The sequence below is a fragment of the Phaseolus vulgaris genome, chromosome 3 (assembly GCF_051622355.1).
Source record: "Phaseolus vulgaris cultivar YP4 chromosome 3, ASM5162235v1, whole genome shotgun sequence".
In the NCBI taxonomy this organism is placed as follows: Eukaryota; Viridiplantae; Streptophyta; class Magnoliopsida; order Fabales; family Fabaceae; genus Phaseolus; species Phaseolus vulgaris.
The window spans coordinates 6,217,881-6,289,969 of NC_143500.1; the positions used below are offsets into that span (position 1 = coordinate 6,217,881).

At 33.3% G+C, this 72,089-nt stretch overlaps 4 protein-coding genes, 1 non-coding gene and 1 pseudogene across 10 annotated transcripts; 2 read left to right on the forward strand and 4 right to left on the reverse strand.

Moving 5' to 3' along the window:
- The first annotated feature begins 3,591 nt into the window (after window positions 1-3,591).
- LOC137806339 (Chaperone DnaJ-domain superfamily protein) lies at window positions 3,592-9,651 on the forward strand. 2 transcript variants are annotated; one of them, XM_068606387.1, is made up of 5 exons: window positions 3,592-3,917; window positions 4,250-5,570; window positions 8,000-8,110; window positions 8,319-8,468; window positions 9,264-9,651. In XM_068606387.1, the coding sequence occupies exons 2-5, from the start codon at window positions 4,260-4,262 to the stop codon at window positions 9,408-9,410; spliced, it is 1,719 nt and encodes a 572-aa protein (XP_068462488.1). In that variant the 5' UTR covers window positions 3,592-3,917; window positions 4,250-4,259; the 3' UTR covers window positions 9,411-9,651. The 2 variants fall into 2 exon arrangements, 1 of the variants encoding a protein (XP_068462488.1); XR_016519478.1 differs by having other exon boundaries at window positions 3,656-3,917; window positions 7,611-8,110.
- Window positions 9,652-15,267: 5,616 nt separating this feature from the next.
- On the reverse strand, window positions 15,268-15,348 carry TRNAL-AAG (transfer RNA leucine (anticodon AAG)). The gene has a single exon. It is a non-coding gene; the product is annotated as a tRNA-Leu (tRNA).
- Window positions 15,349-23,682: 8,334 nt separating this feature from the next.
- LOC137805768 (uncharacterized) lies at window positions 23,683-24,968 on the forward strand (annotated as a pseudogene). The gene is made up of 5 exons (XR_016519625.1): window positions 23,683-23,743; window positions 23,828-23,940; window positions 24,015-24,103; window positions 24,201-24,376; window positions 24,514-24,968. The product of XR_016519625.1 is annotated as an uncharacterized LOC137805768 (transcript).
- A 28,507-nt stretch (window positions 24,969-53,475) lies between these two features.
- LOC137806343 (receptor-like protein kinase FERONIA) lies at window positions 53,476-56,202 on the reverse strand. Its single transcript, XM_068606392.2, has one exon. It carries the CDS (start codon window positions 55,978-55,980, stop codon window positions 53,596-53,598), a length of 2,385 nt encoding a protein of 794 aa, XP_068462493.1. The 5' UTR covers window positions 55,981-56,202; the 3' UTR covers window positions 53,476-53,595.
- A 1,089-nt stretch (window positions 56,203-57,291) lies between these two features.
- On the reverse strand, window positions 57,292-60,074 carry LOC137806342 (receptor-like protein kinase FERONIA). Its single transcript, XM_068606391.2, has one exon. It carries the CDS (start codon window positions 60,004-60,006, stop codon window positions 57,484-57,486), a length of 2,523 nt encoding a protein of 840 aa, XP_068462492.1. The 5' UTR covers window positions 60,007-60,074; the 3' UTR covers window positions 57,292-57,483.
- Window positions 60,075-67,852: 7,778 nt separating this feature from the next.
- On the reverse strand, window positions 67,853-69,713 carry LOC137806345 (Adenine nucleotide alpha hydrolases-like superfamily protein). 4 transcript variants are annotated; one of them, XM_068606394.1, is made up of 4 exons: window positions 69,366-69,713; window positions 68,951-69,283; window positions 68,757-68,851; window positions 67,853-68,472 (listed from the first exon to the last, which is right to left on the reverse strand). In XM_068606394.1, the coding sequence occupies exons 1-4, from the start codon at window positions 69,406-69,408 to the stop codon at window positions 68,188-68,190; spliced, it is 756 nt and encodes a 251-aa protein (XP_068462495.1). In that variant the 5' UTR covers window positions 69,409-69,713; the 3' UTR covers window positions 67,853-68,187. The 4 variants fall into 4 exon arrangements, with proteins under 4 accessions (XP_068462495.1, XP_068462494.1, XP_090155689.1 ...); XM_068606393.1 differs by having other exon boundaries at window positions 68,757-68,854; window positions 69,366-69,661; XM_090299563.1 differs by having other exon boundaries at window positions 68,318-68,453; window positions 69,366-69,527.
- Between the last annotated feature and the right edge of the window lie 2,376 nt (window positions 69,714-72,089).

Genomic DNA, 72,089 nt, shown 5'->3' on the forward strand with positions numbered 1-72,089 from the left:
CTATTAAAAGTTGGTACGATTTCAATGTATTTGAACTAAAGTCATGACACGACTTCGTGTATTTGAGCTAAAGTTATGGAACGACTTCAATGTAATCAAATTCTAACTAATACCAAAGTCGTGCCAAGGTGACATGACTTTAGTTGAACTTTGATTACACTAAAATCGTGTCAACTTGAGTTTAAATACATCGAAGTCATGTCACGTTGGCACGACCTTCACTTTCATGAGAACAAAATCGTGTCAGCTTGGCACAACTTACTCATTTCAATAATTTTTTAAAATTTTATTCATTTTCGTAACTAACCTATCAAATTGCACTAGTTTGATGGAAAAAAAATACCTCATATGACATTGTATGTGGTTTCATACTATTCATTAATGCTATCCAAAACCAATAACGTTCAAAACAAGGGAACTACGAAACCAAAAGAAAAAAATGTGTTAAGGAAGATAACCATCAATGTTTTCATTCCTTTATTATACACCACCCTCCACATCTCACGTCCAACATAAGCCCAACAACACCATCATAGTCATCGACACAACAACAACAACAACAAAACCAACAACGACAACAATAACGACAATTTTTGTGGAAGACAATACGACTTAGTTTCTCTCTACGCCTTCAAACCCATGTTCGAACTAGACGATGAATGGTACATAAAAAACCTTTACCACCACAATGACTGCAACATCATCGACATTCTCACCACCCATCCGCATTACAACAACTTCCTCAATCAAACCAAGCTAGATGACGAATTCTCTTTCTTAACAACCCCACATTCTCTATCATTGCCAATAAGTATCCCCCCTCCATCATAAAAAACCAACATGGTTATTTTGGCTCACCAATCAAATGGTGTGTGTTTTGGGCACGACTATGACGCCAATTCTAGCTTTCACAAGTATTATACTGTTGACACTCCTTTGGCTACAACAAAGAAAGAAGATTGTTAAAGTACAAGAAAAATTCCGTAAAAGAGGATATGGATTCAAAGAACTCCTTAGGTGAGACAACTTCACATACATGAGAGATTTACAAATAGGTATCACTATGCTTTATGTTTATCAAACAATCTAATGATATTGACTTATAGAAGAAGTAAAGAAACATGTGAATTATGTAGTGTAATTTTACATAAGATCATTAGTTGTTCTGCATGGTAAGGTATTTTTATTTATAGGCTTTATTGAAAGGACTATTGTGGGTTACATGTTGATATTTTATTCACTTGTAAGAGTTTGACAATGAGTTGGTAGTCTTTTTAACTAATATATTTTTCTATTGTATTCAACTTGATATGTATTACAACAACTCTTTATTTTGAACATCTTTTTTCTTGTACTAACAACACTGAATTTAACATACATTTCTAGAAAAGATAACTATGTTATATCAAAATCTTTATTGATTTTGGTGAGTCAACTTCTTAGCGATTTTTAGACAATTTTATGAATTCAAAAGTGAAACAATATGTCTTAATATGATAAAATTTCTTATGTCTTGATCTCGTAAAAGATAAATATTATGATGTTGATAATTTGAAGACTATATAATTATTTTTTATTTTTTTTAACACACTTAGATCAAAGTATCAGTTCATCAAAACTTTTTATTATAGTTAAAACATATAAATTTACTAACTATTGATATTAGAATTCTTATATTTTATAGATATATATATATATATAGAATTCTTGACATATAAATGAGCTCAAAACCATTTGTAAAAATAATTCTTATGGGAAATAATTGTAATAAGCTTTATGAGAAATATTAGTATTTTATGGTTGAAAATAATGATGTTTATTATTTATATCTATATATAAAGAGATTATCTTCTTGAACTATTCTCAATTTTTTTCTTATTTTATCCTTATATTAATATTTAATTTTATTACTGTATTATGGACATTGCGTCATTTTGTATTTTTTCTAAAACATATTAAAACAATTATCAGAAGTAGTTTTGAATGTAAAATAAAGTTTTTTTAATTTAATTTTTTGAAATATATCTCCATTTCTTCAATTTTCACAATTTGAATTTTTAGGATTTTATCACCATTTTTTTTTCTCTTCACTCTTTCTCACTCTATCTCTCTTATTCCTCAAATCTCTTGAAAACCAATAACATGACTCTCATGCTTGGTCTCTCATGCTAGGTCTTTCATACATACGGATACATATAAATTTATATTTCATTTAAATAAATATAAATATACATATAATAATATTAAAAATAAAAAATAAAAAATATGGATATACAAGCGACACCTCTAGATTTCTGCTAATAATGATAATGATTATTCAGAAGACATAAAATAATGCCTATACTGATTTATAGATCGATAATTATTATTATATTATTTTTTATTAAGAGTAAACTTTAACGTCAAGTTATTATTTTCTTCCAAAATTAAATACATGAATAAAAATGAAAAAAAAATATAATTCATCTAACGCATTTTCCACTTACAAAATTATTGTAATTAAATAATAAAAAATATTTTTAAAATATGTTAACACTTTTCTATCACTTTTTTAAGATGAGATGTATAATATGATAATACAATGAGATCCACACTTGTTGGAGATCTCACATCGACTAGAGATTAGAGCCTTTCATTGTATATAAGTGGGTGCAAACCTCAACCCTATGAGTCGATTTTATGGGGTTGAGTTAGGCTTAAAGTCCACTCTTTCGTAATAACACTTACAATTTTGTTTTAATTAAATTTAAAATACGTAAATGAAGGAGTAAATAGAGAATATATATATATATATATATATAATTAAATTTGAATTTTTTGTTTCCGTTGATATTCATAAATCCACAACTACATTAAATTAAATAAGAGATAAGAAAGATATTTACAGTTAAAATATTAATATTTGTATTAAGGAAGTTTAGTAAAATTGGTTTATCTGTGATTTATTATATTACGTACGTCTTCAATTTTTAAAATAAAAAATATAAATTTTGCGTGTGACATATTTCTAATCCACGTGACATTAATATTGTTTATTTTAAAATAAAATGATTAAAATTATGGATTAAACCAAAGTTATATTTTAAGATGGAAAATTATGTTTTAATAACTGAATACCATTTTATAATTAATTAAAGATAATGTTTTAATCTATAACAACATATAATGACTCCTCCTTCTTATCTGTACACATTTTTTTTCTAAATTTATCCTTGAAGAAATAATAATGAGTTTAATAATTTTTTTATAAATTTATCTTTGCAAAAAATAACAGTTATTAATTTAATAACTTCTCTTATTAATTTGATTCTCTTATAATTTAATAACTTCTCTTATTAATTTGATTATTTTATAATTTAATAACTTATCTTTTTCTTAAAATTACGAGTTACAACATTTGTTTAAATAACATATCCCAAGTCCATTCCACCCAGTAATTTAATATTAAAAATACATCACCATGAGTTGTACCAAACATATCACAATATTTTAAAAAAAAATTAAGAGATTATAGTAATAAAGTGTTTTTTTTTTGGGTTTAACTGTATTTAAAGATATGATTCTTTAGCTTTGAATCTCATCTTTGTAGTTACATCCAAGGGCTAGAAACGATGGTGCAGACATAACTGTGGGGAGAGGAGGCTTGGAATAAAATATACAGAACTAAAATATAAATTGGGGGCGTGCGTGACTAAGAAGCAAAACGGGAAACGTGCTTGCATAATCAAAATCCAAAATTTCAAACAACCAAACATTTTTGCGTTTTGAGTTGACCTACCCTCCTTCAGTTTTCATCAATTTTTGGGTCAATTTTTTTCCCTCTTTCGCCCAATTCCAATTTCACTATCTTTCTCTCTGCGGACGTCAGCTTCTACGGCCTCGGTTTTGATTCGACAAGTTCCTCTTGTTTTATGGAGGTAGGGTTCAGTTTTACAATTTTTTCCCCAATTTTCTCGAATGTGGTTGATTCGACGCATGTTTAGATTTTCACTTCAGCCTTTTCTTGCTCTTTAATTAGGGGTTTCGTTCGGGTTGTTAGAGTGTTAGGGTGGAGTATTGGCTGTAGGGTGGGGGATAGTGTGTGTTGAATACGTGAGGTGATGATGCATGGCTTGCAATTTCTGCTGGGTAGAATTTTGATTGGATGAAGTATTTGCGGGCTTTTATTGTTTTTCTGTTGTGAGATATTGGATATTGGAGATCTTTTGCTGAATGATTATCTGGGTGTGGGTGTGATCTTGGTTTGCAGGTGTAGATAGATGACGGGAAAAGACGTCTCAAGAGAGCACTTTCAGCCCAGGACTTGTTCTGGGAAGAAAGAGGATTTTAAAAAAATTGTGTTTATTGATGTAGACAGTGATCAAGTTGATGAGGTGGTGATCATAGATTACCCTGAGTTCATGTCTAAGTCGCATGGATCTGGTGCACCGAGTAGAGACAGGGTATTTACGCCGCAGAGTGTTATCAGCATTGATGATGACGATGATGACGAAAGTGATGATGCGGAGATTCCTGGAGTTGTTGCGGGAAGTGTTGGGGAATTGGATAGCGATGCCTCCTCTAGCAAAAGTTCTTCTCCAGACTCTAGCAAAAGGTCTTCTCCAGACTCAAGTGGTGTGCGAGATTCTATTCACATAGATGTTGATGAAAGTGGTGTCTGTGAAAAGGAGTCTGAATGTGACGGGCTAAAAAATAGGAAAGCAGGTCCTGCTGCAGAGGGTACTGGAAGAAATCGCTACGGTTTGGATGGGTCTGAAAGTGAGTCATCAGATAGTGATTGCTCTGATTGCGAACTCATGGATCGTGAACAGTGGGAAAAGATTTCGGTTAAGAGAAAGCGCACTGGGTTTGATGACCAACCTTGTTATGATGAGCATGCTAGTTCTTCTGGACTACATTTTAACAAAAATGTATGCATTGATATTGATGAGGAAAATAGGAGTGGGGAGAATGCTGGAGGCACAACTCATTTTGGTCCCACTGATGGCAAATATGTTGAGAAGAATCAATCATCCTCTTTTGCTAAGGTTGATAGGCAAGTAGGAAATTCTTTGAAGGATTCTTATAGGAAAGCTGAGTGGGAGACTTTTAAATCTTCTTTGTTTGAATTCACTGAGGAGGAAATGCAATCATTGCATCGAAGTTGCAAAATTGGGCATGGAAAAAGTACAAGAAGCAAAGATTTCTCTCCCTGCACACAGTTTGATAGCTACGATTGCTGTAGTGATGTTACTGGTGTCTCAAGGTTCAAGAAAGAATTCGGCAATGAGGAGATTGGACTTTTGAACTTGAGTCAAGAGGCAGATAAAAGCCAAGTTACTAATTCTGGATCTACACTGAAGAGTAAAAATGACTCTTTATTTGATTTGAATTCTAAGTGTGCCTCTGTTGATGAAAGACATGTTAGTTGTGATGGGCCTGCTTTAAATGAAGATCATTGTGGCCTCACTAGCACTACGTCAAATGAGAGAAATATAATTAATGAAAGAGAAAAACTTAAGGAGACTGATGAATATAAGCAAGCAATGGAAGAGGAATGGGCATCTAGGCAGCTACAATTGCAAATTCAGGTAATACACACATCTTATTATTTAAATATTTTATGCACATGTTTGGGTTAGAGGCCTATGAACAGTTAAGTGCTTATGACTGTACTACTAGTTTTATAAGCATTCTATTTAATAGATTTATTTTTATAAATAAGATGTAAGAAAATGAATTGCAATCTTATAAGCTAGTCAGCTAATTTTGTTAAGTTTCACAAGTAGGATAAATAATGGTTATATTCAAGTATTCGTACTCATAAGCCACTCTCACTTGCTTAATCAAATGGCTTGATTGTTAAGCCTAGGTGCTTATATTATAATATGAGCCAAATAATCTTGGGGGAAGCTATTTCAAGTGCCCCCTCTGTCTCTTTCAATAATGATCTTAGATTCATTGTCTCTTCAAATGTGTGTGCTTAGTTAGTGATCTCACTTGTTGAGAGGGGAAAATTGGCCATGCTACCTTTAGATAAGCTTCACAAATAAGCTGAAAACTGCATATATAGTTGGAGGGGAAAATTGGTTGTGCTACCTTTACATAAGCTTCACAAATAAGCTAAAAAAGGCATATTTAATTAGATGGGAAAATTGGTTGTGCTGCTGTTAGATAAACTTCACAAATAAGCTAAACGTGCCTTTAATATACAAACACTTTCAGATGAAGATGTGCTTATATGTTAAAATAAGCCCCAATAAGCTCAACAGAAGCTCTTCCTAATGCCCCCTCAATCTCTTTTGATTTATGCCCTTAGATATCTTTGTTCTTCAAAATGTGTGCTTGGGGTCTCACAAGTTGATGAAGGGCCAATTAGTTGTGCAAATGCCAAATCCCTTTAAATGTCTAATTTATTGTGTAGGAAGATCTAACTTTATATTTAAGCTTTTGTTGGTGTTGGCCTTTTGATTTAGTGCATTTTTAGATTAGTTTATTTTGGGAAATAACCTCTTATTTTGTCTAAGCTCTCTCACAAAGCTGCAAAAAATTAGCAATTATTATCGCAAGGTTAGCTGAACCAAAACTTGCTACAACGAGAAAAATTGGTTAGTGAATATAAGGAACTCTCATTGTGGATCAGGACTTCATAATAGTCATTGTACATATAATTCTGCTTAAACCACTAAAAAGGCGATACACGTTACATGATATCACAGCAAAGCACCTAATCTTTCTAAATTTGTATGTTGTGCCAGAGAAAGTGTGGCATAAACTCTTGTTTCCATGACTGAATCATTATATGTGGTTTTTCTGAACTTGAATAACTGGAATTTACAGTAATATCCTTTTAGGTTACTAGGTAGTAGGAAGAAAAATAGAGACTTGGTTGAAACTACTCATACTTTGTTGCTTGGTGCTAATGTACTAGTTCATCACTGGGGGAATGCCCACTTCCTCTCTTGACAATCACATTCCATATACTATACTCTTTCTAGATGAACCTTTATTTCATGTCTCCTCGTGTCTTTGGGTGTGTGTGTTTTGTTCATGTTTTCCGGGTTGGGTAACCTCTTTGCTAGAGCTATCACATGTGTTTTCCTAGGATATTGTCATCTCTAAAAAGGGTATTGATGCTATTCTCTTGTTTGTAACTAAATACTTTTACATGTCTGCAAGTGTGATATTTTTTTTAGGAGACTCCTTCCTTTTCAAGCTACTAGTTCTGTGCAACAAGTCTTACCTATCCCATTTGTTGAACCATTGTCATCTCCCCTCCTGACCTTACTAATCAACTAACTTTTCACAGTCCCTCTCCTACTCTAAGCCCACCAAAACCATCATCATCATCACTCTTAATCACTTATCAATGCAAAACACAAGAGACTGGTTCAGTGTTACCTTTTGAGTCCTTAACCACCATCTACCCATCTTTCAACTCTCAATAATGAAGATCTTGGCTAACCCATAGCTCTATGAAAGGGTATTTTCTCTACTGGAATCCTCATCCTATTTACAATTTTCTAAGCTTTTGTTAGTTGTCTCCTTTGTTCCTCTTTTGTTTCCCTAAAGTTGTACTTGAAGCGCTTGATCAATTTGGATGGTGACAAACCATAATTGATGAAATGTAGGTTCTTGACTAGACATGAGAGCTTTTTCCTCTTCCTTTGGGAAAAAAGACAATTGACAAACCATAATTGATGAAATCTAGGCTCTTGACATGAACTAGACATGAGAGCTTTTCCTCTTCCTCCGCAAAAGAAGACAACTGGATGCAAGTTATGTTATGCTATCAAAGTGGGTCCAGATGGTCAAATTTAATGCAGAAGTTTTCATTTGATAATCTTTGGTCACTTCTACCTTATGATATTTATTCTTACACCAGAACACTTTCTACATTTTGGATGTTGGCACAATACTTGGTTTATATATACTTATATTTTGGGTAACTTGCTATTACGATTATGATGTTGTAATGTGATTCCTTAAACTGAGATTATGTGTTCTTGTTCTTTTACAGGCAGAGGAAGTACAAATGTTACGCAAAAGAAGAAAGGCTGAAAAGCGCCTATTGGATATGCAAAGAAGGCAAAAAGAGCGCATTGAAGAAGTGAGAGAGTCCCAAAAGAAGGTTGCAATTATTTCTTTAATTTACACCTGAAAGTGTTTCTTATGTTAATTATCCTTCACTTTACCTTTTAGAAATTCCTTCTCCTTTTAATTATATATGACCATTTGAATGTCTCCTTTGATGCTCAGTGTGGACATAATATAAACCATGGAATTTTTTACCAACTCGTTATTTCTTTTTCTAATCTGACATATAATGCCAAATTCAGGATGAAGAATTTATGAACCTGAAAGAGCAACTGCGGGTTGATATAAGGAAGGGGCTTAATCATTTGGAGATGCAATGCCATGATATGACCTCATTGCTTCGTGGCCTGGGAATACATGTGGGAGGAAGCTTTACCCCTTTGCCCAATGAGGCAAGTTGTGTTTATATATTATTTCTTTTAATAATATATCATTCTTTTTATCACACTTGATAATTTAGAGTCCATATTGTTTGAATGCTATGCTATATACTTTTTTAATTATTTAGTATATTTATACTATCCATTGTTCAAATGAAATGAAATCACTTATATGAGTAAATTCTTGAGATCATGGTTGCTATTAAATATTTTCTATTAAGAAAGCTGGTCAGTTAATACTCCCTGAGAGCATTTGTACAAAAAATCTTATCTTTATGCAAGTTACATTATTTTTTGCTTCACTAATGCTTTCGATGCAATCAAATTTAAGGTAACCCTGCCCTTAAAACGGGTTGTACGAAAAGTTACAAATTCCATTATCTTTCGGCATCATTATTTTTTTTTGGTCATGGAAAACTAGCCAGAGTATGACGTGGACATGAGAATTCAAGGGTGTTTGTTCCCTTTATTCATATCTAAGCGGATTTTTAATTTAAGTTGTTTACGGTTATTTGAATCCTGGGAGATCTCTTTTTATGGTTGATCTTAGTTATCAAATCTTTTAGATAATGACAATGGTAATATACACACACATATATAGCTTCATTTTCCCACATGTGACTTCATTTACAAACCTTGACATGTTTAACATCTTATGTCTGCGTCTGCCCCCTTCTCAATGTTTAGTTTAGTGTTGTAGTCTTATGATGATGATGATGGATGTCACATAATTGTGGTTCCTACTTCTGATTTATCCAATGCCCTATGCTGTATTTGATGCTATTTGTCTGTTGATGGACGTTTCAGGTGCAAGCAGCCTATAAACGTGCCTTGTTCACGTTTCATCCAGATCGTGCATCAAAATCTGACGTTCGTGCACAGGTTGAGGCCGAGGAGAAGTTCAAGCTCATCTCACGCTTGAAGGATAAGTTTCTGTTGACTTCTTGTCACTAAATGCTAACAATATAGTTGTCGGTATTTGGTGTTATAATTGAAGTGCTATTACGATTGTAGCTCATTGTTTGGTATTCATATCTTAAATGTATTTATTAGTCTCCCCCGTCATTCCCCCCAAAATTTACAGCAGATAATAGGTTAATGGACTATAAATATGTGAAGATTTTTTTTCTTATTAAAAAGTGCAATATTTTCCGGATGGACAGTAATATTGATATTATTGTCCTCATCTTGCTAATCATTTGCGCACATTTTTTCAAGGAAAGCATTAAAATTGATCCTGACGAAAATCATATATCAGTTTGAGGAATGCACATCATCAGAAAAAGATGTGCCTAGAGATGCCAAAAGACGAACTGGTTTATTCTGACCTACCAAACATGTTGACTGACAAAATTATAACCAAGTTTGGCCTCTCCCTTTTTCTTCAAGCAGAATGGTAGTAGTGAAGAATCAGATGAAGAGCTAAGGCCAAGGCTTGTTGAGACCCCATCATCTGCATGGTTCTTGGAAAACGCCTCCACAGTTTTCTCAACCTTCCAAATGCAAACAAGCACTAGAGCATGGATGATGATTCCTGATGCCACTCTAAAAATACGAAATCCTATCACATTGGGCCTTTAAGTAAAGAAAAGTTAAAATAGACTTCTGTTTTTAGTTTATAAAGTTAGTGACTTTTTATTTAATCATTAACTTTTCATCTTGAAAAAATTATGATAGTTGTTAATAATTTGTGTTTTATAGAAGGTTAATTGACCTACTACTGTTTGTGATATAAAACATCCACTTGTAATATCTAAAAGTTATTTTCTAAAAACATTTTTTATAAATTTCTTACTTAGATGTTAATGTGACGGCTGAATATTTGGTAGACTAAAATGATTTTTATTTTTTTATTTTTTTAAAGTTGAGCCTAGTAGAAGTGGATATTTACGAATACGAAATTCTTTGCCAACTATATTCTCCCACAAGTCAAAACCAAGGTTCTTGCATTCTTTATTCCCATCTTTTAAACCTGAATGATAAATTTGCTCTTGATAAAATGCATTTCGGATTGCCTTATTTGATATATATTTCTGAATGGAAAATATATTCTGAATTCCACATTTCATAATGTATTTGTTTATTTTAAATAAGTTTATTAATATTGAAATTGAATACAATCTGAATCATATACAAGAATAAAATCAACATTGTGCATGAATAAAGTCAATTATCTAAACATATGTGAGTGGAACTCCTAATATTTAGGTAAACACTTTTACACTAATATAGAATAAAAATCATAAGTTAACTATTGTATAATAATATACAGACCAAAATATGTCTAGAGTTGGTATGAGACAACTATCCTACAATTAGAGTTGGTATGAGACAACTATCCCACAATTGTTTGCACAATTTTTAAACGTATAGTATAATCAGTGAGTAATTAGGAATAATAATGTAAAACATGACCACACATGTATGAAAATACTTTAACAAAATGTGAATTGTGCACATGTCTTATACATATGATTGGATGGAGACTTACTTCGTAATAGAAGTATAGTCATATTTTGCTACAATGATAAACACTAAAACAACATTGTATCCACTAATAATCACGTATCTCATAGAACATAGTCGTCCATTTCTCTACTAGCCTACGAAGACATCAATGTCAGTTAGAGAATTATCATTGTAGTATAGACATTAAAAAAAAGTGTGTAATGTGTGTCATAATTTACCATTGACATCTCATCCACCAGGGATGACATTTTTAGTTAGTCTACCCATTCATAACTATCCAATGATGTAGCATATTTATCACACCAGTGACAAATTTCTTTCAACAAATCCATTCTAACAAGCGACCATGTCCCCCATTCCCAACAATGCAACTATAGATCGATATCCGCAATTACCATCAACCTTCATATCAATGACATCAATTATATATTGGGATGAAATTGGTCCAACACTGAAATTGCTTTAGTGTTCAAGGGGAACTTCATTTTTCCCTCTCTTTGCTTGACTTTCATGTAGAAGAACTATCCTTTATAGAATGAATGACAACAATATGCTTAAAATATGAGGGTTCATGCTTTGTAGATATGACCAATCTATTTGCTAGACTTTTTGTGATTCCTTGATTTTCACTTTATCCATGATGCACACGTTAATATATTGGTATGCAATTTCACAAAACTTGCTCTTAATTATCAATTTCCCTGCAATGTTAACTTCTTTAAAATAATTCAGTATAACATTAAATTCTTGTTAGACAACTCAGAGGATGAATCACATGATGGCATATCATAAAAGCTTAGTCTGACTCACATAACATGAACTTTATTTAAGGGTATGCAACCAAGGTCATATATAGCTAATTTGCATGCACAAGGTAAATCGTGAGTATGTCCGAGTAGACAACCACAATGTTCACTATCAATATCAACATGTTTAACCCAATCAAACTCCTGAGCAATGTGCATCAAAGCATATTTAGATACAAACCCTTGTAGTCTTTTATATAAACTTATATAGGAAGTGTGGCTCACAACATGCATAATCTTCTTAAACGATGTTTTAGTTTCATTATGTTGCAACCATGTGATGTTGTTGATTATGTTCCAGAATGTACACAAGTCTCTCATACTATTTTGAAGTACCCACTTCAAATTCTAGTGAGCGAATTCTATGATTAAGCATGATAAATGCAAGTACACAATAACTAATGAATGTGGAATTAACAAGTTTTTTTTGTTTATTAACAACAACTAATGAATACATACAAAATAATATACTTAGTCAACCTTATGTTTCCCAAATGCACACCTTGAATGTCCATGCCTTTACAAAAATTTCTTATGTGGGAATGATCCATATGTTGTTCACATAGTCGAAAAATACTAATTATGGCAAACAAACAACTTCAAAACATTTCACATATCCCACAAATGCATCACAATTTGCACAATCTATCACAGAATCTCATGCATCCATAAAAAATTCTCAAGCCTACATAGAGTCCACTAACATTTTTCATTTTTCTCCAACATTTTTATTAATGTGGAACCGACACAAAATGTTGGAAGTTTCAGGAAAGATAATGTTAATTGCATTTATTAAAGCAAGATTTATGTCACTGATAACTACTTTAGGAAAACATCCATCCTAAAAGATAACCCTCTAAGTCTTTTGAGGGACCAAAAAAGTTGCTTTCTCGCTCACTTGCTAACAACACAAAAGGAGCATAGAAAGTCGATCCTGTGGACGTCACGTCAACTATCTCAAGCAAAGAACACCTTTGTTGGTTTTGTATGTGTTGTCCATCAAGAGCATAATGTTAAATACATTCAACAATTTAACCGAATTGAGATGTGTCTAAAAATGACATGTAAACAACCTATGTAAACTCATTACCACAACTCTATTGAATATAATTGTCACGCTTTAACAACATCATTAACTGTTGCATTTAAATTCTGGATCATCTTTGTGATCTCTTATATGCATATCTAGTTGTATATTTGCCTTATTGTCGTGAATTTTTTCTCATTGTACTACTATTTCCAAGTAAGTATTATGTTTATTAACTTTACTATACTCTTAGTCATGTCAATAACCATGAAATGTTCATTTGATTTTAATTTGTGAGCATAAGGGTGAGCAACTAATGTATTAACCAATTCATGGATATATTACCTTCAACATCCAACCTTCTCCAATACCTAGTTTGCCTTGCAATTTAAAAGAACAATCGCATTTTCTTGTACCAATCACAGTAACTTCCAAATTAATTTTGTTTTTCATATACTTACCACCCCTTTCACAATCTAACAACACATACGTCTTTTTTTCCTGTTGTCCATTTGCTTTGCCAGACTTCAAAATAACAACTACAAAACCTAGTCTAAAGGCTACCTTAGTAAGTCATCTCATGTACCAAATTCTTATACAAATACATTACAACTTAAGTATATCATATGTCACACATTTCTTACACAAGTAAATGCAATTAAACTTATATCATATGTTGTAAATGGTCGAACATTGTCTCCTCCAACCAATTCATCTTAAGATGCCACAAACTTTATTATGTTTGACTCATCCATATCAGACAACTTATCTATTTCATTAGACATTTTGCTCCACAATTAGGATTATATCTTTGTATTCAACAACCACCACTAAATACATCAAATTTTATATTAAAAAGTATAAAAAAAATAGAAATATTAAAAAGTTCTTAACTTTTGAATTCTAGATTGTTTAATCCAAAATATAAAATATATATTCAGGAAAGGTAAAGTTGAATTTATAATTATATGGGAGTGTAGGTTTAAAATATGAGGGTGCATAATGGAAGAGCCCAAAACCAATAGTCTCCATGTGGACATGGCCGAGTAATAACATTTTGTAGGTTCCTTCTTCCTACACCTCAATGGAGTCATGAAATTACCATTTGACCCTTAAAAAAAACCTGCAACACCCCATCTTCTCTTCTTCATTTGTTCCATGCACCACAAGTGGCATTTCCTTCCTCACACCCGTTCCTGCTTTTAGCGTGGTAAAAAGAAGAGAGTACGGAAGAATAGTAAACAGAGCACACCATAGGAAGATTATAAATATGAGAAGTCCCCCTTGGATTTGACAAGAAGGAAATGAAGAACAAGAATTAAACAAAATGAGGCGTTTCCAACTCTAGTGTCGGATGAGCTTCTCCCAATTATGTATGGAAATAGCATATGAAAATTTGCTCTAACCAATGCCAAGAGAATCAGCAGGTTAAAGGTAAAATGATAGATTCAAAGTGACATAAAGTGACATTTGTATAACGAATTATACTTTGTATTTCAGATTCTACAATTCGAAATACACATTTGTATTCCAAATTTTAAAATTCAAAATAATTCAGAATGCAAAATAAATTTTGTATTATGAATTCTTAGAATTCGAAATACCAAATTTTATATTCTGAATTCTAAAATTCAAAATATAGGATAATTCTAGTATTTGAAGAAGTATAGAGAGTAGTAAGAAAATGTGGAGGTTCAGAAAGAAGGTGCCCATTTCGTATCAATCAATTTCAGAAAAAATTGTTTTACCCTTTATAAAAATGACTTCCATAATACTTTTTCCAAAATGTTTCTAGAACATATTTTTTGGAATTCATAAAATATATTCCCAAAAAACGTTCTCCAAAACAGAATTTCCAAAACCTAAGGCTACAGGGAGAAATTTGGTGCATGATGAAACAGGGAGTTTCTTCCTGCACCTTTATGTTTTTCTTCCAGCACCCTCACAATGTTATGCAAAGACAAAATTATCCTTATTATTTTCTAAAAACCCTAAAACACACTATCCATACTCTTTCTTCTTCTTCCTTACGCACACCACAAACCTACATTTCTTACGTTTCTTTGCCTTTCTTTGGGCACGACAGCTTCATCTCATCGCATAGGAACCGTGAGGTGCGTTTCACTTGGTGGTGGTTCGGTGATGTCTCTTCATCTCATCCCTATTGTTTTTGTTTTCCAGAATCGTGATTCCGTAACATAGTCCCGAATTGAGTGATCCAAAAATATCCTGAATGAGTGTGTCCGAAAGTTATCCGGATTGAAATGCATTCTAGATCCACCAATTTGTAAGCCAAAAAAATGCATTTTGGATCCACCAATTCGTATTTGAAAAATTTCTTCTAGATAAGTCAAAAAATTGCTTCCAAAACACCCCCAAGGCTAATTTAAAAATGGTGCAAGAAGAAACTCTCGAAGAAAAGTATTTATGGACTTTGAGACCCATCTTTCTTAATCACCACCGTTAAAGGACAGCTTCTTCCTGCACCTCAATATTTATAAAAATTATTTGTTGAGAGTGGGATTTGAACCCACACCCTTTCGGACCAGAACCTTAATCTGGCGCCTTAGACCAACTCGGCCATCTCAACTGTTGAAAGAGAATCCACTTTAAAATTATTCTTAGTAAGCCCCAAGATGTAGAAAGTCAGAAAAATATTAAACTATTTTGTGAGGGTCAAGTCACGTAAGCATATAGATGAACATGGCTACCATTTGGTTAAATATTTGTGTTGGTGCAGCTAGAGGACTAATTGTTATAGTTATTTATATTTTATTTATTTTAGTACGAATAATTTGACATAATTAAATATTAAAAATTTATTAATATTGAAATATTCTATTAACACATATATATACATATATATAAGATATGTAAATAAAAGTTTATTCACTAATATAAAAAATATATGTGAACCTTTTACAAAGACAAAGGATGTGCTTATTTTTATAGAGCAAAGAATATAAATTTTTCTACCCAACTAAGTATTATTTTGGCAATTTCTTTCATATTTATTGCATTTACTTTTTCAACATGCACACTTTTAAAAAAGCTATTATGTATTAATCCTTGAAAAAACGGAACCGTGAAGGTGGATTGAATTACTCATTACCCTCGAAAAAGGGAAACAAAATGTAAGGCATTAATAAACTATTTATACATTGAGAAGTTTATATTCAACTTATTTAATGAAAATTATTATTTATAATAAAATATTGGAAATCATCTATATGCTAGTACTTTCAAATAACTACATTGTATTGCTGTTAAGAATCTTATAATAATTCAATAAAATCATGTTTTGTGACAATTTTATTTACTACAAACCAATTTTTAGAAACTAAAATAATTAGTTATAATAATAATTAAATTAGAGACCACTTTAGAAACTAAAAGAAATTTTGGTTTTTAAATTAGTTTCTATTATTGTTAAATAGTTTCTAAATTGTTATCTAATTAGTAACCAAAGTTTTAGAGAGCAAATTTAGAAACTAAATAATTGGTAGTTAAAACCTTGGTGGCTAATTAGATATCAATTTAGAAACTATTTAACAATAATATAAACTAATTTATAAACCATTTTTTTTAGTTTCTAAAATGGTTTCTAATTTAGTTACTATTGTAATTAATTATTTTGGTCTCTAAAAATTTGTTTCTATTTCATGATTTTCTTGTAGTGATTCTAGTTTTATGATTTCTCAAAATGACATTAACTTTTAATTATATAAAATATTAATTATTTTCTAACTTTTTTTCAATTCTAAAAAATTGTGGAAAAATAAATTTTGCATGTTATTAGTGATGGCAAAGCAAGTCAGTAGTTCCGTCTTGGTCCAATCCATCATTGATCTGCCAAAAACGGATCGGACCAAGCTAGTATGTCAAGGTTATACAAACTAGAATTAGTAACATGTCTCATTATAGGGTGGGTTGGCGGGTTGACCAACTACTTTTCAATTTTTTTAAAACTTTTTTTGTATTTTTTTTGTTTTGGATCTATTTAATTAGTTGTAGTCTTTGATATCACTTTTTGGACAATAAAAAATGTAAGGAAGAACAATAAAATTGAATCAAACTTTAATATTCTAATCAAAGAAGGTTTGATGCCTAACAAAATAAAGTAAATATCAATAATACTTCAATAAATAAAATGATGTATAAAGAAATTAATGTAAATAAAATAAATATCAACAATACTTCAATGAATCAAATGTTGTATACAAACATTAATCTAATTTCCATTTCATTTAGAGGTATAGACCCTTATCGAGATACTCCTAAAATGCATATGATTGCTCAAGACAATGAGGGTTTTGCTAATACATGCACAGGTGTAGGACCTAATTTAAATGGAATGCCTAACATTGAAGTGTATATCGTTCCAATAACGTAGACGCTATAAAACAGCCAATCCAGAATTACTTTATTCTTTGCATTGACAAACTTATTGGTTTTAAGGATGATAATTTACTTGAATTTTAATGAGATTTTGAATTATCATGTTTTAATGATAAGTTTACTTGTGATTCATGTACTGGTTCCTTCATTTGTCAAGGATGTACTGAGATTAAAAATATGATTTGCACTAAAAATGTTGGTATTACTACACCAATATCGTATATCAAACCAGAATGCAGAGACACATCCATAAGATCTATTTTTAATGTTGACCCAATTGATTTGCAGGATCAATTTTCCATGTTCACTTTCCTTCTGCCTGTCCTTCCCTTTCTTTTTTAGATTAGTTGGGAGACGAATAGTTTCATTTGCCAAGACAAACCAAGCCACGTAACAAAGCGAATGCTACACCTCGACCAACCAAAAGAACAACTCTCCTTACAAAACTTAAACTCTTTGTCATACTCGAGCCTAAGGGACAAGTGTACTATTGAGGTGTAGAGTTTCAAACACTGGATGTCGAGCACCATTCGACTACTCGACCACTTCATTTCTCATGAATCCACTACCATGCGAGAGAGAGTAATTAATAGTATTATTAAGAGTCATTACGTAATAAACACTTGTAAACCATGAGCCAGGGACAATTGGGTTCTCAAACATTAGGACAACACCCAAATCAATTCTCAAACTAATAAGAGGGTATATAGCAATTAGGAAGGATCAATTACTCTTTACTTATTTATATTCATCATGCTGGACTCCATACCTATACAAATGACTAGAGTACACTAAAGTCTCTTAATTGCTATTTTTTAATCATTTAACGTGTTACATTTTACTAATTACGTGATTAAGTTTTAATCTTGATTAGTGACGTTAATTGTTGGTATTGTCGAGATGGAAATCTCGAATACTTAGATAGTGACCCAAACCTGAAGTGAAGACTAACTTTTTGGAAGAAAAATCAATTTCCTTTTACAAAACAAATGTTGTCGCGTCCAAGCATTTCCAATGCCCAACTATACTTTTGTTTTCCAAAAGACAAAAAAAAGTGAAGCCATTACGTTGACATTGAATTATTACCAGTCACATCGATCACATAAAACATAAAACATAAAACTAGTTGAAGAACATAAAACATAATTGATAAACAACATAAAACATAAAACTAGTTGAAGAAGCAGTGGCTTCAAAATCCTCACGCCATGTGATGATTTTGAGTTTGTTATTTTAGTAAAATCTCTAGAAGCTGCTGACACACCCATCTCTCTGGAGAAACTTAGGTTCAACAGAATACTCCTGGTAGGGATCATCAGAAGACAGAGTACGAGCATGTTTGGCGAGTTTATCAGCAACACTATTGGCCGATTTCAAGATATTATCAAGCCTCACTTCCCAGTCAGAACGGTGTAGCATCGCCCTTATCTGTTGGATGATGTCATAATCATGGTGATTGGGCTTAACCGAGTTCTCCACCATGCTCACCACGGATTTATTGTCTGACTCCACGACCACTTTCTTAAAGTTCATGTCTGAAACAAGCTGCAGCCCCGCGAGAATGGCTTCTAACTCTGTCTGGTGCACATCCAAAGATGAGTCCAGTTTTTTAGCAAAGCCACGCACCCACTTTCCTGATGAGTCCCTCACAACCCCGCCGCAACCTGCAGAGACTACTTTGTAATGGTCTCGCGAACCATCCACGTTCAGCTTCACCCAACCAACCTCAGGCTTCTTCCACTTCTCCTGTCAAAGATAACAACTCACATGTTGCTTTCAAAATTAATCCACAAACCAAAAGCGTGAGTGAAGAGAACAAAATTTACATACCACCGGGGTGCCGCCACCCATGTTATTATTAGCCTGCTTGCACGACCGAGCCTCACCATGCTCACGCTCTCCGCTCTCACGCCTTGCGCCGAACGCTGCTTCATGCTCCGAGTTAGCAGATGCTGATGAGAGAGCGACATACAAACCGCCGGCTACGGCGGCAGTAGCGGCGGCTGCGCTCGCTACTTTCAGAAACCTTGAGGTCCAGCTGCTTCCGCTGCCGTCGCTGCCACTCATTTTGATGCTGCAAATGAATGAGTTTGTTTGGATGGTTGGTTTGATAAGGAAGAATATAAGGGTGGAATTTATACTCAGACAACACTTTCTCTGTTACTTCTCCTTCGAGGCTAAGGTTACATCTTTTCCACCTCTACCCTTTCAATGTACAGGAACTTGCATTATTTGATTCTTTACTAAACCCCACTTACTTGACTCACTTTTTTCTTTCTTCGAACCTATCTATTAAAATATATTGCTTTCATAACAAGCTTTATTTATTTTTTTGTCATTGTAAAAAAAAATTACAAAACTTTTCTGTCAACCAGTAAAAAATTATCTTTAATAATTACAATTGACAGTTTAATTTTAAAATGGTTTTATTTTAATAAAAAGATTTTTTTATTTATTTTATATTTACATATAAAAGAGATTTTCTTCATTAATCACTCTAATTTTTTTTCTATTTTATCTTTTTATTAATCTTTAATTTTAGTATTGTTTTTTTTTATCGGCAATAAAAAATAAATAAATGGGAACCACTTGAGGGGTGGTTCAACCCTTATACATAAAGAGCAAAACACCTTACCATACTCCTACCACGAAACGCCTACCTGAATATCTAAGGAACAACCAAACTAACCACAAGAAAACATTAAATTATCATCTTCATACAATCCAATGGGTTCAAAACCCAATTAGAGTACCCGAAGGAAGCACAATGAGACTTTGCGTAAATTCACGACCAAACTTTTACCTGTACTAAGGCGAATACTTCGAGCGCATCTACCACCCCCCCTATCGAAGGACACACAATTCCTATGATTCCAAATACCACTTACAACTCCAACCCAAATTGCACCCCAAATGTCATTAACCGAATCTGAAGCCTGACTTAACTTGAACTGTAGAAAGTTTGCCAAAGAATCCTTATGAATAACGAAGGATACGCCTAGCCACTTAAAACAAAGACACCAAACACGCCAAGCGAAATCGCAGACGAAAAACAGATGACTGGATGACTCTTCCACCATCCCACACAGACAACACAAGGGATTCTCAATCACCACCCCGCGTCTTTCCAGATTTACCCTAATAGCAACCTTATTCTCTATCACCCTCCAAGCTGTGAACAAAGCAGAAGGCAAGGCTTTGCACCTCCACAACTTACTATAAACTGGAGGGACCTCCCCAATTGTATCCTTCCTAACTTGAACATAGGCTGAGTTAACCGTAAAAGTTTTGAACCCCCAGCCTTCCAAATCCAACAATCTTCCTTCCCCAGTTCCAACTTCGCCCCTTGCAACAGCTGAACCAACTACTCCTCCATAGGCTTCTCCCATTCGAAAAAGGATCTACGCCAAACAAAGTGCCACACCCAAACACCATCAATCCAATTCCCAAGCTCAACCACCTTTGCATCTTTAGCCAAACTAAGGGAAAACAGTCTCGGGAAAACGACCTTCAAAGCTCCACAACTCAGCCAATTGTCCTCCCAGAAAGAGATACCCTTCCCATCACCAACATCCCACTGAAAACCATCTTCAAAATTTCTTCCCCAACCCTCCGAAGCCCACACCTCCATCAAATCTTTCCACCAAAGGGAACCCTTTCTTATTTTACCCACCTCTCTCAAAATTCTCCAACCACCATATTTAGAAACAAGGATTTCTTTCCACAAACCTCCTTTATCCGTACCAAACCTCCAAATCCACTTACCTAACAAAGCCAGATTAAACTTCCTAAGGTCAATAACACCAAGATCCCCATAATCACGAGGCTCACAAACTTTTTTCCAAGAGGCCCAAGCGATCTTCCTACCATCAGAACCCCACCCCCAAAGGAAATTCCTTTGTAGCCGAACTAGCTGCTCTGCCACCACAGACGGTAACTTGAATAGTGACATAAAAAATAGCGGAATTGAGGACAGAACAGACTTTATCAAACAAATCCTCCCAGCCAAAGAAAAACACCTACCTCTCCACCTTGAAAGTTTACCCTGAACTCTCTCTAACACCCCGCTCCAAAAAGCACCACGCTTGTGACTTCCTCCTACCGGCAATCCTAAATAAACAAACGGGGTCACCATCACTTTACAATTAAGAATAGCCGCAAAATGTTGAAGCAAGCTCTGACTCAACCCCAACCCGCCAATTCTACTTTTCAAAAAATTCATCTTAAGCCCAGAGGCGAGCTCGAAGCAGAGTAGAATAGCCTTAATATTGAATACACTTTTTGTAATAAGTATCAATGACAGTCAATGAATATGTACTTTTTGTAATAAGTACAAATATAAGAATCAATGACAGCTTACTATGACGGGTGTAATTTACCTGTCATAACAAATTGTGCAGTAGCATTTTTGTAATAATCGTGAAGTTTATTATGACGGTTAAAATTAAAATTAACATAGTAATTAATCGCGTTTCCCATTTTATCTGAAACTGAAACTTCAGTTTTCCATTTTTTTCCTTTTTTCTTGAATCCCTAAATACTTCTTCTCCTTCGTGCGCTCCTTCTCCTTCTCTTTGTAACTTCGTGCGGTTTCAGGTTCGATTGCTTGTGCTACGAATGCGTTTGCAATTTTTTAAAACTGAGAATGTGCTTTGCTGTTGTATTGAAATTTCGAGTGCTGAACTTAGTCTTTCAATGTTATCTGCTTTTAGGTCTTGGACTTGAATTGAAGTATTATTGCATAGTGTCATATTAGCTCTGTTTTTATCTTTCTGAATTCGTGGACAGATAATGAAATTTAGAAACAGTGTGACGTATCAACACCATAAAAACCAAGTGTGTCGTATTAAGAGTCTGTGTTGTCAAAGAGATCCTTCACCTCTGGTACAAACTGGCAATTCATCATATAAGAGCCTTCTGAATTATTTGAGACATGAAAATGACGTTAGAGATAATGAAATTTAGAAAAAAAAATCGTATTCGACATTCCTATAATATATTTTATCAGAAGTTTTCATTGTTGTGTACTTTCCAGAGCCATCTTTGGCCACAACAGCATTAGCTTGAGAAGCAGCAGAATTGGTGTGTGGAGATGCAGATCAGTTGTTATAAATCACCTTTTCTCTGCAACTGGAAGTCACAGGCAATGCATGGAAGGTTATGGTGTGTGCATCATCGTAGTTCACTAATATGGTAATGGAAGGGAAGCTGCAGTTCTGGTCCAGTTTAGAATTTTAGCCCCTGTACTCTGCATAATTATGCAGCTTTGGACCTTTAGAAAACGCATGTTTTTTGTGTAGGGAGTATTTGTATATCGTTTGGGTGCTGGATGCATATGGTAAGCATGTGTGGGAGCTAAAAAAAGAGGGTTGAGGGTTGCACCGTGATTGAATATCTTTGAATGAGTAAGAGAAGCTAATGGAGGAAAATAGAAAGGGAACAAGTGTAAGGGTTATTATTACTAAGGAAAATGAAGATATGATGATGATGATGCCATAATGACAACTAGCCCTCTGGCAGCACTTCGTTTTTCTTTGAGAGGGTTTAGAATGAGAGGATATTTTGGGATGAGGATATGTGTGGGGTTGATGTCCTAAACTAAAGGACTTTATATAGAGGAAAAGAAGGTGGTTTGAAGCACCATTATGGATGAAAAGCTGTAAACCAGGGACTACTCACCATGTCTTACTTTTCTAAATCATTTTTGTATAACTCTATTTTCATGCACGTATGTTGGGTCATTAGTGTGTATCAACTTTTGCAATTTATTAATTCATATAACATATTTAAGTTGGGTTCTATACTTTTCTTTAGCAATATTACGGAAAAATTTGGAGAAAGAAAATGAAGAATGGATAATATGTACCTAACTTTGACCTTAAGAGACTTGTCCCAGTAGCGGCAATAATCATCCAATAAAACGCGTTATAGTTATATAGTATCTTTATTTTTGTATAATAATCTATATATATATATATATATTATATATATATAATGCTAAGTGAATAATCTCTTACTGATTAAGCTTTATTTCTAGGTTACTAGAATTGCCAAATGTTTGCTAAATTGTTCTGGCCACAAGTAGGAAAACTGTTTTTGTTTGTACTTGTCAACGAGAAATGGCCTCATGCACATCACACACTAAATTAAATATATATATATATATATAAATGAACTGGTATGCACCAATTAAAATGAACTATAAGTCTTGGGCTTATTAGAAAGATAACTATTTGTAAAATATGTGAAAATTGACCCATTGCTTTCACTGGTTCCACCATTTGTATGTGTTTGTCTTGTTTACAGATCACATATATGTCCATATTGATGGGAATCTTACTTTCTCATTTATGGTCTTTTATATGTATACAAAATGTAAAATTTGTTGCTACTTGCAATATAATTTTTGTGTGATGTAAGCCTGGTTTTAAAATAATTTTTTGCTTGACTGATTAGGAACCAAAGCAACATAAGCAGCTGGAGTTACATCAGGCGCCAAATGATTTAAGAGAATCATTAGATATAAAGTCAGTTGATTATGGATTGGAGTTGCCTGTGGATGCTGCAATACAGGCAAAGCCAAAAAGGTATATCAAAATAGTTTAATGGTTAAGTTTATGGTTGTGATTCCAGTTTTGGTTAATTACTTGAATGCATTTTTTTTAGATTAGATCAATATGCAAAACAAACCTCGAAATTTGTTGAAGAGGGCACTTACCTTAATCTTGGAGGTCAAACAAGCAATGATAATTTAGGGAATGTTGTTAATGTGTCAGATTTCCAGGTCAGATTATATGGACTATATGAGTTATTTACTTATTTTCCTCTGTGTTAACTTTGTGCTCTTTAATTTTGTAGGAAGGTGAATATGCTGATTGGACTAGGGCAGGGAGACCGGAGACAAAGAAGATGTGGAACTAGTAAGCTGCAATACCAAAGGTTTCATTGTAAGTACTTAGAAAACGGTATGTTGGACTAAAAACAGTTTCTTAGTCTTAGATTGTTTCTTTAATTTATTCTGAACTCAATTAAACCATTTTACAGGTTTCTTTTGGTTCCTTGGTGAGATTTCTGCCATACCGTAATCTTAATTCCAAATGGAAGTTCTTTGCTTTTGAGACCTGGTTAAAACAGAAGGGCTTGGATCCATCAATGTACAAGTTTTGATACTGATATTAAGATGTTTTCTCCTCATTCTTCTCCATCTCCGGAGATAGATGGTAAAGTTGAAGATAAAATTTCACCAGATGTAAAATTGGAAGATCTTTTAAGCATTTCTTGAATTAGCATGGAGCATGTATTGTTGATTCAATGAAATGAAGTGTTCTTCTGATTTGTTTTATGTTTCTTACGACAGGCTAGACTTCAAGTTGGGATATAGCTGAAATGCTGCATCCAGAAAATATCTTACTTTGGAATTTTTGTTGAGGTATATACAACATTTAAGGTCATGGTGTCACTATTATGGAGTTCAGCTTTACTAGCATATTTAGTTTTACATCACTTATTCCAGTGGAATTTCTTTGTTTGGCCTATTTATCAAGCTAAGCAGTAAGCACCTGATAATACCCTTTGCCCAGAGTTCAGAGTGGTGGTAAAAAATTCTAAATATTGATGTGATTATTAATTATTAATGTAGGTTGAAGGAGTTTCTTCATCAGTCTGAATTATCATGGGATACCACTGTGAATTACTCAAATACTTTAATTATTTAGTTTTGAATTTCACTTTTTATTGATTAATTTATTTATTTTTGTAGTTATTTAATGATCATCTCCATTCAAGGATAAAGATATAGAAGACATTAAAATGTATTGAGCTTCATTTTTTTTAAGTGTTTTTTATAAGATGTAAATTTCGATAGCTTATTAATTAATGAATTTGTCTAGATAACATTGATATACATGTAATTGTTATCAATGAATAGAGTAAAATTGATTCATGATTAAGTTTGTCTAGAAATTTTATGCAATTGTCTGGAAACATTGATATGCAAGTGATTATTATTAATGAATGGAAAAAATTTGATCAATGAATGAATTTTTATGTAAATTATATGTCATTGTCTGGATGACATTGATATGCAAATGATTGTTATTAATGAATGAAGTAAAATTGATCAACAAATGGGTGTCTAGAAATTGTATGCAATTGTCTGGATAATATTGATATGTAAGTAATTATTATTAATGAATGAGGGAAAATCGATTAATTAATGAGTTTGTCTAAAATTGATATGCAGATGATTGTTATTAACGAATGTTAGAAAATTGATAAAACAATCATTTAAAAAAAAAACTTACTATGATGGTTATTACAATAAATGATATAAAAAGTCTTATTTACTATGACAGGTGTAAGAATATTTGTCATAGAAAACCACTTACTATGACGGTTCAGATGAGAACCATGATAGTAAGTTGTATTTTCTATGACGGTTGTAGAAATACCAGTTATAGAAAGTTTTGTCTCAACATATTATGACAGATATTTTTTACATTTTATGACGGTTCATAGACAATAGTCATAATAAGTCAACTTACTATGTCAGTTTTTCAATTGACATAGAAAGTGGAGAGTTTTTATAACTCCTGATTCTATGTCACCTTCATAACCGTCATAAAAAGTCTTTTTTCCACTATGTATTGTATTATATACATTACATTTTTTCTATTTTTTCTAAATATATTAAAACAGTTACTCAAAATAGTTTTGAACATAGAAGAGTTTTTTTTTTAATTTAATTTTCTAAAATATATCTCAATTTTTACAATTTTTATGAACGTTTCAATTTAAATTTTTGAATTTTTATTATTATTTTTTTTCTTTGTTTTTCTCATTTTTTTTTCAAAATAATATGACTTTTATACTGTTTCTCATACATAAATACATAAACACATAAATCTATATTTTATTTTAATAAATATAGATATAATAATAATAGTAAAAATCAACTTATAATATCTTAAAGTTTGCTTAGATCGTAGAAAAACTAAGTCACTTCTGGACTGTACCATGAATAATGGTGACATGCGGTTTCAAGGTTGTCCAACTTCCAACATCCTCGAATCAATCGGTTGTTTTGGTTTTAACAGCTTAACCATTTGAAAAAGAGTTTTCAATCTTTTTTAAAAACACCTAAGTATAAAACAATCGGTTGTTTCGACAAAACAATCGATTGTTTTTCACTTAGTTTGAAAAACACTTTTCTTTTAAAAAGATTGAGACAGCCTATGCTTTGGATTCAATCAAGGGTGAATTACAAAACTCAAACTACCCCAGATCCTATCTGAGACAACTCAGCAACAACAAGCACAACCTTTCAACATCCTTCAAAGGGTTTTGGATTCTTCAAAGCTTGAACACCACTTGGTTCAACAATCTCCCCCTATTTGATGAAGACAAATCCTTGGTGCTTGTGTTTGACTTGATTGAATCTGAAACAGTACCTGCAAAAATAGCATATCTACCATTCAATGCTTCTTACAGCAGCAGGTTAGTTTTTCACACATTTTAAAACATAAAACCTGATAAACAATCGGTTGTTTACTCGAAACAATCGGTTGTTTTTATCAGCAGCAGCAAAAAAACAGTTTTATATCTGAGATTTTAACAGAATTAAACAGTTTCAGATAAGGATACACAAGACCAATTAATTCTCCCCCTATTTGTCTTCACAAATAGACTTTAACAGTAACAAAACAGATTTAGGAGAGATTATTAAGATCAAGGATACCTAACTCATTTCTTAGGAAGAAAAACCTCTCTTTTGGTAGTGGTTTCGTGAAGATGTCAGCTAGTTGTAGTTTGGTCTCCACTAACTTCACTTCACAGTTCCCATTGTTTACATGATCCCTGATGAAATGATGTCTTATCTCAATATGTTTGGTCCTTGAGTGTTGAATCTGATTTTTGGTAAGATTGATGGCACTTGTGTTATCACACATCAAAGGGACTTTGCTGATCTTTAATCCAAAGTCTGCAAGTTGTTGTTTAAGCCATATAATCTGTGCACAGCAGCTTCCAGCAGCTATATACTCAGCCTCAGCAGTAGCGAGAGCAACACATGCTTGCTTTTTGCTATGCCATGAGATTAGGCTTGAGCTAAGAAGGTGGAAAGTGTCACTTGTGCTCTTTCTATCTAGCTTGCAACCTGCAAAGTCAGAATCTGAATAACCAATTAAATGAATTGGAGAGTGAGAAGGATACCATAACCCAACATTTGATGTTCCTTTTAGATATTTCAGAATTCTTTTTGCAGCTTTGAAGTGTGACTCTTTAGGATTTGCTTGATATCTAGCACAAAGGCACACGACAAACATAATGTCCGGCCTACTAGCTATTAGATATAGCAAAGAGCCAATCTATCCTCTGTATTTGGTTTGATCTACACTCTTTCCAGCAAAATCAACATCCATATAGCAGCTTGATGGCATTGGAGTGCTTGCTTCTTTGCAACTTTCCATTTCAAATTTCTTGAGAATCTCCTTACTATACTTTGATTGACATAGAAAGATCCCATCCTTTGTTTGCTTAACCTGCAATCCAAGAAAGAAAGACAATTCTCCCATCATAGACATTTCAAACTCACCTTTCATTGCAACCACAAATTATTCACACAACCTATCTTGTGTAGCACCAAAGATGATGTCATCAACATAGATTTGTACAAGAATTATTTTTGAATTTGACTTTTTGATGAAGAGAGTCTTGTGTACCATTCCCCTTTCATAACCATGAGATAGTAGAAAGTTGCTAAGCCTCTCATACCACTGCCTTGGAGCTTGCTTTAGTCCATATAAAGCTTTCTTCAACTTGAAGACATGGTTGGGATGCTTATGATCTTCAAAACCCGGTGGTTGATCCACATACACTTCCTCATTGATGTAGCCATTCAAGAAGGCACTCTTGACATCCATTTGGAAGAGTTTGAAACCACTCATACAAGCAAAAGCCAGCAGCAGCCTCACAGCTTCCAACCTAGCAACAGGGACAAAGGTTTCACCATAATCTATGCCCTCCTCTTGATTGTAGCCTTTTGCAACTAGCCTTGCTTTTTTCCTTGTGATCACACCATCTTCATCTAACTTGTTTCTGAATACCCACTTCGAACCTATAATGTTCATCTCATCTGTTCTAGGGACAAGAAACCATACCTCATTCCTTGCAAACTGATTCAGCTCTTCATGCATAACTTCAACCCACTTCTCATTCTTGAGAGCTTCATCAATTGACTTTGGTTCAATTTGTGAGATGGAAGTTGTGTGCCTGCAGAAGTTTGAGATGGAGCTTCGTGTGGAGACACCTTCCTTTATCTGCCCTATGATGTTTTCCACTGACAGATCTCTAGGAATCCTCCACTCTTTGGGCAACTCACTCTGTTGTAGAATTTCAATCGGTTGTTTCTGCGAATCAACCGGTTGTTTTTCTGCACAGATTTCCAACTTCTCCAAACTGATGCTCTGTTCATCCTCTTCAGCTCTGGTCTTTGGGATTTGGATGTTTCTGTGATCTATCTCATCAAAGACAACATGAACTGATTCTTCTACAGTCATCAACCTCTTATTGTAGATTCTATATACATGACTTGTGAGAGAATACCCTATGAAGATGCCAATATCCGCTTTCTCATCAAACTTCCCCAAGTTTTCCTTTCCATTGTTGAGAACGAAACAACTGCAGCCAAAAAATTTGAGATGGTTGATGTTAGGCTTCCTTCCATTGAAGAGTTCATATGGAGTTTTCTTCAAAATGGGCCTTATAAGCACTCTATTCATCACATAACAAGAAGTGCTCACTGCATCCGCCCAAAAGTACTTAGGAAGAGATGATTCACTAAGGATTGTCCTTGCAAGCTCTTCAAGAGATCTGTTCTTCCTCTCTACCACACCATTCTGCTGTGGAGTTCTTGGAGCAGAGAAGTTGTGCAAAATCCCCATTTTCTCACAGAACTTACTGAACTTCTCATTTTGGAATTCTCCTCCATGATCACTTCTAATAGAGCCTATGTTGTAGTTCTTTGTATTTTGTAACCTTCGTGCTAGCTTCTTGAATGCAAAAAAGGCATCACTCTTTGATTCCAAGAAAAGAGTCCAAGTGAACCTAGAAAAGTCATCAACAATAACAAGAGCATAATAATTTCCACCAAGACTCATAGTTCTCGAGGGTCCAAAGAGATCCATGTGAAGAAGTTCAAGGGGTTTTAAAGAAGAAACAACATTTTTTATTTTAAAAGAACTTTTCACTTGTTTCCCTTTTTGGCACATTTCACAAATGTGATCCCTCTCAAACTTGAGCTTTGGTAGCCCAATCACAAGATCCCTTGAAATTAGCTTGTTCAAGTGATTCATGTGAATATGAGCAATTCTTCTATGCCAAAGCCAAGATTCATCTTTCTTGGATAGAAGACATTCAATTGAACATGGTGAAGAGATATCTAGAAGATACACATTATTTACTCTCTTACCTACCAACATTACCTCTTTTGTGTTGGGTAGACAGATTTCACATGTGTTTGACTTAAACATCACTTGATATCCCTTGTCACATAATTGGTTAATGCTCAACAGATTGTGCTTTAGACCTTCTACATAGAGCACATCATGGATGACCAAGATGTCTTTGTCTCCTATGGATCCTCTCCCAAGAATCCTTCCTTTATTGTTGTCCTCATAGGTGACATGCCCTTCTTGCTTAAAGGAGATGCTCGGGAACTTTGATTTGTCCCCTGTCATGTGCTTGGAGCATCCACTGTCCAAGTACCATTGTTGCTTGCTCTCCTTCAAGATTTCCTACAAAAAAGATTTTCAAGTACAAAGATTTGGTCCCCTTATGAATGTGGGTCCATTTTGTTTATATTCATCAATTGAATCTTTATTTCACTTAGGAATCCACTTCATAAATCCTCTACGAACAACAAATTTTCTGATTTTACAGAACATCACAGCAGATTTTTGGTTGTTTTGATGATCCAATCGGTTGTTTTTCTCGCATTTTTGAAAATGATTTTGAAAATCTATCTTGTTTGTTTTGTGGGTTAAAACCGAATCCAGCTTTTCCAAAGACACAGTTTTGACATGCTAAGACACTCTCAAAGTTGGATGGACCTTTAGAAAGTTTATCCACAGTTTTAACAAGATAGTGAATCTTATTTTCAAGATTTTCGCAATTTTCACAAACAAGAGTATTACACTTGCAAGAGGAGTTTCTGTAAATGATTTCAAGGTTTTCAAAATCTGTTTTTGAATTTTCTAATTCCTCTTCCAGTGATCTTACTCTGTTTTCAAGTCAGCTATTCTTTTCTTTTAACCGATTATTCAAGAGGGCCAATCGGTTGGCTTCTTCATGCGTTTCTTGAAAGGGTTGAAGTAATTGACCATAATTTTCAGAGTTTGAGGAGTTAGATGAACTTACACTACTTGAGTCATCCTCCTTTCTGGCAATGAAGCACAGGTTTAGGCTTTTCTTGTTTTGTCTTCTTTTCCTTCTTGCTTAACTTTTTGACCTTGCCTCCTTTGGTTCATTGTTACCATGAGCAGCCTTGAGTGTGTCCCACATCTCTTTAGCAGTTTTGCATTTTGATATCCTGAAAAAGTCATTAGTATCTAGTGCAGAAGCTATTATGTTTTGAGCAGTACAATCAAGCTTGACCATTTTACATTCATCATTGGTCCATTGAGAGAAAGGTTTTGCAATGAAAGAACCATTCTTTTTAAACTTTGGAATGTAAGGACCATTCTCAATTGAATCCCAAATTCCTTGATCAATAGATTCCACAAAGATTTTCATTCTGGCTTCCCAATACTTGTAATTCAATCCACAAAATAAAGGTGGTTTGTAGATTGAAGCACATTCCTCAAAAGATTGTTTTCCAACCATAGAAAACAGATTTTTGGATCAACTTGAATAACTTTCAAGAACCAAGCTCTTGATGCCAATTGTTAGAATATATGGCTTTAAATTAGAAGGGGGGGGGGGGGGGTTGAATTGTTTAAAGAGGGTTTTCGAAAACTTTTGAGCCTTGAATGAAATTACTTCGAGAATATCTTGATTAAGAAATCATTTTTTCAAAACACAAAGCTAAAAGCACAGCACCAGCAAAACAATCGGTTGTTTCGTAGAAACAATCGGTTGTTTATACCAGTTTACAAATATCAAAACTGAATTTATAGAGTTAAGGGATAGAGAAAATACACACAGAGATTTATACTAGTTCACTCTAAACCCAGAGCTACATCTAGTCTTCTCAGAAACCACTGAGGAACACCACTAAGCAATCAAACCTAGATCACTTACAACACAACCAAGAAAGTGAACTTGATCCCCTCAAGACACACACTTCTCTTGGCCAACACACCAACACTAAGAATGTTGATCTTGATCCCCTCAAGAACACACAACACTTCTCAGCAAACACACAAAGATTCTTGTTCAACAAATACAAGGATTACACTTGTTACAGAAGCAAATATGAAATCAATACAAGCAGAAATCCTATCTCACACACTTTGATCAATCTCAATCTCTAAGCAATCTCAACTCTTTGAAAAACTCAAAAAACTTGTGTTCATTTTTATTTCTCAAATCTGTTTTTCTGAATATATTCAAAGATGTTGTTTGTTATCAAATCTTAACAAACTTATTCATTACATTTAATAGATTGGTCAAAACATTAAAGATTGGAGCGTAATCAGTTAAAACATTTAATGGTACCAAAACAAACAATCGGTTGTTTCCTCGAATCAATCGATTGTTTTGGTTTTAACAGCTTAACCATTTGAAAAACAGTTTTCAATCTTTTCTAAAAACACCTAAGTATAAAACAATCGGTTGTTTCAACAAAACAATTGGTTGTTTTTCACTTAGTTTGAAAAACACTTTTCTTTTAAAAAGATTGAGACTGTCTATGCTTTGGATTCGATCAACGGTGAATTACAAAACTCAAACTACCCCAGATCCTATCTAAGACAACTCATCAACAACAAGCACAATCTTTCAACATCCTTCAAAGGGTTTTGGATTCTTCAAAGCTTGAACACTATTTGGTTCAACATTCCAGGCCTTGCGTAAATATCGCATGCGCTTAAATCCGGAAAAGTGTGTGTTCGGCGTAGAAGGTGGAAAGTTCTTAGGTTTCATGCTCACTCATCGGGGCATAGAAGCTAATCCAGAAAAATGCAAGGCAATTATAGAAATGAGAAGTCCCAGTGGACTCAAAGAGATTCAACGACTAATCGGTCGTCTTACATCATTGTCTCGATTCGTACCTAAGCTGGCCGAACGAACGAGACCCATCATAAAACTATTGAAGAAAACAACTAAGTTTGAATAGACAGACGAATGTGAACAGAATTTCCTCCAGCTTAAGACATTCCTGGCATCCCCACCGGTCATCCAGAAACCTAACACATGTGAGCTTATCATAGTGTACCTCGCTGTCTCCAACGAAGCACTAAGTTCTTTTCTGGTGCAGGAAATTGAAACAGAGGAACAGCCCGTATAATTCGTTAGCCAAGTCATGCACGACACGGAGATCTGGTACCAGATGGTGGAGAAGGTCGCGTTGGCTTTAGTCATTACCTCACGACGGATGCAGATGTATTTTCATGATCATCGGGTCATAGTTAAAACTAACTATCCCATTATGAAGATCCTCACCAAACCTGACTTAGCCGGACGAATGATAGGTTGGGCAATCGAATTATCAGAGTTCCATATCGAGTACCAACCCAGGGGGGCCGTTAAATCCCAAGCACTTGCTGATTTCACAACGGAACTCACTCCTTATCCGATCGAAAAAGAAGGCATCCCGATGGACGTTGTATGTAGATAGCTCTTCGAACAGTCGTTCGTGCGGAGTAGGAGTTGTACTCGAAGGACCGGAGAGATTGTTATTGAACAGGCCATGAAGTTTGAATTTAAGACGTCAAACAACCAAGCCGAGTATGAAGCAATAATTGACGATCTACACCTGGCAGTCGAATTAGAAATAACTACTCTAATTTGCAAAAGCGATTCCCGCCTAGTCGGACAACTAACAGAAGAATATGAGGTAAGGGAGACTTTGCTTCAGCAGTATTTCCACTTTGTAAAAAATCTCTTAAGCAGATTTGAAGAAATTTCGTTCCAACACGTCCGGAGGGAGAATAATACTCGGGCAGACGCTCTCTCAAGATTGGCTACTGCCAAACAGAAAGGAGTTCATCGGTCGGTCATACACGTGACTCTAATTAAACCTAGTGTTGATGCTGAAGAATGTATGACGATCGACACTCAACCTAACTGGATGACCCCATCAAACAATATTTGATTGAAGGAGTATGCGACCCACACTTGGAAAAGACGATGAAGCAGCAGGCTGCCCGATACATACTCATTGACCAAGATCTTTATCGAAGAGGATACTCCCGTCCTCTACTAAAGTGTCTCAACCCTGAGCAAGTCACTTACGTGATGACCGAACTGCCAAAGTATTGCAAGCCAAATATTACTGGCCTACCGTGCAAGGAGATTGCACCGAATACGTCAAAAAATGTTGGAAGTGTCAGGAGTTCGGCCCCCTATCACACCAAAAACCGGAAAACTTGCATTACATTTTGTCTCCTTGGCCCTTCGTGAAGTGGGGGATGAATATTATTGGACCCTTCGTACCTGGCAAAGGACAATGCAAATTTTTGTTGGTAGGCGTCGATTACTTCACCAAGTGGATCGAAGCCGAACCATTGACAGCCATCACCGCCCTAAATGTCCAAAATTTTGTTTGGGAAAACATTGTCTGCAGGTTCGACCTACCTCAGGTTATCATCACAGATAACGGTCGACAATTCACCGACCGGGGATTAGCAGAGTTCTATGTAAAACTCCATATCAAACATGTTACGAGCTCGGTCGAACATCCACAAACCAACAGTCAGGCCGAAGCCGCCAACAAAGTCATTCTTAACGACCTGAAGAAGAGACTTGGTCCAGCCAAGGGAAATTGGACTGAAGAACTTTTAGAAGTTCTCTGGGCCTATCGGTGTACCCCTCAGTCAACGACTCAGGAGACACCTTACAGTCTGACGTACGACACCGAAGCCATGATTCCTGTCGAAATAGGCGAACCCTCATTATGCTGACAAACGTTAGATTTAGACTTAAACAAAGAAAGCTTGCTGATCGGCCTCGACCTCATCAATTAATTAAGAGACAAATGCAGGATAAGAGAAGAAGCATGCAAGATCGGGCGACAAGAAGATATAACTCGAAGGTGAAGCCACAAAGTTTTCAAAAAGGAGACTTGGTTTGGCGCATGCGCAATGACGCTCAGAAGGACGGCGGGAAGTTTTCAAGCAATTGGGAAGGACCATTCCGTATTGACGACACAACAACCGGAGGAGTGTATTACTTAGAATATTTGTCAGGAAAATCTATACCGAGAACGTGGAATGCCTCGCATCTCAAATTCTATTACAATTGATAAATAAAATCAGTGCACTCTTTCCTCGCTCGGTCGTTTTGTCCTAAGGAGGGTTTTCGATCGGAAAGGTTTTAACGAGACACTTTAAAAAATTTATCTCCATAAAGTATTCACCATGTTTGGTCAGAAATTAATAATGTTAATTATTAATTAAATTAACCGATCGTTCGGTCAGAATCATAACTTCAATGTTATTTGAATCATAACTTAAATGTTATTCACCATTTTTTGTCAGAAATTAATAATGTTAATTATTAATTAAATTAACCGATCGTTCGGTCAGAATCATAACTTCAATGTTATTCGAATCATAACTTAAATGTTATTCACCATGTTTGATCAGAATTTAATAATGTTAATTATTAATTAAATTAACCGATCGTTCGGTCAGAATCATAACTTCAATGTTATTCGAATCATAACTTAAATGTTATTCACCATTTTTGTCAAAAATTAATAATGTTAATTATTAATTAAATTAATCGATCGTTTGGTCAGAATCATAACTTCAATGTTATTCGAATCATAACTTAAATGTTATTCACCATTTTTGGTCAGAAATTAATAATGTTAATTATTAATTAAATTAACCGAACGTTCAGTAAGAATCATAACTCCAAAGTTATTTGAATCATAACTTAAATGTTATTCACCATTTTTGGTCAGAAATTAATAATGTTAATTATTAATTAAATTAACCGAACGTTCGGTCAGAATCATAACTCCAAAGTTATTTGAATCATAACTTAAATGTTATTCACCATTTTTGGTCAGAAATTAATAATGTTAATTATTAATTGAATTAACAGATCGTTTGGTCATAATCATAACTCCAATGTTATTCGGATCATAACTTAAATGTTATTCACCATTTTTTGTCAGAAATTGATAATGTAATTATTAATTACTTAACCGATCGTTCAGTCCGTTTTATGACTTAAGCGTTATCTACCAACTTTGGTCAGAAATTAATATTAGTTATTAACTAACCGAGTGTCCGATCAGAATTACAACACGTTATTGATAAAAATCATTCATACCATTCGTTCCGTCAGCATGAGTACTTAATAGAAATGCATGATCACATTAAAGCTGAAAAGAAAAGATAATTATTCAAAAGCAGTAAAAATGTACGCAAAAGTAAACAATAATTTGTTCAAAGCCCACACCCCTAGTCCAGGTAATAACAAACTTAAACAATATCAATGGTTTCGTCCGGTTGCATGGTATCGTCCGGTTGAGGGGTCTCCATGGTTGGGTTCTCCATGACTTGATCAATGTCTTCGGCATCCTCACCCCCAAGCGGCATCAGTTGGCCGTTTATCACATCCATACCAGAGTCATACCGCGAGTCATCGGCCGGTACACCATGATAAAAAGCCACCTGACGAACACCCTGGTTGAACGATTCCTCATTAATGCGTAGCATGAAACCCTGAAGTTGTTCAACTTGGGAATTGAAGGATTCCTTGTCGGCAGCCAGGTCATCTTTTTCCTTTACTAAATCGTCTCGTTCGGCCATCACCTTAGTAAGCGTGGCCTTAAGAGCCTCTTGTTCTTCCTTGGCCAGCCGCGACTCCTTCTGCACATCCTCAACGGCCTTCAGAGCCTCCTTCAAAGAAAAGGCCGAGTCACCCAGCTGGCTCTTTAACTTGGGAATCGAAACTGTTTTAGCCCTCTTCAGCTCATCGCCGGTAGCCCTGCTGATCACTGCCGCTCGACACTGCAATTCCACCATCTCTTCGATTAAATCCAAGGTGGGAACAGCGGCCAAGACACCCTCGTCATCCGTGCGTAAATCGAATTGCATAGTAGGGGGCCTTAATCGGGCATCCTTTCTTCTTACCTTGAACAGGATCAGTGACGATAGGCTCGACCCACAAAATCTCCGTAGCGGTCGGCTGGGGCACGATCCCGGCAATGGCAAAGATCTTTCGACCCTTAGCCTACCTCTTAAGACTGTTCATGAATTTGCTCAGGTTCGGATCCATCTTCAAAACGATATCTGCAAAGCACATTAAAAATTAAACATCAAACCAATAGCAGAACGACCGAAAAGAAAAGACGCTCACCATTTAGATCTGCCCATTGCTTGGACGACCCATAAAGAGCTACTAGTTCCCGAGTAGGAAGTCTACACGACAGTTGGTTTACGATTAACAAAATCTCTTTATCAAAAGGGGATAAAAACTCCCAGAACCGGTTGTCAAGGGAAGTAGGCTTCTCAGTCCAATGGAACGGAAATTTGGCAGTCCCATCGGCATTGTAAAACAAATCTCGGTCGTCCGGCTCGACAAAAACTATAAAATAATATTCCTTGAAATTTTTATAAGAAGTGGTGAATGCGGCAAAACGCACATTCCCCGGACGGATGGACAAATACAACCACCCTACGGAAGTACTTGGATGAGTGTTATAATAATACAAAAAAGACTCGGGTGTAGGCTGAAGACCAAAAATCTGACAAACGATTCGGAAGGCCTATAAAATTGCCCAAGAATTTGGATGTAACTGGGTCAGTGCGACGTTTAGAATCTGAAGGACTCTCATGGTAAAGTCATCAAAGGGAAAGGTTATATGCAAATGAGAAAAGAATGTACTATACACAAAGAAGAAGTCATGCATTGCATTTTCCCGACTGTGGCATACACGGTCGGTTACACCACAAACATCAACAGCTAGCGCCTCGGTCGGGCAGTCAGGCGCTAAGAAATTTTTGTGCGAAGAAAGGAATTCATCTAAGTCATCAGCAGTCCTGATTTTGGTAGGAATCTGAAGAACGGACGGGTCAATCCAATCATAGCTTGGGTCATCCGACGACTGACTCGCACTACCAGATGCGGTGCGAGTTAAAGACGAATCTACATTATTAGAGGACTCTACGGAAGAAGGCATTACTAACCTTGACTAAGCAAATTCAACGACGAACTTGACACTGGCAACGGACTCGGCACTCGGAGCAGAGAGCACAAGGCAAATAAAAGTTTATTCACTAATATAAAAAAATATATGTGAACCTTTTACAAAGACAAAGGATGTGATTGTTTTTATAGAGCAAAGAATATAAATTTTTCTACCCAACTAAGTATTATTTTGGCAATTTCTTTCATATTTATTGCATTTACTTTTTTCAACATGCACACTTTTAAAAAAGTTATAACAAAATGTAAGGCATTAATAAACTATTTATACATTTGAGAAGTTTATATTAATAACAAAAATACTAATGTTTATATTAAACTTATTTAATGGAAATTGTTATTTATAATAAAATATTGAAAATCATCTATATGCTAGTACTTTCAAATAACTACATTGTAATGCTGTTAATCTTATAATAATTCAATAAAGTCATGTTTTGTGACAACTTTAACTTTATTCTAATTTTATGATTTCTCAAAATGACATTAACTTTTAATTATATAAAATATTAATTATTTTTCTAACTTTTTTCAGTTTAAAAAAATTGTCAAGAAATGACTTTTGCGTGTTATTAGTGATGACAAAGCAAGTCAGTCGTTCCTTTTTGGTCCGATTCATCATTGACCTACCAAAATGGATCGAAACAAGCTATTATGTCAAGGTTATACAGACTATAATTAGTAACATGTCCCATTATAGGGTGGTTGGCGGGTTGACCCACTACTTTTCAATTTATTTTTAATTTTTTTGTATTTTTTTTTTGTTTTGGACCTATTTAATTAGTTGTAGTCATTGATATCACTTTTTGGGCAATAAAAAATGTAAGGAAGAACAATAAAATTGAATCAAACTTTAATATTCTAATCAAAGAAGGTTTGATGCCTAACAAAATAGAGTAAATATCAATAATACTTCAATAAATAAAATGATGCATAAAGAAATTAATGTAAATAAAATAAATATCAACAATACTTCAATGAATCAAATGTTGTATACAAACATTAATCTAATTTCCATTTCATTTAGAGGTATAGACCCTTATCGAGACACTCCTAAAATGCATATGATTGTTCAAGACAATGAGGATTTTGCTAATTGCTAATACATACACAGGTGTAGACACTAATTTAAATGGAATGTCTAACATTGAAGTGTCTATCATTCCAATAACGTCTACGACTGCCAGACGCTATAAAACAGCCAGTTCAGAATCACTCTATTCTTTGCATTGACAAACTTATTGGTTTTAAGGATGATAATTTACTTGATTTTTAATGAGATTTTGAATTATCATGTTTTAATGATACGTTTACTTGTGATTCATGTACTGGTTCATTAATTTGTCAAGGATGTACTGAGATTAAAAATATGATTTGCACTAAAAATGTTGATATTACTACACCAATATCGTATATCAAACCAGAATGCAGAGACACATCCATAAGATCTATTTTTAATGTTGATTGAATTGATTTGCAGGATCAATTTTCCATGTTCACTCTCCTTCTACCTGTCCTTCCCTTTCTTTTTTTAGATTAGTTGGGAGACGAATAGTTTCATTTGCCAACACAATGAAATATTGACAAACCAAGCCACGTAACAAAGCGAATACTACACCTCGACCAACCAAAAGAACAACTCTCCTTACAAAACTTAAACTCTTTGTCATGCTTGAGCCTAGGGGACAAGTGTACTACTGAGGTGTAGAGTTCCAAACACTGGGTGCCGAACACCACTCGACTACTGAACCACTTGACATTTCTCATGAACCCACTACCATGCGACATAGAGTAATTAATAGTATCATTAAGAGTCATTACATAATAAACACTTGTGAATCATGAACAAGGGACAATCAGGTTCTATTGGACTTAATTCAACCACTCGTACGATAGAAAGCCCAATTCAACTACTATAACTAACTGAACTCCCTTTTATATAATCATTTTTCTCTTCTATAATATTTAATAGTGATTAAAATTTAAGAACTTCGTGTTATTTTCTTATTCTAATTGCCATATAGTTGTTAATTAATTACTTATAAATTATTAACTTGATATTTTGTGACTAAACAAACACACGTCATCTAGACTTATTTGTATTCATTTAAGGTGAAAAAAGAGAAAAAGGTAGCTTATCATGCTATAAGGTAAATTATATTGGGAAATTTTTCTTTGACACTACCATTTTCATAATAAAACATTCTATTATAATAATAATAAAAAATAATAATTTATGAAGTTGTAAGTTAAATGTAAGTGAAAAATGAGAGTATCATTACTCAAATATATTTTATAACGTATTTGTCTTCTTGAACCTCATAAAAAATAATGTCAACAATAAAAACAATTTTATCATAATATTTTTAAATTGGATATAATATTTAAAATGCAACAATGTAAATGTGGTATCCTATTTCGGAATATAGCAATAGCAAATACAAATGAGACATAATTTAAATATGGTATTTATTGAGATGAGGTCAACCTCGATAAAAACCCTTAAGAAAAACATAAGAAAAAAGTTAAGGGAAAAGAGTGTCGCACCATGTTCTTAATCGTTCATTATCAAATATTAACTGAAATTAATAAATCAATTGAAATAAAATCGTAAACTTGTCGTGTTCAACGTACAAGGAATTAGACTGTCATCCAAAGTTTCTAATTGGTATGCCCTATTTCCGAGCGGTTGTCATATCCTGTAGGGTCTGATCTTGGGGATGTCAAAAATACACACCATGTTTTTTTATAGGAAACTTTGAACTTTTTGCGTTGATTGTCAACGACTCTGATTCAATCCACTTAGTAAAATATTCGACTACAACCATTTAGTATTTCAGTTGACAAGCTACTAACTGAAAAAGTCCTAAAAAGTCAACTCCCCATGTGTGAAGCAGGCACAAACTAATTACTGAGTGGTGCTCCTCAGCGGGAGCGTGATGTCAATCGACATGTTTCTGACCCTACTTACACTTCTTCTTCGTGTAGATCTTATTGTCCTCCTTCAGTGTTGGCCAGTAGTAGCCAACTCAGATGATTGAAAGCAAGAGCACGACCTCCGATGTGACTATCACACATTCCATGCTTTCACTATAAAGTTCCTGCATGTTCTCCATAATTTGCTACAGAGAGGGTGCGTCGTTCCCATCTTCAATTAAAGCACATGTCCTGGGTTTCTCACAGCGTTGCAATTTCTTTCAGGAAAGGTGCTTGTTTGAAACTATATGGATGCAAGACCAACTTTTACCTGCTCATGATGGGCATGAATTGGTTCTGGTTCAACTGCGTTTCTGGATACTTGTGTAGAATAGGATGAATTTCTCTATACACTTATGCGTGGACCAAGCACAAATGAGTAAAAAATCTCAGTTTCCTTTTTATTAAATCTTTTTTCTCTTTATAGGTTCATATTTCCCAAGTAAAATGGAATGATAAAGAACGATTTTTAATTTTTTTTTAATAGGATTAATCAGTTTCCAAAACTTATGCTAAGAATATAGATCGATTACAACAAATCACATAAATTTAGGGTCAAAGGAACGATCTTCCCAAAATCAACTAGAGGGTACCCGATCAAACCATACATCCTACTTTCGTCATATGAATGTCATTTTGTTTCATGTGTCTCCTTTATACCCGATCAGAGTTAACACATCACATAATAAACTTAAAGTTATCTTTTAATGTACACGGTGATTTTGGTATAAAAAGAAGACTAATCAAAAATATTTTTATCATAATTTTAATATGATTTAAAAAATTAAATTTTTTATGAATTCAAGTTTTTAATTGTAAACTCCAAAACCTGATTTATCTACTATTATGATTTTAAACAAAAATCTATTTATTTGGTGATTTCTTTGGGAAATTACACAAAAATCGTAACAAGCGTGCATGTTGGAAGTTGGGCAAACTAAGAAAAGGTGCATGTTGGAAGTTGGGCAAAATTGAAACCGCATGTCAGCACTATTCATGGTACAGTTCAGAAGTAACGTAGTTTTTCTGTAATCCAAGCAAACTTAAAGATATTATAACTTCATCATCTCATAAAAATAACATATAAAAGTGTGATTTAATACAATTTTTGGGTAACAATATATTTAAATAAAATATAAAAATTATGTGATTTGGTTTAATTTAATTTGAACATAAAAAAAGGTACATAAAATAAAAATTGTTGTGTAACTCGCTTTCGTGAGAGGTTGCATGGGTGACCTTTCATTCACTGTTTTAAAAATATTCATCTGTTTGTTATGTATTCCAGTTATTATGGTCAACCAGAACTAAATAGACATATGAAAGAGACAAAGAATAAAGAAAACTCAAGTGACTACACACAAAAAATAAAGAAAATTAGTTGGAATGGTAACGGACGAATAAAAGATTATCGTTAATAATTATAATTGAGAGTGTAATTTTAAAATTGTTTTATTTTAACCAGGAACACAATATCTCATTTTTTATTTTTACTTTTAATGTATATTTTTATTTATTATTATTATTATTTATTTAGTATTTTATTGTTATTATGTATTAATATTTTAAAATATATATTTTTTGTCCTCTATCCAATATTATAATTATATTTAAGTTTTTTTTAAAGTTATTTAAGATAAAATTTGTATTAATTGATAATGTTAAAAGTATAATATACATAAAAATTAACATCATATTTTAAAATATATAATTTTTGTTATCTATTTTGTTGAATCTATAATTTTGGTATTCTTATTTTAAAATAAACACATTTGATGTTTGTGTCCTGAAAATTCGAAATATAGTTGAATTTTTTGTAAAAAAACTAAAAAACATAAAAAATTGGCTTACAAAATTAAAACAGTTGTACAGATTGATTTGAATGTGTTTCTATTATTATTATAAATAAAAAATGTCATTATCATTATATACTGTATTTTTTATTTTCATCATTATCGTATGTATTATATTTACTGAAATGAAATAGAAACTTATATATTCGTATTTTTTAACGTCAATTTATTTATATACATATATTCTGATATAAAATCTATATCTGAGAAGCACTTAGAGAAATCCCCTTTATAAAAATAAATAAATATATATATATATATATATATCAGAAATATGAAATAAGAGAAATTGCTTATAGGTATAGATAAAATAATTCTTTAATTATTGTAATATAATGCAAGATTGTCTACCTATAAATATCTTTATTTATTATAATATGATATTTTCTTTTTATCTCTTTCTAAAGTAACATAATTCGGAGGACACAATTTTTTTTCTAAGTCAAAATTAACTTCCTATGTTTCTATCGATGTTGTCTTTTCTTCGTGCCTTTTGGAGAGACAAATTGGGAATGCATTATAATAAAAGAAACTATAAGAAATAAGACTTAAAAAATATTTAAAATAACGCTTAATTTTCTCTATCCGAGACCTCGTTTCTGTTTTATTCGTCCGTTGCCATTCCAACTATTATTATTTGACAGCTGCTTTTTCAGTTGTTTGTGACAGATTACAACGTTTTTAAAGAGTATTTTTACCCTTCAACAAATCTACCTACTACATCAATCAAAGTTTCCACTCTAATATTCTTTCTCATCAAACCAACAATCCAAACAAACTCGTTCATTTGCAGCATCAAAATGAGTGGCAGCGACGGCAGCGGAAGCAGCTGGACCTCAAAGTTTCTGAAAGTGGCCGGCGCAGCCGCCGTAGCCGGCGGTTTGTATGTCGCTCTCTCATCAGCATCTGCTAACTCGGAGCATGAAGCAGCGTTCGGCGCAAGGCGTGAGAGCGGAGAGCGTGAGCAGGCTAATAATAACATGGGTGGCGGCACCCTGGTATGTAAATTTTGTTCTCTTCACTCACGCTTTTGGTTTGTGGATTAATTTTGAAAGCAACACGTGAGTTGTTATCTTTGACAGGAGAAGTGGAAGAAGCCTGAGGTTGGTTGGGTGAAGCTGAACGTGGATGGTTCGCGAGACCGTTACAACGTAGTCTCTGCAGGTTGCGGTGGGGTTGTGAGGGACTCATCAGGAAAGTGGGTGCGTGGCTTTGCTAAAAACCTGGACTCATCTTTGGAAGTGCACCAGACAGAGTTAGAAGCCATTCTCGCGGGGCTGCAGCTTGTTTCAGACATGAACTTGAAGAAAGTGGTTGTGGAGTCAGACAATAAATCCGTGGTGAGCATGGTGGAGAACTCCGTTAAGCCAAATCACCCTGATTATGTTATCATCCAACAGATAAGAGCGATGCTACACCGTTTTGACTGGGAAGTGAAGCTTGTTGCTATCTCGAACAGTGCCAATAGTGTTGCTGATAGGCTCGCCAAAAATGCTCGTACTCCGTTTCTTTATGGTCTCTACCAGGAGTATTTGGCTCCACCTGATAACTGTGTCCAGTTTCTCAGCAGCTTCTAGATATTTTACTAAAGTAACAAACCCAAAATCATCACATGGAGTGAGGAATTTGAAGCCACTGCTTCTTCAACTATAGTTTTATGTTTTATGTTGTTTATCAATTATGTTTTATGTTCTTCAACTAGTTTTATGTTGTTTATCAATTATGTTTTATGTTGTTTATCAATTATGTTTTATGTTCTTCAACTAGTTTTATGTTGTTTATCAATTATGTTTTATGTTGTTTATCAATTATGTTTTATGTTCTTCACCTAGTTTTGTTTTATTTTGAGATAACTGGTGATAAATGTGACTGGTAATAATTCAATGCCAACGTAATGGCTTCACTTTTGTCTTTGGAAAACAAAAGTATAGTTGGGCACTGGAACGCGACAACATTTGGTTTATAAAAAGGAAATTGATTTTTCTTTGAAAGAGTTATAGTCTTCACTTCAGGTTGGGGTCACTATCTAAGTATTCGAGATTTCGATCTCGACAATTCCAACAATTAACGTCACAAATCAAGATTAAAACTTAATCACGTAATTAATAAAATATAACACGTTAAATGATCTATAAATAGCAATTAAGTGGACATTAGTGTATACTCTAGTCATTTGTATAGGTAGGAGTTTAACATGATTAAGAGTAATTGATTCTTGCTATATATATAAATCTCTTATTAGATTAGACTAGATTAGACTGAGAATTGATTTGAGTGTTGAACTACAATTACATGTATTCTTATTGAGATGGCAATTAAAGACAAATTAAGAATTGAAGGTTGAGACCTAGAAACGAGATTAAGTTACACTACAATAAAATCAGAAATTACATACAAATTATTATATATAAATTTTTACATGGATAATTCTAATCTTTACGTAAGATATTTAAAGTTTAATTTAAAAAACAAAAATTCGTATGTAATTTATTTTAAATTTAATTAAAAAATAATATAAAGTGTAACATATGGATTATTTTAGAAAAATTGTTACATACAAATATTTTAAATTTATCTAAAAAAAAAAATGTTACATTAAATTAAAAAAGAACTGTTAATTCGTATGTAACTTATTTTAAATTTATTTAAAAAATAATTAAAAATGTTACTTACAGGTAAAATTCATATATAATTTATTTAAAAAATAATTAAATATATTATAAATATTTATAATGTTTATAATATTTATAATATTTATAATATTTATAATATTTATAATGTTTATAATATTTATAATATTAATAATATTAATAAAAATCATAAGATGACAAAAGAACTTGTTGGGTGTAATGGTTAAAGATTGTTTTGTCACTCAAGGAATTTGGCTTTTCAGGTGCATTACAAATTTAATTTAAAGAAATAAAAATGGTTAAAAAAGGATATTACATACGGATAAATCTGTTTGTAATTACATACGGATTGATCCGTATGTAACACTTACCTATGTCAGTTTTACATACGGATTTTTGTCCGTATGTAATTTGTATGTAACTATGTTTTATATACGGATTTTTTGTCTTACATACGGATTTTGGCTGTATGTAATTCTAGATTTTCTTGTAGTGTTACATGTGCATCACAAGAGTTTTCGAGGTTGATTCCGTATGAGAAGAACATTTTGACACTTATTGTGGGGTTTAGAGAAAGTCCAATGAAGAAGTCACATGGTAACCATGCGAAACATGGTAATGACATACCCATTATAGAAGAAATCAAGAACCATCATGATGATCCAGTGACAATGATGGTAGTATTGAACAAGATGTTTTGATACTTCCAAATCTATGTGGAAGACTTGAAGAACCTATTGCTATGTGTGTGTTGTCTAATAGTTTTTGACTTGTCAATTCACACCTTATATTGATCCAAGCTCACTTAACTTTTAATGTCTTTTAAAAGAAATGTTTTCTAAAAAGCTGAGAAATTTTAGTTAGTTGTTTTTTAAATCAACCAGTTGAAAAAGTTGCTACTCAAAGAGATTGAGACTAAAACAAGTTTTTCAACTTGTTGAATTGTTGAAACAACTGGTGGTTTGACACTTAGTGGTTTTCAAAATATTTTGGAAATTTTTTTCTTTATTTTTTCTTTGTTGTCAAATTGAAACAACCGATTATTTTGATAACAACTGGTTGTTTTTATAAAAACCTTAATAGCAAATTTATTTCAATCTGTTGTTTTGGAAAACAATTTGTTATTTTGGAAAACAATTTATTGTTTTTATAACAAAATTCTATTAAGAGTTTGAAACTAATTTTAAATGATTACAACTGCTTTCTGCTGAAGTTTATATAAAGATTATTATATGATTTTTTTCAAGAACCTGAGATTGAGAGCTTATAAAAAACGTTTTCAAGAGAATCAAGAGCTTTGGATCATCACTTGTGTGTGGAATTGGACTAGGTTTTTGTATACTTTTGTTCTTTTATTTTGTAAAACCTAGGTGTACTATATTTCCTTCATTTGAACATTGTAATTCTGTGTAATTTCGTGTAAGGTAGTTTCAAAAAGGATTTCTGAAAACTGTGGTGTTGCCAAGGAGTGATGTGTGTTCTTAAGGGGTTCAAGATCATCACTCTTGGTGTGTGTTTGTAATCTTGTTTTAATTACTTAGTGAATTCCCAATGGTTAGCCAAGGACTGGATGTAACTCTTGGTTAAGAGTGAACAATATAAACTTTTGTGTGTGAATCTCTCTATCCCTTCTCTTATACACTATTTTCATCACTGTTCTTTCTCTGCTGATATAAACAAACGGTTGTTTCGAGAAAACAATTGGTTGAATTTCTATAAAGAATCTTAAAAAGGAATTTTTATCCGGTTGAACAGAAAATCAATTGATTGATTTTTCATAAATTTTCACTCTACTTTCAAACTATGCAAAAATCTCGTGAAAACAATTAACCCACTCTTGTTTAGGCCATACATTCTAACAAGTAGTACTGAAAAGAAAGAACACATAAAAGATAGATGCTATGAGAATGGAAAATGCGCGAATGAGACAAAACCTCGAGAGTAATAAGACGATTTTGGTATATGTAAAGGAGCCTGGAGACTCAACAGGTTTGAATATGCATACTCAATAAAGGACATAGGAAGTTAATATCTCTAAATGTGCTTTGAATATATAAATCATTTGTTTAGTTTTCAATTTCAGAAATTGTCTCTTCGTTTTCTTTCTTCTCTCAATTCCGAAATTGCCTTTTCGTCTTTTTCTCTCATTTGTGTTTTTTTTTCTTCATCGAGAACAATTCTTGAGGATTTAGAAAATAAATATCAAATATAAATCAAGTTTTACATCGATTTTTTAACGCTGCAAGTTTATTCTATTTTCTTATGGACATTTTATGATTGTAATTGGCATTTGTGATTTTAAAAATTAAATTAGAAATTAATTGAATTTTAATTTGATAGCTAAATGTGGATTATGTTAAATGATATTTGATTCTAAATTCCAAACCTGATTTATCTATTATTATAATGTACTTCTTTAAAAATCTATTTATTTGGTAAATTCTTTGGGAAATTACACAAAAATCGTAACAAACGTGCATGTTGGAAGTTGGGCAAACTTGAAACCGCATGTCAGCACTATTCATGGTACAGTTAAGAAGTAACTTAGTTTTTCTGTAATCCAAGCAAACTTAAAGATATTATAACTTCATCATCAACTTTAGTACAACACTCAAATCAATTCTCAAACTAATAGCACAGGGTATATAGCAATTAGGAAGAATCAATTACTCTTTACTTATTATTTATATTGATCATGTTGGACTCCTACTTATACAAATGACTAGAGTACACTAAAGTCTCTTAATTGCTATTTTTAATCATTTAACGTGTTACATTTTACTAATTACGTGATTAAATTTTAATCTTGATTAGTGACGTTAATTGTTGGTATTGTCGAGAAGGGAATCTCGAATACTTAGATAGTGACCCAAACCTGAAGTGAAGACTATAACTCTTTCAAAGAAAAATCAATTTCCAATGCCCAACTATACTTTTGTTTCCCAAAGATAAAAGTGAAAGCCATTACGTTGACATTGATCACCAGTTATCTCAAAATAAAACATAAAACTAGTTGAACAACATAAAACATAAAACTAGTTGAACAACATAAACATAAAACTAGTTGAACAACATAAAACATAATTGATAAACAACATAAAACATAAAACTAGTTGAAGAAGCAGTGGCTTCAAAATCCTCACGCCATGTGATGATTTTGGGTTTGTTATTTTAGTAAAATATCTAGAAGCTGCTGAGACACCCATCTCTCTGGAGAAACTGGACACAGTTATGAGGTTGAACACGATACTCCTGGTAGGGATCATCAGAAGACAGAGTACGAGCATCATTGGCGAGTTTATCAGCAACACTATTGGCCGTGTTCGAGATAGCAACAAGCTTCACTTCCCAGTCAAAACGGTGTAGCATCGCCCTTATCTGTTGGATGACGTCATAATCAGGGTGACTTCGCCTAACCGAGTTCTCCACCATGCTCACCACGGATTTATTGTCTGACTCCACGACCACTTTCTTAAAGTTCATGTCTGAAACAAGCTGCAGCCCCGCGAGAATGGCTTCTAACTCTGTCTGGTGCACATCCAAAGATGAGTCCAGTTTTTTAGCAAAGCCACGCACCCACTTTCCTGATGAGTCCCTCACAACCCCGCCGCAACCTGCAGAGACTACTTTGTAATGGTCTCGCGAACCATCCACGTTCAGCTTCACCCAACCAACCTCAGGCTTCTCCCACTTCTCCTGTCAAAGATAACAACTCACATGTTGCTTTCAAAATTAATCCACAAACCAAAAGCGTGAGTGAAGAGAACAAAATTTACATACCAGGGTGCCGCCACCCATGTTATTATTAGCCTGCTTGCGCGACCAAGGCTCACCATGCTCACGTTCTCCGCTCTCACCCCTTGCGCTAAACGCTGCTTCCTGCTGGAAGTTAGCAGATGCTGCTGCGAGAGCGGCAATTAAACCGCCGGCTACGGCGGCGGTAGCGGCGGCTGCGCCGGCCACTTTCAGAAACTTTGAGGTCCAGCTGCTTCCGCTGCCGTCGCTGCCACTCATTTTGATGCTGCAAATGAATGAGTTTGTTTGGATGGTTGGTTTGATAAGGAAGAATATAAGGGTGGAATTTATACTCAGACAACACTTTCTCTGTTACTTCTCCTTCGAGGCTAAGGTTACATCTTTTCCACCTCTACCCTTTCAATGTACAGGAACTTGCATTATTTGATTCTTTACTAAACCCCACTTACTTGACTCACTTTTTTCTTTCTTCGAACCTATCTATTAAAATATATTGCTTTCATAACAAGCTTTATTTTTTTTTGTTATTATAAAAAAAATTACAAAACTTTTTTGTCAACTAGTAAAAAATTATCGTTAATAATTACAATTCACAGTGTAATTTTAATTTTTTTTTATTTTAATAAAAAATCTTTAATTATTCTATACCTATGTAAAAGGGGATTTCCCACTTTTAAGTGTCTTAATTTTATTTCTATTTTATTCTTATATCAATATTTAATTTTATTACTGTATTATGGATATCGCGTCATTTTTTTTTTTTTTTTTTTAATTTAATTTTCTGAAATATATATCTATTTCTATAATTTTCTAGATGTTCCAATTTGAATTTTATCATCGTGTTTTTTCTCTTTTCGCTCTTTTTCACTTTATTTTTCTTCTTCATCAAATCTCTTGAAACTCAATAACACAACTATCATGCTCTCTTTGTGCCTCTCATGTTCTTTGCTCACACATAAAGATACACATAAATCTATATTTTATTTAAATAAATATATAAATATACATATAATAATAATAAAAATAAAAATTAAAAATGCGGATGCATAGGTGTGAGAGTGCCTCTAGAGTCAAATCAAACTTGGGAGACTGCTCTTCTGCCAAAACACAAAGCAAGCCAAAACGTGAGGGGAGATGCATACCGCACCAAAATCTTCCCTTCCACAAAGGTGGTTAGAGATCCCACATCAACTAGAGATAAGAATATTTCATTGTATATAAGTGAGTGCAAACCTCACCCCATGAGTCAGTTTTATGAGGTTGAGTTAAGCTTAAAGTCCACTTTGTAATATGGTATCAGAGCTACTCAGGTGTAGTTGACTACTAGTGGACGTGCCACGTAAGCTGGATCCCACGAGCAGAAGTGGTCAGGCCTCGGTAGGGGTGAAACTGCATGCATGGCACATGAACAACTAGGGCACTCCCAGGATGGATGGCTCCAGAGATTAGGTGCACAAGTTGGTACCCAGGTAGTCATCCCGTCAGAGGTTGCACTTTAGTAAGGGAGCCCTACGCACTAGACTGCCCTAAGCGTGGGTGATAGTGACGCCAAGACATACCCTTAGTAACCCTAATTATGGTTAGCGGAAACCCTAAGGGTAGTATCAAACCTAAGGTACGCAAGTTTTTATGCAGCTTTGACGCTGATACACATACAGATTACACAAAAAGCTTTTTACAACTTAGTTTTGGTGTTTCCTAGCCCTATACTTACTTGAGCGTTGGAGTGCAAACGGCCTCTAGGGCGCCCATTGTCTCTGAATTTTCAGGTGTTTGATCAAAGAAAGACACAAAAACAAAGATAATTGGGCGTGTGATCGTCGTAGACGTACGAAGACAATCGAGTCAACTGGACGGAAGAGAATGCATTATAATAAAAGAAATTATAAGAAATAAAACTTAAAAATATATTTAAAACCACACTTCTCTTTTCTCTTTCATTCTTTTATTCGCCTTCCCATTCCAACAACTTAACTTTATTTTTTGTGTATTCATTTAAGTTTTCTTTATTCTTTGTCTCTTTCATATGCCTATTCAGTTTTGTGTACTCCATTTTTCTTCATCATCCAACTTCTTCACTTGTTGACCATAATAACTGGAATCCATATCAAACAAATGAATATTTTTTAAAACAGTGAATGAAAGGTCAGCCATATAACCTCTCACAAAAGCGAGTTACACAACAATTTTTTATTTCATTTAGTTTTTTTATGTTCAAATTAAATTAAACCAAATCACATAATTTTTATATTTTTTTAAATATATTGTTACCCAAAAATTGAATTAAATCTCACTTTTATATGTTATTTTTGTGAGATGATCAAGTTATAATATCTTTAAGTTTGCTTCGATTACAGAAAAACTGAGTTACTTCTAAACTGTACCATGAATAGTGCTGACATGCGGTTTCAAGTTTGCCCAACTTCCAACATGCACCTTTGTTACGATTTTTGTGTAATTTCCAAAAGAAATTATCAAATAAATAGATTTTAAAAAAATTATAATAGTAGATAAATCAGGTTTGGAATTTACAATTAAAAGCTTGAAATGATTTATGAAAGAAATTGTAACACTTGTAAATATACCTAATGCAAGCTCATTAATAAATTTCTACCTTCGTCACTTTTGACCCAAATGTTTAATATATTTTGTGTAATTAAGTAACTAAAAATAATATTTTACAAAAGTAAAAATAAAATAAAATTTAAAGACCAAAATGAAATATGTTTTTTCAGAAATATTTATATATATAAATAGAAGTTTTAAATTAATTTATTCTGACCGGTTATATTAATTTTCTTTACACTCACTTTTTGATTGGGCAGATCAATTTCTCTACCTTTCTCCTAAATTTTTTCCCGCTTTTTCCCCATTCTGCCTCGTTCCCACATGTATTCTGTTTGTGTTGTTAGCGTGTTGGATTCCGTCTTTTTCTGTATCGTTCCCACATTCGTTCCGTTTGTAGAATCCATTCACAATACTCAGGTTAGGCTTTAATCCTTCGTTTGTTGTATTTTGATTTTCCATTGAACTTCGTCTTAGTTCAGAAGTTGCTGAAATTGTTTCACCCATTGCTGGTTTAGAACATTGAAGTGAAGCATTTAATGTCGCTGCTTCTGTCAGGATCTCCTCCTCCAAATCTCAGTTCGAGCTCATCGCCTCAGTAACGTCACCTCTCTCCCTCATTTATTCTGTTTTCGAATTAGGGATTTCTCAAATGTGTTTCATTAACCATGCTTCACGCCTTTCTAGCATTGCTATATCACTCATATATTACACAAATTAATAAATGTAGGTTTGCATTTACTAAAATAATTCAATTTCCTCAATAAATGCATTCATATATTGATGTGATTTATTAGGGAGAAAATCAGACAAAAAGATAAAAATTTATTGAAAACTAAGAACATAATTCAATTTGTTTTTTTTAAGTATTTGTTAATAAGATAATAAACTAGTTCCAGTATATAGTCATGTATCTACCGGAGAATGGAAATAATATATTTCCAAGGCTTCTAGTAATTTGGTGGCGATTTTAGACGGCTAATTGCTAAAGCAGTGTTGGGGTTATTTGGTCGAGGGAGACAAATAATTTGAAATATGTGTAGGAATTTTGTAAACATCCACAATTTTTCAGGAATTCAGTTTCTGTAATTGTTAAATTAATACACTTCGCATATTAAATTTTGGAACTTCTGGGTATCATAGTTATGGGAAATGTTTAGGTCGCCCATTGGCTGTTAATGAAAACAATTTATGATTTTTTTTTTCACAAGACAATCACATATATTTATCACTTAACTTGAATTCTTCACTTTGGGAAGCCATTTATTTCTTTGGCTGAATAATTGTTAACCCATGTTTATTACACATTCACTAAGACAATTCAAATGCTTCAAGTATCTATGCCGAGTAGCAATCTCTCAGGCCCAATTTGGTTTATTCAACCTTCATTAAACATGATCATGGAAAAGCACATGCCCCCATCCGATTAAGAGATCCCTTCATACCCTTTAGAGGGAGTGAGGTTTACATTCTTATTGCCCAAAGAGCTAAAAGCTTCAATAGATTCTTATGAACATTATCTCATTAACTCTTGAGCTATTCTGACTTCGATGAAGATCTTGCTCCTGCATCTAGAACAACAATTCAAGGTCCATTATGACTTAAGAATCGATTTCCAGCTGAGAGTACAAGAGTTCAATGGGACATAATCAACATTTGGACAACTTGGACTCATAAGTTTTTTCTTATGGGGTTTTCTTGGTCCTAACCCATGTGATTGAGAAATGGAAGAATAATAATAGAGAAATTGGACCCATATCAATCTAATAGTTTGCCGTATGCAAGTGTAGTTTATAAGAATAAGTAGACCTTTTTTCCCCGAAAACACGTTAATGTTTGACTTCAGTTTATAAGTTTCAGTGAATCAATTTATACGTTCATGTTCACATGTGGTTAATTTTTTCTATTTAACTTATTTTTCTTAAAAAAATATTATTCAGAGTTTAAGATAAGATGTTTAATTTTTACTAGAGGCAACGTAAAATTGATTCTAGATAAAATACATTTTTTTAATGCTTTTAAGATGTTGACTCACCAACCTAGCTAGTAGTAAACGTAGTTGTTAGTTGAAACTTTGACTCACTTGACGTAAGTAAACCTGTCTCATTGTTTTTGGTGGGTGAAGGATGAGTTGATCCATTTTGCATTCATATGATATAAAGATAAACAGAGAAAGTAGTATTTAGAAATATTGATCATATAATTTAATCACATTGAGTAATAAAATATTTGGAAGACACTAGTGATAAGCTATTTTAGAAACTGAGTTGTATTTCTAAACTATCGTGCAAGGAAAAGGATCCTCTCTAAACTATTGAGGACCTCTCCCATAGTTGGCCTATCCGTACTTCTACCAGCCAAGCACTGGATGCCTATCTCCACAAACGCCCTCAGGCATTCTGGCCTAACATTCCCTGCTAAATGAGGATCAACTAATTCATCAATGCTTCCACACTTGTAACAGTGCATGGCCCATGTGGCCAACCCAACTTTCTCACTTTCCTCTTCCACTGCCACAGTATTCACAGCTGCTCTTCCACACAACACCTCAAACAAAACCACTCCAAATGAATACACATCAGATTTTTGAGTCAGTTTTCTTCTCTTATAGTACTCAGGGTCTAAATATCCAAAAGTACCTTTAACCTCAGTGCTAACATGTGAATGGTAAAGTGAGGGAACTGTTCTACACAATCCAAAATCTGCAATCTTGGCTACCCAATTCTGATCCAATAATATGTTGGCTGACTTCACATCACGGTGAATCACTGGGTGCCTTGTGCTAGTGTGGAGGTAATGTAGTCCTCTAGCTGCACCAATACAAATCTTTATTCTTTGAATCCAAGGCAACGGCTGATTTTTTTTCTTGTATAAGTGGTCAGACAGAGGACCCTCAGCCATGTATTCATACACCAGTATCATTTCATTTCCCTCTTGGCAGTACCCTAGCAGTGAGACTAGATTCATGTGACAGAATGAGAAAAAATTGATCTCATTTTGAAACTCTTTATATCCTTGGCCAGAACTACGAATAGAGCGCTTTACCGCGACAGCAATGACTCCATCATGATGCATGATGCCTCTGTACACCTTTCCGAAGCCTCCCTCCCCGATGACAAGAGCTTCACTGAAGTTGCTTGTAGCTATGCTGATTTCTGCAAGTGTGAATTGATGGCAAAGACCTGAGGTTACTGTGGGTTGAATGATTTTGTGAGTACTACTAGAATTTGATGGGAGTAACTTCAATTTTTTCCCTGCTCTGAGGATAAGAATGAAAAATGTGAAGAGCAGTCCCAAGATGGTACCTAAAGTAGCAACGGCCACAATAATGACATGTTGAACCTTCTTTCTTTGTTCCCTTCTCAATTGGAACATTGCTGCCAGACTATGATTACTATCACTTATCTTCATAATCTCAATTCCATTCAGTATGGCGTCAGCATATTTTGGTTTTGACTCCAAGTTAGGGTGAAGTGAGATCCACAAATCTTTCCTGCTCCCACTTTCCATAGGAACCATAACAATATAGTCCTTTTGCAAAGGAGTAAATGGTGCTCCGGCTGAAGCAACTACGTCCATTCTCTCCTCTGCTGTTTGGTTGTTTATGTACACTTTGAACACCCTTTGATTGGGCTGCGTTACCACCGTAGAGATCTCACAGAAATGAAGCCTAACAAGGTATTTGAATCCAGAATCAACAGGGAAAGACCATGTTAAATTGTACTTCGTGTTATCATCTCCACCACTACCCATTGTCCTGGCAGTCCAATATAGCTCTGATGGTGCTGAATAATTGTAATCCTTTGAAGAAGAAGTGGTGTAATTCAAATTTACAGTACGAGACTTTATATTGAGGACACTTCCATAGTGTGAACCAGATATGTATCTAAAATCATTTAACCATATTCCAAAAGCATTTTGAGAATCAACATCTTCACCAACATTGCTAACTCTGTAAAACGTCTCTAGAGCATATTCATCATTAGTCAATAAAATTTGCTGGTGCCCAAGGTAAGGAACAGGAACCTTGGAACCCGGAAAGTATATACTTTTGGGCACCGGGAATGTCTCAATGCCATTTACAAAAGCAAATGCTTTGGAAATTAAAGGAGATGGAGTAAATGTAATGGTCAGTTTGTCTTCCCTAACTTTGACTAAGAAATCCTTGGTGAAAAACTTCGAGTTGAGCTCTTCTGCAAAAACAGATGGATTAAAATCACTTACAAGAGTGTAGGGCCCCGCTTTTACAGAGAAATAAGCCTTGTTGGAGGGGTTCATCTTCAGATATAAAGATGAAAGAAAGTAAAGGCGAATGAATTTAAGGCCAGGGGAGGAAGGGAAGGAGTAGGTCAATGAAGAATGAGTTATTCTTGCTGTTGAGAATGGAACTTTTGGGGCTAGAGAGTCTTCCATGTTTGAGAGCAAGACTGCAGATGAGCTCTTGTCATACTCTGGAGGCAAGAAATTAGATCCGCTATCTCCTATCCAATTTTCTCCATTGAATGATGATGCTTCATAAGAACCACAGTTTAGGAGGATTTTGTCCGGGACATTAATTGGATCACAAGTGATTAAATGGATGAATGGTAAAAACAAAAAGAGGTGCAGTAGTACACAACTAGTGATACCATTCCTACTGGACTCTATCATGAGGGATTCCATCATGGTGACGCAGGAATATGGCGTGAAGGCACAGATTATGAGTTCATCTGTAAAATTATGTTATCTATATAGCTAAGGTGTCCTCAATTTGTTGTGTGGTCTACCTTTTTTGTATTGAAAGGTCAACAATGTCTTCTAGCTGGAGACAACCGGTCACCCTTGAAGAGTGAAGATATATTTGGCCTTTGATTATCAATATAATATTTCAATTTAAGTATAAAAGCAATATTTTAAAAACACCCTAATTATACTTAAGTGCTATCCACAAATTTTATCCACTATGAATAATTCTTAGAAATTGTGATTAAATGTAAAGTGGGAATGACTCCAAGCCCCTTAACTAATTTTGCTTTGCCTGGTCCACGCGGAGAGTTTCAGTGTTGACATGTTGCAATAGACAATGCAGAAATGAACTTATTTTGCAAGGACATCAAATCCCTTACATAAGCTGTGAAGTTATTGTTCTTAGTTGGAGTATGCTACACCGACATGTGTTTTCTAACATAAAATTTGACTAAATAATCAAATATGAAAATGGATAATATGTTATGACCTTAATTAGGTTAGTGCACTTAGCAATCAGAACAAGTATGATAAAAACAATAATATTTTTCACATTTTGAGTTGTGGTTAAAAATAGTGAAGTAATAATTTTTCTGCCTTTAGATCATTACAACTCAATCTGTATTTTCAAATATTTAATTAGATGTTAACCCGTGGGAGGCACGGATTTTTTGTTGAAAAATATTATAGTCAACTTAATTAAAAAGATTTGAAAGGCCTTTTATCTCATTGAAAAATAAATAATATAAAGGTCGTGAATATTATGAATAAAAATTTGAGAGTTTACAATGGTATATTTATATTTATCGTCAAATAAAATTGATTTTCATCACGCAGTTTGTGAGATCAAACAATAAATTTATTTTTATTAACAGTCTAGATATTTTAATATTCAAAGTTTAAAATAAGTAAACAAGAGAGTATGACTACTGAGTTTTCTTTAAATTTGCAATCATATAGTATCATTTTTCGACATATATATTGTTCTTAAATGGTTGGTAGTTTCTTAATCTATTGCAATGTTAAAGATGATTTAATACTAAATATTCAATGATCTTTAATATATGGTAAACTATACTTGACTGAACTATTTATTGATTTGATGTTGGCCTTACAATGCATGCAGAGTTCCCCTTACATACTAGCACTTGCCATAAGGCATTTGTATGAACCAATTGGCTGTTATTTACGGGAAAGTTCAGAACAGAGCTCAGAATTGCAGCAAATGCTCCCTCACATTCATTTAAGTTTGCTGCATATTAAGTAGAAGATGTAGCAGTGGTAGCACAGTACAAATTATTTCTGGTAGTGTCTAACCTCCATAACATTTTCACAAAAATAGGAATTAGTCCAAGCTTTTGATTCCTACAACACATTATTTGAAATAGAAATCTCTTAATGTCTATAAGAATCAAGGCATTCTTGTTTGGGGAAAGATCACAGTCACCGACCAATAGGCATCATGATTTCAGAGAACTCAACCCCAGGTGTCAAATCTGAATTACCCTGCAGAACAACATTATCACTTCTGCGTTCATTTCCATTTGGGACATTCCCTTCATTTTTCTGAAGATGCATTGCCAGAACAAGATTCTCTAGCACTTCACCAATGGATGGCCTCTCCGCCCCTCTTTCAGCCAAACATTTCATTGCAACTCCTAAATATAACTCAAAGCACTCCTTAATTATGTTTTCTTTCAAGTTGGGGTCAACTATTTGCTCCACATTGCCATTCTCAAGGCACGACATAGTCCATTCGGCCAAGTTAACATGCTCATCATCTTCACCTACACTTACAGCAGGCCTTGCAGTCAGAACCTCCAATAACACCACCCCAAGTGAGTATATATCAGATTTCTCAGACAACTTGAGGCTTTCATAGCACTCGGGATCTAAGTAACCAATGCTACCCTTCACGTTGGTGGTGACTAAGGAAGGGTAACCTGCCTTTGACAACCCAAAATCTGAAATTTTGGGCACCCAGTTGTGATCTAAGAGTATGTTGGTTGTCTTGATGTCGCGGTGGATGATCCTGTGCTTTGTGCCAGTGTGAAGGTAGTGCAAGCCCCTTGCAACTCCAATGCAAATCTCAAGACGTTGAATCCAAGACAAAGGGGGTTGATCTCTCCGCCTCAAATGAAGATGATCATGAAGACTTCCATTGGCCATGAAGTCATAGACCAATATCATCTCCCCATCCTCATTGCAATAACCCAAAAGTGACACCACGTTATGATGCCTAAGTTGTGAGAGCAAAAGGATCTCTGTCTCGAATTCTGAAACACCTTGCTTTGACATTGGATTGGCACGTTTAATGGCCACGTAAGTTGTGCCACCAACGAAACTACCCTTGTAAACACTGCCAAATCCACCAGTGCCTATATGTAAAGCCTCATGGAAGTCATTTGTCGCCAATTTTATCTCTCGCATCGAAAATTGAGTGCAAAGTGACGACTTTTTTGCCCTTTCAATTCGACTAGGTGCGTGGACAGTGAGACCGCACCATGACACGACCCTTCTAAGCCTAATCACCTTTAACCTGAATAAGAGTAAGCAAAGGAAAATTGGTAGTACCACTGCAAGAAGTCCACATCCAATGAGGATGAATTTGAGTTTCTTCGGACTTCTATTAAAATGAGCAACATGGGGACCCTTTGCATCTGAAAAGAAGCTTTTGGGAGGGTTGAGCCCTGCAAGACTCTTATCATCAAAATTGCTGAGTTTAAAGATCTCCACACCATTCAAGAAAGCATTATAGTACATAGGTTTAGCATCCTTGTATGGGTGCAGATCAAGCCACAAATCCTGCTTTCCCTCATTAACATGGGGAACCATCACTACATAATCTCTGTGTACAGCAACTCCGGGCTCCCCAGCCCCCAAACCAATTACATCGACTTCTTCTTCAGCTGTTTGATTATTTAAAAACACGGTAAAAACTACCTGATTGATCTTTGTTATATCTTGATCAATTTCACAGAAGTGAAGCCTAACTAGATAAAGGAAACCTGAATCAACGGGAAAAAACCATGTCATATTGTAATTTAAATTTACAAGTCCATAGTCAGAAGGTCCCATTGAGCGGGATGTGCGGTAGACATCTGCTGGGGCTGAATATGGTGGAGCATCATCTGAATACAAAACCAGCATGCTCATATTACAGGGTTGAATACCAAAACTAGCCCCAAAAATGTAAACTTCATCGGTGTCCCAAGTCCGAAACATGCCCGTGTCATATTTGGATGGGATTTGCTCACCTCCTACTTTCACTCTGTACAAGGTCTCCATGGCAGAGTCATTATAAATGTTCACAACTTTGTTATCGTGTCCAACTAAGGGAAGAGGATCACCATCATCACCCCTCATGTATAAATTAAGTGGCATTGAAACAACTTCAATCCCATTCACAAATGCAAAGGCACGAGAGGCATTATATGATGGGGAGAAAGTGAGTTGCAAAACACTTCCACTTACATGCACAATGAATTCTTTCTTGAAATAGGCCAAGTTGTAGTACTCAGCGTTGAGGGAAGCACTGAAGTTATGGAGAAGAGTGAAGTTAGCAGCACTTACTGATAAGAAAGCATTTGAAATGTTGAGATCCATGTAGGAAGCTGGGTAGAAGTGAAGACGAATGAATTTGGGACCTGGGGTTACATTGAAAGTGTAGGTGAATTGAGAGTGAAAGATCCTTGCAGTCATATAGGGAGCTTCAGGAATAGATTGAAGAGTGTTAGGGGCTCTCACTACCAGGGACTTGGTGTCAGCATTAGAGGGAACATACGGTGAAACAATGTCACCACTCCAATTCCTGCCATCATATTGTACAAATTCTGATGTGCTGGAGCCGCAGTTGAGAACTATGTTCTCTGTAGGAACATAACTGCCATTATCAGCAACTGCAACTAGTTGTAAGTTTAAGAGATACAAGATAAAAATGTACCCAGAGCATATGACAGCGTTCATAATTCTCTGGATCAATCTTGTGTCTCAACGAAGATATTTGAGAATGGAAAAATAACCAGCTTTAGCACTTTGTCCTAAATTTCTAATGCTTTAGTTTGATTTTTCAACAAAACATTGCTTTCTTTGTCGTCAGTTTCAACATTGACCAACTTAGTAAAACTTATTTTTTTTCCTTAGGCAACTGCATCCTCCACCAGATGGTGTTTGACCTTCACCAATCAACTTTAAATTTTTTTGTTTTTCATTCCAAAATTGAAAATAAAAAATTAAAAAATATATACCAGAAAAAAAATTCTGAAATAGATCTTTGTTAAAAATTCTAGAATATAATTGAAAAAATAAAATCTCATTCCAGAAAAAAATTTATAGAATACAAAAATAAACTTTAAAAAATAAATTCCAGTTAACAAAATCCAGAAATTCTAAAAATTCCAAAAAATATTCTGAAATTCAGAAATCTGTTCTGGAAATCAAAATTTTGAAATATATTCCAAAATATCAAATTTGGAATGTATTTTGATCCACACCCTCTCTAATTTAAAAACTAAAAATGAAATTTTTGGCATTTAAAAGCTAAAAATATATTCAAACATCCAGCCAATATTACTAGTTTGCTACTACAATATTAATCTGGCAAACGAATGTAATATTAACATTCTTTGATGAATACCATGCACATGCTAAAGGAGGAATTTCATGATTTATGTTTTTCAAATCTATGGGTGTATTGAATTAAGATTTTAAATCACACGTATGTCATATATTCAAAAAAAACTTCACGATACATAAATTTTTACTTAGACGTGAATTTGAGTAAATAAAATGTTTATTTTTATATACTTTTAAATTTGTGAAGTAAATGTTTAAGAGGATTTTATCATGAAACTTTATTATATATTGATGTTTGTCTAAATATTATGTCATTACATATTAATCAGTGTCATTATTATGGTCCATGTTTTTCATCCTCCAATGATGACTATAATGGTCTATGTCTTGAAAACTAGTTAAGAAGTAATTCTTGTGTGGTAGTTATCCTATCAATAACTATGACAATACTTAGTTTTTTAAACTTAAAAGTCACTCATAATTTCTACTCTATTGTAAAACTTTATATTCACGACAATTGACATATAGGAAAAAAAAAAGAAAATACCATCGAGTACCAAGGAATTAATGAATTCTCTATAAAACACATATGCTTAGCAAAGTCAACATAATTGCCAACAAGTCGTTTCAAATTTTGATGATAACAATAATGACAAATTTTGTATATCTAATGAGTTTGTCAAATGTGAGTCAACCTAAGATGTTTCAATGTCTTAATACTTACAATTTTTGTTGCTAAATGGTCATTCATCATCACACCCTTGTTTAAATTTGAAGGTCACATTAATTTTACTTGTGTTTATAATAATTTCAATCTGTTTGATGGTTGAAAAAAAAACCACATAATAGTAGCTACTCCAAAGTCAATGCAGTAGGTCTTCTTGATGTGTAGTGATAGTAATCAAAATTGAAATCAAGAAACAATGAGTTGTCTAAACTTATTTACAGTGAATGCTGAAGTATACATGTCTAGTAGCTGGAGAAAATGAGAAGGAATTGAGACAGTGGTTGAATCAGTCAAAGCAAAGTGTCATGTCCTAATATTATCCATTCTCAAACTATTCAAATTTTAGCATATTTTGAATTATTCATCATACATCTTCAAATTTTATACATTCTGGAAACTGAATCTCCAACCATATAAATTATAAGTTTGCGAAACAAATTTTTCGGGAAAAAATGTGTTGTTTAAAAAGTAATCGGAAGGAAATAAAGAAATGTAAAAATAGAATCCCGGTTTCTCTGAGAATGAAACTATGTTTGAATAAGTTTCTCCAAAATGATTTTTGGATGGGAAATAAAAAAAACTAAATTTTTCATAAATTAATATTAGTTTATGTATAAATTTCCAGTCCTCATATATATTTCTCTAAAAGTCTCTTATTTTGATTTTTATCTTATGTACAAAGTCTCCTTTTGAAAAACTGGTTTAAATTAGCCGTTGAATTTTGTGTAAGGAACTGTTCAATGTTGGTCCAACAAATTCTTCATGCACCTCTCTATATTATTAATTATGAAAAGTTGGTTTTAACTTTTTTAAAACTTTTTAAATAATTTTAATTGAAGTATAACTTCATTTTTTAAATAACTTCAGTTGTACCTCCATACCTTCTTTTCAGTTTAAGTGAGTAGTTCTATCATTTTAGTGTGTGAGAAAGTTGGTGAGAAGATTCATTGTACTCGACATTCTCTTGTGCGAAAATATTTTTTGCTTTAGTTTTGTACTTTATTTTTGCACTTTGTTGTTCTTTTTTTTTGGTTTTGTAGCTTCCAGAAACATGAAAAAAAATAAACGAACAAAAATACAACCACCACCAGTAAAAACATCACAAAACTTATATCAACCATCAATGTTCACCACCAATCATCACAAACAACCTCCATCACTTAAAAATGAAGAAGAAAACGTCATATTCTTCACTATATTCAGAAAGGTATTGTTGAAATTAAAAACCCTAAACCCTAAATCCTAAACCCGAAGAAGAAAACGTCATATTCTTCACTATATTCAGAAAGGTATTGTTGAAATTAAAAAAAGTATGGAGGTGGAAAGAGAATTTGCCAACTGGAATATGGTATTTGCTTGGGTTGAAAATAAGACAAATTGTTAAATGAGCAAAAAATTATAATAAAATAAATAATTTTTTTTTAAAACTCATGATAGAGAACGTGCATCACATGAAAAATAACATAGAATAAAAAAAAAGTAAAAACATATAGAAATTAGACTAAATTTATATGAAAAAAATAAAAAATAAATAACTTTCCAAGAGTAGTTAAACAATTATATTAGAAGTATAAACTATAAAAATAAAAGATAATAATAAAAAAAAATCTTCTTTAATACGAAACTTCAAGACAACAAAGAGAAAAAATTCTCTCCTTTATTTTGAAAGTGTATTTTTAATTTACTTGTGTATGAAATACATAATAAAAAGTGATTATTAAATTATTCTTAAAATTATAATAGTGGTGATTATTTTAGCCTAAAATATGAAAAATAAGTCGGTGTTTGAAGTTAATAATTGGGAGTGATTTCAATCCTTGATGTAGATGGTTTGTGAATTTAATCCTTGATTTTGACCACTATAAATCATGTTGATCTGTTTTGATATACATCACCCAAGTCAACCAAGTCAAATTGGGACATTATTAGTGGTGGTTGTTAAATTCATAAATTATATTGTCTTACTTTGAAACTATCTAATTCACTGTTTGTTTCGATTTTAAGAATTTCAATGATTAAATTATGCACAAATTTTAGAAATTTTTATGAATGTATTTTTAACATATAGTTTTGAATAATTTTTGTTCAATTTTTTTATTGGAAATTAGAGTGTTAAGAATAATAGTATATTCTACAACTAATTTAATAATGTGAAATTTTAGTTTTAATTGTAATTGGTGATAAACATAGTCAGAAATCGTACATTAAATTTTATCCTTTATTTAACTATTATTAAAGTTAGGGTTATCTTTGCTCTTTTGCAATTTGTGAACTAATGTATGCTTGTAATTAAAAAATAATAATTTAATGTACTACTCCAATCATAAATGTTTGTGTCTTTGTGGCGAAACCTTTTTTTTTTTCGTATCTTATCTTTTGTTCTACACTATAAAGTTCTAAATTTTAAATTTTAAAATTTAAATTTAAAGTTTCAAATATCACTATGTAGTATAATAGTTAAATAATATTTTGAGATATAAATGAATATTTGTATGAGATAACATCATAGGACAAATGATCATCAATATGATGGAGTGAATTAACTTTATGCTCAAGAAGATAACGACTTTCTATTTCTTTCTGGTCATGACAACATATATTTGCTATATACTAAGTTCATCACAAATAAAGGAAGAGAGGTGAAAATCATGATTACACTTGGTCATGTATACTTGAAAGTGATAAGCAAGACATTGAAAATGCATAAACAAAGACAAACATTCATGGGTGTTAATCTTTGACAAGAGGAGCACACAATATGTAGTGTAGGAGACAAAAAAAACCCAACAAAGGTCCAACTAGTTGGATGATTAACAATAAGGCTAGATGATTTATAGTATGACGATGAGAAGTTCTAAAAGGTTCACTTGTCATGTTTGCATGTGTTTGTTACATGCAAATATGCATATAATGATTCTTGGGATGTACATACACCTTGGAACAAGTATCTAATTAAGATGTGACAGATTATTTGAAGATCTTAGACATGTAGACTATTTGTCATGTTTGCATGTGCTTGTTGCATGCAAACTTGCATACCGCAATTCTTGGGATCCTTTACACCTTGGCACAAGCATGTAAGGTGTATGAAGGATTCTTTTAAAAACTATTTGTCATGTTTGCATGTATTTACTTCATGCAAACATTCATACCACAATTTTTGGAATGTACATTGCTCCTCTACACCTTGAAATAAGTATCTAAGGTGTATGAAAGATTCTTTGGAGAACAAAGTCATGAAGACCATTTACCAACTTACAATGGACCAATTTTATGCTCAAACCTTCAAATGAAAAGAATTTGAAAGGGTGGATTCGAGTCAAGAAGGATAAAAACCAAAATGGATATTAGAACAAATTCATACTAAAAATTGTTTTTATTGTCACACACACATACATACGTAGACACGCTACATTGCTCAGGCATTCACTCTACATCATTATTTTTTTATTTTAAATTAATTGTATTTCAAGTATCATTTTTACAATTATTTGATGAATATACTTTTTATTTGTGTCTTTTGTACAATTATTATTTCTTGTTTCACTATTGATCATAAAAAAATATTTTGTAAATTGTAAAAGCATTTTAAAAACCAATTAATTTTTTTAAATAAGAATCAATTTCAAGTTCTTAATATTACTTTAAAAATGTTGAATGTTATGTGTATGATATTTTTAATATCACAATTTTTATAATAATTTTTATTGCATGGAATGAAGAAACAACAATAAATGTAGTTCTATTTCATAATAAAGAGTTGCACAATCATCCAAACTTTACTTTTATTCAAGACACACTTATTAAAAATCCACACCACAAATAAAGAATCTCACAACCACCAATGTTTTGTGAATAGCTCATCATTTAATGCATGTTAAATTTAGTGTGTTCATGTTCATAATGTTGCTTTAACAATACACATAGATCGTGTTTATTTGTCACTAAATTAACTTTGAACTATATATTGAACCATGTTTGAAATTAAAACATTTGAGTCAAAATCACTCTCAACCCTATTCAAACAAAGTTAGCGTCTTGTTTATAATATTCATCTACATATAAAGCAATTTTGAATCACAAATATTAAGAATTGTTTCAATTATTATCTCACAACTAAGTTTGCAAATGGCTAAATAACACAACACGAGGAAGGTGTCTAATCTCAATTTGTTTCTCCTAAATTTTTTAGGATCTATAGAATTAAAACATCACTAATTTGAAGGAAATAGGTTGCAATGCTTTGGGAAATCCTAAAAGTTGTATTATCGTCAATCTAAAGTCACACATGGCATTCTAATTAAGTATAATGCTATTAAAGTCCTCAATGTCCATGTAGCACAAATGATTGCTTGTAAGTCTTAATTTCGTTTCAATACCATGAATGAACTATAAGCTAAGTTTAAAAGATCTACAAAAGAAATTATGATGTTTTTAAACCCACCTAATGCAAACTCTTCCACTAATCCTAACATCATCACTTCCAAAACAAAAAAACTTTACTTTACTAGTGAGCCACCAAAATGGAAAATCAAAATGATTATGACAATATTTACAAATGTTGCACCCTAAAACAATGATAATCCAACACAATTTTTCTTTAATAAACTACACAACATTACCAAATTACAATAAGAGAGGGATGATAAATAAGTCACAAAAATCAACTATCAATGTATGGTTCGCATTGTTAATAGATAATCATCCACGACTTAGTACAAATCAAAATTAAAGTTAACATGACACAAATTATCAAGCATTGAAAAAATAGTTAACCTCTACACTCAAGAATGCAATGTGAATAATTATGAAAACAATATATGATTGTTTTTTTTCAAACCAGATATTTACGCATCTCAACAAGACAATATCAAATAACTTGATTGAATGTGTATTTTTTTATTTGAATTATGTTTATGTTCTTTCAATAAAATTTATTTTACTTTTATATATCTTTAATTTCAAATAAATAAAATTTCAATTACTCTTATGTAAATATTTTAATCTATTTACATTTAAATGTTTCATCATTAAATGTAATTTGATATATTCTTTAAATTAATTTTCTTAAAATTAAACTTAAATTTATTATACTTCAGTAAATATACAAAATTATATGTTAAATAACTATTTTACGGAAATTAGATGTTTATTAATTATAGATCTATTTTAATTTTGAAATATTTTTTACATATTTAAAGTTAAACTTCTTACCACATTGTTTATTAATATTTTTTAACTTTTATACAAAAAGTTATAAAAAGTTATTTAGTAATGATTTAAAATGTAATTAATAATCTATGAAAATTATTAATATAAATTTAAATTAATATTTACTTATTTTAATAGTTTAATTTTATTATTTTTAATTTATGGTATTATTTTAAATCATAAAACATAAAAAATCTAAAATAAAATATTTATTATTTATTTTTTAAAATTATCCTTCTATTTTTTTAATTTTTTGGAAAAGAAAAAAGGACTAAAATTTGGTTTTCGAATAATCCAATTCTGATGGATTTGTCGACAATAGAGACCATTTTTTACACTTGAAAATTCGATTCTATGTAAACCAAATTTTGAATTGGGGGTTTATTTTTGTAAATAAAGTCGAGGTTGGTGTATTTGGATAATTTTGTAAAGGAAATTATTTAGTAAAAAAAAAAAAATCATTTCCATGCTTAATGTTAAATGGTTTGTGAATTTGATCCTTGAGTTTGACTACTATAAGTCTTTTTGGTCTAATTTGATGTACAACACCCAATTCAATCTCTAATTTCATAATACAACCTTCAATTTGGTTCGTAGCAACCAAATGAACCAATGGTTGTGAAATTCAAACATTAGACTATTTCTTGCACCTCCATATGTTTTTTTTTTCACTTCCATAAATTTTCATATTTTCAAAAGTATCATTCTGTAATATTCTGGATTATGTAATTTGGAAGTTTTTTTTTAAATTCGTAATTAGCTTTTGGATTACGTAATCCAAAAGCCTTTTTTTCAGATGCATGATTAGTTTTTGAATTACATAATTTGGAAGTCTTTTTTCAAATGTGTGTCCAGATTACATAATCCATAAGCTACACTATGGGAATGACACAAGAAGAATAAAAAAGTATTTTCACATTTTGTATGGAGTGGCAAAAGAACAGAAAGAAACAGTCCAAACATTATAGGGTCTTTTTTTTTATCAAAACATTATAGGATTTACTTTTTTTTTATAAAAAATTTTCATGTTAGGCATCAATATATTACTTAACATCTCAATTAGACATTATAGGATTTACTTTGCAATCTGTTTAATTCACTATTTCTTTCTATTTTTAAGAATCTCAAGGATTATATCATGCATAAATTTTAGAAGAATATCAAGCATGTAACTTTTTAGCATATAAATTTGAATGTTTTGTGTTAAAATTGATTGAAAATAAAAAAAAGTTTAGTAGATTTTAGTTGTAAAAATTTAATTTTAATTGGTGATAAACATAGAGAGCAATTGTACAATGATTAAAAAAATTAATTTAATGTATTACTCCAGCCATAAATGTTTGTGTATTTGTGGTGAGCCCTTTTCCATCCCAAGTACCTCATCTGATTCTGCCTCTGCAGCATTCTTAAGGAAGCTAAAGTTCCCAATGCCACCATGTGGGACCCCTTAAGGACAATGGCCCACATAAGGACACCATGCCACTTTTCCACTCATAATTGCAATCTCTTTTTTTCATTCTATGCACACTTTATTATGTACAAACATTGTGGATTACAGACACCAAAAACATGATTAATGATTCATACTTTGTGTATCTTGAAGCTCACAACACCCCATAGGATTGCTTCATTGATTAAGCCAATAGCCAGAAATCTTTGTGACGCTTAGTAGTAATCATGTATCCTCCACTCTTCTTGCTTTTTCTTCTCACAGCAATGGCCATGCAATGTGCATTCTGAATGCAGTACTCTACCACCCCACCACTCACTCTGTGCCCTGCCCACATCATTAGAAGACGCCATGTTGTGGACCTCTTCTTCTGCCCCAAAACCAGAAGTGCCACCCCTTGCTTTTTCGCCTCCTCCACTATTTTTTGACCCTTTTCCTTTCCCTCTATCACTGCAATCTCAGTTTGTACCTATCAGAATCATGTAGTTAACTCAAACTTTAATTACCACTTTACATCACTTTGAGTAGTACATATGCATGCCTCACTTATTAGCATTCATGATTTTCCAACATCATAATTCAAAGGAATTGTGAATGTGCAATTTTGATTGAAAATCCAAAGAAATTCAACAGTTTTTTACATGGGTCACCTACTTTTTGTAGCATTTTGAGCCACATTAGAACAAGGTGTTTGATAGGACTAAGGGTATGTACCATAAGCCACAAAGTCTAAAGGGAACTAATTAAGCTCACCTCAGGTCTCTTTACTTGACAAATGTTCTTGAAGGAGGAAGCAAGTTCATTAGCCCTTGGAGCTATTTCCTTGCTGGACTCTTCATCATCGGTGCCTGCTACATTGTGTTAACCAAGTTCAATCACTTTCTTTCTTAACAAATAAGTCAAAGTTGAATGGGAAAACAAAAGCATGGTATGATCAGTTTTTGCACCTTGTTTATTAGAAGGCTTCATGACATGAAGAAGAACTATAGTGTCCTGGTTCTGAACTGTGTGAGTGAGTGCCCACTGCACAGCACCCTTGGCCTCAAGGCTGGAATCAACCACAATCATGATCTTCCTACCAATCACAGACCCTGGTTTCACCCCTTCATCAGATTTCTCCTCGCATCCATTGCAAGAACTCTCAGTTTTCTGATGAATTGTGGTGACACTTGTGGTGTAGTCGTGCTTGTTGGCTTGTACAGGTGGTGAACGCACCCTAGCATGAGGCCTAATTCTGTTGAGGCAGAAGCCTGGTAACCTTGCTCCTCTCTTTCCCATGCCTTGCAATGTAGTTTGAGAAAGACACCAATTATATTATAAGGGAGAATGAATTGAACAACAGAGAAAGAGCAACAATAATACCTGCTGGGGCTGACAAATTTTGTAAAATGTTGGCCTGGGACATAGCTCATTTTCTGCTTTGCTTTCTCTTTTACTTTTCCAATTATCATTTTCTTAGTTCTTGGTTTCTTTTGTTTCCATTTTCTCCTTTGTGGGGGGGGCCTTGAATTGCTCCACATCAACGTGCTTCTCATCAAGCAGTAGGCCCCTTTCAAACATGGTTAAAAAATGAATCTCATTATTAGACCACTTTGTTTCTCCTTCTAACAACTCATTGGAGGCTTGTTCTCTGATTGATTGCAATTTGCAAAGCCCCCATTTTCTTATCATTACAGGATGTTTCTCTTTCCCTTTTGCTTTTCTAACTTTATTTGTATTCTTTAGTTAAGGTATATATGAAGGACTGTTAGGTTCACAACCACAAAGCATGTGAACCAAAATAAATGAGCAAGTAAATAAAGTTGTTTGCTGTTTTGCTAGCATTTAACTGGAAAAAAATATATAAAAAAAAGGATATGCTTGCAGCTTTAACATGCTGTGGTTGTGAAAGACTAACTGTGTACCCTTCACTCTAGATATAGTTTTCTAATCATGCAGCTTTTGGTTATTATATACCTGTCATCCAAATCAGTGATAGTAACAAAAACAAGGTCTACAGTGGCAAAGGGATTAGAGACCTTGGGGTGCAATTATTGTAGAAATTCTTGACAAAAACATTGTGAACCATCATGACAAACCTATCTATAACCAGTTCTTTTTTCATTGCATTTTATGAGATGTCTTTCTTCCTACGCTACATGCTCTTCATTTGATGATACTAATAATAGAATCATGTTCCTCATAAGAAAAGGATAAAACAATTATTAATGTGGTAAAGGTTCACCTTCAAATAATGTCAATGACTTCTCTTTCAAAAAAGAGAGCTTCAAAGGTTTTGTGACATCCAAGAAAAATAAAATATATTTCCTCAACTCTGTCTAGCTTTATATCTATATTTTTAGTCTCATGTTTCCTGAATCACTCATAAGGGTAAAAAATTCTGAGAATAACATTTTTCTTATACCAGCCAAAATGAAAAACTATGCAGTTTTCTGACACTCATATTCTATAAAAGAGTGGCACCTGAAATTTGTCAACCAAGTTACTTCTTACACAAATCAAAGCATTGCCAAAGATGATTCTCAATCTTTAATGTGACACATTTCTAAGGTTTTATTCTGTGGTCCAACATCTCTCATTATGAGTTGCAAAATTTTCTAGAGCTAAGTTTTGGCATCCAAGGTGACAATGTTCATTTGGAAACAATTTTGAAGGAAATGAACAAGCGACATGTTAATTAATGCTAATTTTTTGTCCATGCAACTAAATTGGACAATTAATGTTGGACATGCTCCTTTAAACACCAACATTAAAGAGAAAAAGGAAGAACATGAAAGCTACATTATAACTTCTAAGTTTGACTCTCCACCTAAAATGCTAATCCTCAATTGATTTGAAGGCAAAAGAAGATTCTCTCCCATCTTAACAACAAAACCATTGTTGATTGGAATGGTAAAGTCATTAGGTTATTTGAGTGAAACCAGGTATGACTTCAACTTGTTTTTAATTACCATTTTAGTTATGGTGTCACATTCATAAAATCTTTATCTTATTTTAAATTCTTGTAATGTTTGCTTTTGTTCTAAACAACAAAAAATTGAAGTCAATTTGAAAAGTGATTGTTTGCCTGGTTGTCTAATTTAGGAATGGTCACATTATATTCCCTCTGTCAAATTGAGGGAAACAAATTGAAAAAGGAAAGATCAAAAAGCCCACAGTGAAGGTCCAACATCTAATTTTTTTTTTTCATATAGGTTTAAATAAGTTTGATATATATTTTTATTTTGAATATCCACAAGTTTTTTCTTTGAATTAGCTATGCAATAAATTAAAAAAAATTTAAGTCCTAAATGAAATATGTATTTTAGATAGTTAAATTAGGACAAATTAGGATTTTAAATGGGGAATAATATTTTAGATAGTTAAAAATTATGTAAATTAAATTAAGCTCTAATGTATTTTTTTTATTAGCATAATTCAATCCCATAAAACCGGCTCATGGAGTGAGGTTTACACCCACTTATATACTATGAAATAATCTAATTTCTAGTCGATGTGGGATCTCCAACACACCCTTCACGCCGAAACTGTCAACTCGTGCGTGAGACTATATATTATGGGTGGTCCGCTAGCGGCCCGATAGCGGGTGACACGATAGGCCCAACACAAACATTCGCTAAGATATACTCGAAATGGCTCTGATAACATATTACGGTCAATGAAGATGAATATTCCTTATCTGATGTGGTGCATCAAATGGAGAGCATGTAATCGCAATGGAGAAAGGGAGGTTCTGATGAACCCTAATTGCAAATGAAAAAGAGACAATGACTTAAGCGTAAAAGAGAGAAAAGCAGAGAAAAGAGAATACAAAAAAAAATCTTATTTACTTGTGTATTAGAGAGTAAAGTACATGGTGTATATATAAGAAAAACTAAGACCTAACTAAAACATAAAAGGAAAATTGGACCAAACAAATAAAGCCCAATAACTTAAAAAAAAAACTAAATATGTTAACTATATTAACAATCTAAGTATAGATAGGTATAAATTATGTTATTTTTATATTTAATTATTCACAAAATAATAAAATTATATATATTTGAATATAATAAAAAGGTGTATTATGCCATGTTTTAACCCGTG

Bases quoted from the DNA above. Each gene is read 5' to 3' on its own strand.
- LOC137806345 (XM_068606393.1), bottom strand. From the start codon at position 69,408: ATGTCCCAGGCCAACATTTTACAAAATTTGTCAGCCCCAGCAG. The intron at 69,284-69,365 runs GTATTATTGTTG...CTACATTGCAAG, and splicing joins AAATTTGTCAGCCCCAGCAG to GCATGGGAAAGAGAGGAGCA. The intron at 68,855-68,950 runs GTGCAAAAACTG...AACACAATGTAG, and splicing joins GAAGCCTTCTAATAAACAAG to CAGGCACCGATGATGAAGAG.
- LOC137806342 (XM_068606391.2), bottom strand. From the start codon at position 60,006: ATGAACGCTGTCATATGCTCTGGGTACATTTTTATCTTGTATCTCTTA.
- LOC137806339 (XM_068606387.1), top strand. From the start codon at position 4,260: ATGACGGGAAAAGACGTCTCAAGAGAGCACTTTCAGCCCAGGACTTGT. The intron at 5,571-7,999 runs GTAATACACACA...GTTCTTTTACAG, and splicing joins AGCTACAATTGCAAATTCAG to GCAGAGGAAGTACAAATGTT. The intron at 8,469-9,263 runs GCAAGTTGTGTT...TGGACGTTTCAG, and splicing joins TTACCCCTTTGCCCAATGAG to GTGCAAGCAGCCTATAAACG.
- LOC137806343 (XM_068606392.2), bottom strand. From the start codon at position 55,980: ATGATGGAATCCCTCATGATAGAGTCCAGTAGGAATGGTATCACTAGT.